Source organism: Equus quagga, chromosome 2 (assembly GCF_021613505.1).
Source record: "Equus quagga isolate Etosha38 chromosome 2, UCLA_HA_Equagga_1.0, whole genome shotgun sequence".
Lineage (NCBI taxonomy): Eukaryota > Metazoa > Chordata > Mammalia > Perissodactyla > Equidae > Equus > Equus quagga.
This window is the reverse complement of record NC_060268.1, coordinates 66355463-66425399: the sequence shown is the minus strand read 5'-3', so window position 1 is coordinate 66425399 and position 69937 is coordinate 66355463. Positions and strand designations below refer to the sequence as shown.

General features: G+C 52.5%; 2 protein-coding genes across 7 annotated transcripts in view; one reads left to right on the top strand and one right to left on the bottom strand.

Annotated features, from left to right (window-relative positions):
* The window catches only part of LOC124233872 (stomatin-like protein 1), an 8889-nt gene extending 8840 nt beyond the window's left edge, over positions 1-49 (top strand). For all 6 annotated transcript variants that reach the window (XM_046651158.1, XM_046651148.1, XM_046651174.1 and 3 more), the window contains exon 7: positions 1-49. This exon is cut by the window's left edge and continues 865 nt beyond it. The gene's annotated coding sequence lies outside the window, so the exon portion shown is untranslated.
* Positions 50-18110: 18061 nt separating this feature from the next.
* LOC124236340 (lysyl oxidase homolog 1) lies at positions 18111-42623 on the bottom strand. The gene is made up of 7 exons (XM_046655285.1): positions 41184-42623; positions 27102-27210; positions 23853-23990; positions 23187-23343; positions 22495-22590; positions 20471-20586; positions 18111-18450 (listed from the first exon to the last, which is right to left on the bottom strand). Exons 1-7 carry the CDS (start codon positions 42316-42318, stop codon positions 18444-18446), a joined length of 1758 nt encoding a protein of 585 aa, XP_046511241.1. The 5' UTR covers positions 42319-42623; the 3' UTR covers positions 18111-18443.
* Between the last annotated feature and the right edge of the window lie 27314 nt (positions 42624-69937).

Genomic DNA, 69937 nt, shown 5'->3' with positions numbered 1-69937 from the left:
TCTTACCAGAGGTTTGAAAACCGCTAATAAATGTGGTGTTTACAATGTATTGGAGACAAATGGGGGCATGGTGGGGGTGGTGGGTAGGACAGGCCCTGAAGCGATGCCCCTACCAGACCAGGGCGCCGGAAGCTGACACGGGTCCTCATGATGCTCTTGAATCACCCATAGTTCCCCTTGCTGCTGAGAGTCTCAAAGCCCTGGGGCAGGCACAGGACACTCTGTTCCTCTTCATAGTCAGGAGAGGTTTGCTGGGAAAGGGGGTAGGGTGTGGCAGAGCTGGTCCCACAGACAGGAACCTAATGAGGGGCAGGGTGGGGGCTGTGTCACATTCAAGAGAGGAGTTGGGCCTGCTCTCACCTTTCCCTCCTGTTGTACCTGGTCACTGTTCCTCCAGCAGCAGAAGTGAGGAAACGGGCCACGGAGGTCTGGCCTGGGCCCAGCCCGGAAGCTTAGCCAACCTTCTGCTCTGGTGCTCCAGCCCAAACCCCAGGGACCCCAAGAAAGGACTCTCACTTCCTGAAGAGGCCTGTGAAAAACCTCCACAGAAGCCCAAGCCTCCCCTTCGAGGAGCAGCCTCTGGCTTGTCCTCTGGCACCAGGCCTCCTCCACAGGGCCCTCTCCAGCTTCCTCGGCACCAGGCTCTGTCCAGTGTGCCCTTTTGTTCCTGCCGGTGCCTGTTCCTTCTCTTGGAGGTCCTTCCAGCACAGACTGCACCGCCCTTGGGTTCAGGTCTCAGCTCCAGGGCCTCTTCCCAGAGGGCCAGAGCCCCAGCCTGCTGCCCCTGCTCCAGCCCTCTCTCCGCTCACGGGAGGCTGCCCAGGCAGGGCCTTCCCTCCAGGCCCAACGGCCACCTTCCCACCACCCTTGAGGCCTGGTGGGGCATGATCCTCTCTCCTCTTGCCTGGGCTCCCCTCCACTTCGGGGCTGTCGTTGTGCCCAGTCCCCATGTCTGGTCACTGTTCTTGCGTAAGTGCCTGCCCTCCCTGCTGGACCACCAGCTTCCTGTGTGAGCGATCCATGTTTCCTCCATTGCTACCACACAGTGCCCGCCAAGTGATAATGAGGAAGCCCCAGGTACTTTCCTCATGAAAGCTTAGGGGAAATGGAAACATCTCAGATTTTTATTTTCCGAGCATGGGAGGATCACCTTAATGTTTCTGGATGTCTAAGTGGGTGGAGAACAAGGCCTGTGGCCAGCCATGACTGCCCCCGTCCTCTCGTCCTCTCGAGGGGAGCTCATTCCTTGGGGGGGACCAGCGCTCCAGGAGAGGGCGCCCACAGGTTCAAGGGCCCCTGGGCTTTGGAGGACTGAGCAGACCTGCAGTCCTCAGGGGACAAGAGGAGTCACCCAACAGGGTCAAGGTGTGGGGAGGGAGGGAGAGGGTACCTGATAACCAGAGAAGGCCTCCAGAGGACGTGATGCCTGAGACTTGCAGCCCCATGGGCGATGAGAGAAGACATGGCAGAGGGGAAGCCCCTGGGAGGACACAGACAGAAGAGGCAGCTGTGCCCCCCCGGTTTGGGGAACTGGAACCTAAAGTAGGAGGCGGAAGCAAAATCACCCACTCACTGGGTGCCAAATATGTCCCCGTGCTGGACGAGACACATCATACATGTTATTTTTTTCTTCAAGATAACCTGATGAATGATGATAATTAAAATGGTTATATTATGCTATGAGGACATATTAATATATAATACATTATTTTGATGCTTTTTTAAAAAAGATTTTATTTTCCCTTTTTCTCCCAAAGCCCCCTGGTACATAGTTCTGTATTTTTAGTTGTGGGTCCTTCTAGTTGTGGCATGTGGGGCGCTGCCTCAGCATGGCTTGATGAGCAATGCCACGTCCGCGCCCAGGATTCCAACCGCTGAAACCCTGGGCCGCCGAACAGAGCACACGAACTTAACCCCTTGGCCACAGGGCCGGCCACGGTGCTATTTTTTAAGTAGGTAAATTTTGAATAGCTAATATAGTCACATGGTTCAAAGATTTTTAAAGATTAAAAAGGCATATTATGAAAATTGTCCCACATCCTCCTGACTCCACATATTTCCCCACCTTTCTCCAAACCAGTATCCCTGGTATTATTTTCTTGGTTATTCTTCCAGAAGTTTTTTTTAATACGTATACAAGAAAACCCAAATATACATTTTCTGGACATTTTTTAAATACAAATGGCGACATAGCTTATACAGTGTTGCTTCGTTCACTTAACATTGTCCCTTCAGGATCTTTCCACGGTAGCACACAGACCTTCCCCATTCGGCTTTGTAGTTACACAGGATTCCAGTGTATGGATGTATCATAATTGATTTAACCTGTCTTGCGTTGATGGACATTTAGATTTTTTTGTGTGTTTTGCTATTGCAAACAATGTTGCAGTAATAACTTTTAACATATGCTGTTTCACCTGTGGTTGAGTTTATCTGTAGAATAAAATCCTAGAAGGGAAATTGCTAGGTCAAAGCATTTGTAATTTAATAAATATTGCCCTGTTTGGGGGTCATTCCATTTACACTTCCATTGTTAGTGATTGAGAGTGTGTTTTTCCTCATAGCCGTGCCAACACAGTGTGTTGTTATTAAACTTTTGGATTTTTTGACAGTCTAATAAGTGAGAAATTGCATCTCAGTGTAGTTTTGTTGATGTTGTTCAATTGATTATTGCTTTTTAAGACTTGGATTTCCAGAATATTTCATGGCTTTCTCCACTGTATGGGTGCAGTCCCCCATCTTTACTGCCCCAGATTCTGCCTCTCAGCCCGGAGAGAGAGGAATGGAGAGAAGAGGGGAGGAGAGGGGAAAGGGAGGGGAAGGGAGGGGAGGAGGCTGAGGATAAAAGGGACTTGCCTACCACAGTCCTCTGCTGGGAGGTGATCCACTGCACTAGGACTCCAACTGCTTTCATCGAAATTCCAGAGCCTGGCACAATGTCTGCCATGTAACACCAGCAACTGGTTTTTAAAATTAACTTGAGGCATAAGATGAAGGAGTATCAGATTTGTTGAGGAAGATGGAGGTAGAAAGAGACAGACAGAGGGGAGAAAGAGAGAGAAAGAGATGGGAATTGGGAGAGAGGAGAGACAGAGACAGAGACAGAGGGAGAGAGATGGAGAGAGACAGAGACAGAGACAGAGGATGAGGGAGAGGGAGCAGCAGGCTGGAAGGCAAACAAGGGAGACAAACCACAGGGAGATAGGGACAGAGGGAAGGAGTAGGGGTCAAACCGCGGTGCCTGCCACAGTGGTGAAAACAAAGCCATGCAGGTCGCCCTGGTGGGGCCAGAGTCACCCCTGAGGAGGAGAAGCCTGGGGAGGGCACCCAGGGGCCTCCAAGGGCGCCTTGGCTCCCTGGTCTGGGTCTCCTGTCTCGCTGGAGGGAGCCCACAGAAGCCCAGTCATGAGCTTGTGGCACCACCTTGTGGCGATTTGGAGGATAGCTGGTTTTCTCGTTCCAGATGGCGCTTTCAAGGGCTAGAAGGGTCCTAGTGGGCACTGGAGCTTAGTGGAGAGTGGAACCAGAGCCTGAGCCCAGTCCTGGGAAGCGTTCACCTTGTCTGACCATTCCCATAAACGTACACACACACACACACCCCTGTGTGTACCCAGGCCCAGGGTGGACTTTGCAGTGACGGGGGCTAGGAATTGGCCAGGAGAAATTGGGAGGGTTGACTGGTGTGACCAGGAAACTGCAGATTATGGGACTAAATCTGTAAAATGGAGCCAGTTATATCAAAGGCCATTTTAAGACCTTCCTAGGATGAGGTGCTCTTACTTTTGGAGGTTCCTCCTCAATTATTAAAATGCACAGAAATCCTACATTAAATATAACACATTACGGTAAAATAAGGTGAAGTGCTTTTTGTAAGTTTGCCTTGGGAATTATTCAGCTAAAAGTAATTCGTTTACCGTAGAATTATCTGTGAGTTCTCAGCATTCCCTGGGCATTCATTTGTATTCTTGAAGTGCTCACAGAGTTTAAAGAAAACCTAACCTACAAATTATTTCCAAATGTAATGAATTCCTTGTGAAATTACATTTCATAATTACAGATGTTGGCACAGAATTAATAACAGAAATTAACAATTGATGACATTTTGTAGACATTTGATTAAACATTTATAATTTGGGCTATTCTGTAGTTGACATTTTGGAGCCAGGAATTTTCTCAGGTTTTAAACATTTACGTAGGTCCCTGAGAAGCTCAAAGATGCTGGCAGTGTCCCTTGGGACTACCTTACCTCAAAAAGAAGTGGCCCTGATAACTAACCCATAGGAGAGCTATAATGAAAAAAAATAGGATAATATATGAAAGTACTTAGCACAGTACCCAGTGAACTCTAAGCACCCAGTAAAAAGTAGTAGATGTTATTAAATAACACACAGGTGCATAGTCATTCACTCATTCATTCAGAAAAATCGTACTAGGCACTCACTGTGTGATGGACATGGCAAGGTCCCAGGTGCTGGGACAGCCGTGAACAAACCGGTTGAGACCCCATCCTTGTGGAACTTACATGCAAGTTGGGAGAGCTAGACATGAACAATAAGTATTATATATAAGGAAGTCAGAGGCTGACCTGCTGGCACAGTGGTTAAGTCTGTTTGCTCTGCTTCAGTGGCAGCCGGCGGTTCACTGGTTCGGATCCTGGGCACGGACCGAAGCACCACTTATCAAGCCATGCTCCAGCAGGCATCCTACATATAAAATAGAGGAAGATGGGCACAGCTGTCAGCTCAGGGCCAATCTTCCTCAGCAAAAAGAGGAGGATTGGCAGCAGATGTTAGCTCAGGGCTAATCTTGCTCAAAAAAAAAAAAAAGGAAGTCATATAGTATGTTAGTGCCTCGGGAGAGAGTCTGGCATGTTCTAGAACAGCAAGGAGGCCAGTGTGGCTGGAGTGGAGAGTGGGGGAGAGTTGGGAGGAGATGAAGTGAGAGGAGAAAATGGGCCCAGTTCCTGTTGGTCCTTGTAGGCCATCGTGAGGACTCTCTGTGCATCACTAGAGAGTTCTAGTGGAGGAGCGTGAGTATACACAGATAATGGCCAGACCACATATAGAAACAGAACTCTGACTCGCACCCTGCAGCCTTCTGCCCAGGAAACCAATGCCCTCTCTCCAACGACAGACCCAGGAAGCCAGCCTGCTGTCTCTAGTGACAATCCAGGAAGCTGAACAATAACTTCTGGAACAATTGGCCCCAAAAGGTCAGGACTCAATTAATAACTGACAGGTTCCCTAATTTTTTTCCCTGCTTCCAACTTAGGACCAAGCAGAGAAAGCCAAAAATGTGCCCTAATCAATCACACAGGATGCCCACTTCTGGTCAGCCCACCTCCATCTTCCCTAGGCCACCAGCCTCTGGTCACCCACAGCCCTGCCTTTTCCCACCATAAAGCTTTCCCGTGCCTCTGTCTGCCTTTGAGTCTCTGCCAAAATACAAGTGGCAGGGCGGGGTGGGGGCTGACTCCCTTGCTGTCCCAAGCTCTGAATAAATCGCCTTTGCTTTTCTCATTTGGTTGGTCTTCACTTACTTCCACAAATGACAGAAACTGCCTTACTTTTTTTTTTTTTGAGGAAGATTAGCCCTGAACTAACTACTGCCAATCCTCCTCTTTTTGCTGAGGAAGACTGGCCCTGAGCTCACATCCGTGCCCATCTTCCTCTACTTTACATGTGGGACGCCTACCACAGCATGGCTTTTGCCAAGCGGTGCCATGTCTGCACCCGGGATCCAAACTGGCGAACCCAGAACCGCTGAGAAGCAGAACATGCGAACTTAACCGCTGCACCACTGGGCCGGCCCCTGCCTTACATTTTAAAAGCTGCTCTGTTGAGAACAGACCTCATGTAAAAGCAGGAAGACCCATTAAGAGGTCATTGCAATAATCCAGGCAAGAGATGACAGTGTCTGGGACCAGGCTGGTAGCAGGGCAGGTGATTAGAAGGGGTTGGATTCTGGTTATATGTATTTTAAACTTTTTATTCTGAAATAATTATAGATTCGCAGGAGGTTGCAAAGAAATGCAGAGAAGTCCCAAGTACCCCTCCCCCAGCCACTCCCCAACATCTCGTATAACCACACCACAATACCAAAACCAAGAAATTGACATTTGCACGACCCACATGGCTTACTTAGATTTCACCAGTTATACGTGCAACCATTTGTGTATGTTTGTGTGTAGCTCTACGCACTTTTGTCACATGTGTAGCCAGGAGTAACTACCACAACAATCAAGATGCTTGACTATACCATCACCAAGACATCCCTCATGTCACCCCTTCATAGCCACACCCCTCCCCTCCTATTCCTAACCTCTGACAGCCACTAATCTATACTCTATCTGTATAATGATGTCACTCACAATTGCTCTATAAGTGGAATCATGCCGTTTGTATCCTTTTGGGGCTGACATTTTCACTCAGCATAATACCCTGGAAACTCATTCAAGTTATTGCTCGTATCAACAGTTCATTCATTTTTATTGCCAAGTAGTATTCTCCAGGATGGATGGACCACAATGTGTTTAGCCAGCCATCTTTTGAAGGACATCTGAGTAATTTCCAGATTTGGGCTGTTACAAATCCAGCTGCTATGAACACGGTGGACAAGTTCCTCCATAAAAATAAGCCTTCCTTCCTCTGGGATAAGGACAATTGCTGGGCCCTTGGTAAGTCCATTTTTAGTTCTAAATGGAATGGGTTATATTTTGAAGACAGAGCCGAAGGATCACCTGACAGATTGGACATGGTTGTGAGAGAGGAGAGAGGAGTCAGGGATGATTTGAAACGAGCTTGTACACTTAGAATAGTGCTGGGGCCGAGTAGGGCTCAGCAAATGGCAGCTACAGTGACAGCAAACACAACCTAAACTATGGGAAAATGAGAAAACCCGTGAGAGAGTGTAAGCCACCACCACCGCCTTAGAAGGCCTTCGGCATGACTCACAGGGCACTCAGTGCCTGGAAACTCCTTTGCCTGGAAACCGCTTTGATTATTCACATGAAATTTTTTTTTTTTAAGATTTTATTTTTCCTTTTTCTCCCCAAAGTCCCCCAGTACATAGTTGCGTATTTTTAATTGTGGGTCCATCTAGTTGTGCCATGTGGGACACCGCCTCAGCACGGCCGGATGAGCGGTGCCATGTCCGTGCCCAGGATTCTAACCTGTGAAACCCTGGGTGGTGAAGCAGAGCGCTGAATTTAACTGCTCTGCTAGGCCCGGCCTCTATTCGCATGTATTAAAAGTGAAAAAGAAGAGTTCCGCTTCCTCTCAGGAGGCAGAAGGCCACAGGAGAATGTCACTCTCATTCCAACAAGAAAAAGCCAGATAATCTGCAAAACTATAATTTTTAAAATCCATCAGAGAGCTTGAGGTCGTAGTAGGCAACCAAGAGAACTGAATTCCAAAGAGTGACAAGGGCCTGTGAGGAAAGACAGGACAGCTGTTGCCTTGGGAGAGCAAGTAGGGGGGGAGAGAGTTTGTTCCCCTTTCTGTCCCAGGCGGAAGAGGGGGGAGGCCCCTCCCCGCCCCCCGCCGTGGCACAAACATGCAAAACGCGATTATCTGCAGCTGGAGGGCGGGCACACAACCTCACCTGCTTCTCGGGGAGGTTCTCTCAAACAAAACTGTGAGGCGGGGCGAGGCGGGGCGGGGCGGGGGGGGGGGGGGTGTGCAGCAGAGTCTGATCCACTGCGTCTGGCGGAGAGGCAGAAACCAAGATCCACTGCATCTGCGGTAAGGATAAAAGTCAACGCCGCTGCTTGACCCTGTGGGAGGGGCAGGAAAAGCTCTCCTAAGATACACCAGAGATACAAGGCGTGGTCAGGAACACTGCCGAGGGCCACTCTCTCTGATTTCCAGGTGCACAGGCCAGGAGAACCGAGAAACAGTAACAGCAGTCTACCACTAGGGGGAGAGCAAGAGCACGCAGAGGGACCTCTGTGGTGTAGGCGGGCGGGGACCTCTGAAGGCTGAAGGTGGAACAGCCAGAAAAACCCTCTGGAACACAAGGCTGTCTACAAGAAACCCACTATAAATATAAAGACGTAGATATGTTAAAAGTAAAAGAATGAAAGAAAGACATGCCATGCAAACACTGATCCAAAGAGAGCTCAAGTGTCTATATTAACATGAGACTGAGTAGAAACAGAGTTTGGAAGAGAGACTATTTCCAGGATAAGGAGGGACAATACGTAAAAATAAAGAGGTCAAGTTCATCAAGAGGAAAAACAACCTCAATGTGTATGCACTGGAGAACAGACCCTCAGGATACATACAATTACAACTGATAGAACTGAATGGAGAAATAGACAGATCCACTTCTCTGTTGATACTTCATATAATGAGCGAGTAGATGGAAAATCAGGCTGGATCTGGATAACTTGAATAACAGTGTTCACCAGCTTAACCCAACTGACATTTATAGGACACTCCACCCAACAAGAGCAGAATACACATTCGTTTTGAGCACATGCAACAGCACCAAGACAGACCATAGTCTGAGCCATAAAACAAACCTCAACAAATTAAAAATAATTAAAATAATACAGTATGTTTTCTTACCATAATAAAATTAAACTATAAATCAATAAGCAGAAGATATCTGGAAAAGAGCAAATTTTAGAAGTTAAACACACACTTTTAAATAACTCTTGAGTTAAAGAAGAAACAGTGAGAGTAATTAGAAATATTTTAATTAAATGAAAATAAAAACACCACATATCAAAATTTGTGGGACACAATTTAAAGCAGGGTTTAGAGGAAAATTATAGTATCACATATTTATATTAGAAAATATAGAAGAATATCTTTGTGACCTTGTTTAGGTAGAGATTTCTTAGAGAGGACAAACAGTACGATCCAGAAAAGAAAAAACATGATTATACTGCCTGTCACCAAAATTAAAAACTTATGCTTTTCCAAAGATACTAGCAAGAAAATGAAAATGCAAACCACAGATGGGAGAAAATATTTGCAAAACACAAAACTGATAAAGGACTTGTATCCAGAATAGATAAAGAGCTCTTCCAACTCAGTAAGACAGACAAGCCAATTAAAAACAGGCAAAGGATTTGAACAGAAACTTCATCAAAAATGAGATAATGGAAAATATGTACATGAAGAGATGCTTAACATTATTAGTCATTAAGGAAATGAAAATTAAAACCGCAATTAAATACCACTACATGCCTACTAGAATGGCTTAAAAAAAGCCAATGTGAAGTGTTGGCAACAGCCACTTTGTGGAGGAACAGCTACTTTGGGAAACAGTTTGGCAGTTTCTTGTACAGTTAAACATACACTTATCACATGACTTAGTGAACTCATTCCTAGGTATTTTCCCAAGAAAAATGACAATGTATGTCCACTCAAAGGCCTATATGTGAATGTTTACAGTAGTTCTCTTCACAATGGCCCCAACCTGGAAACGATCCAAATATTCATTTTCTGGTAAATGAAAAAAAAATTGTGGTCCACACAACGGAATGCTACTCAGCAATGAAAAGGAACAAACTATTGATACACACAACAACATGGATGAATTTCAAAAACATTATGTTAAATGAAAGAAGGCAGATACAAAAGGCACGTATTGTATGATTCCACTTATATAAGATTCTGGAAAAGGTAAAACTATAGGGACAGAAAGTGGGTTAGTTGTTGCCAGTGGTTGGGGTTGGGGTAGAAAATTGATTGCAAAGAGGGATGAGAGAACTTTTAAGGGAGATAGAACTACTTTACATCTTGATTGTGGGGGGTTTCGACGACTGTACCTACTTGTCAAAACTCATCAAACTGTACACCTAAAATGGGTGAATTTCACTGCATGCAAATTACTCCTTAGAATACCTGAATTATATTTAAAAACTGAAAGAGACAATAGTTGTGAATCAGAAATGAAGTGGCCTTTGATGTCGCATATCCTGGGAATAGAGTTCTGCACCCTCTGCTGGCCTCCAGGGGCAGTGACGGCCAGTTTCCTGGCTGAGAAGCTCCCAGGCTTCTGGGTCCCCAGAGGTGAAGTCCCCCCCTCCCTCATCTGGTGTGGGTGCACTGCCAGCTGGATGAAGTATCCTGGCCCCTAGATCCGGTTGCTCAGCTTGCTGCAGGCACTGTCCCCCAGCATTTTGGGGGTCTGCGTATTGATAGAGCAACGAGGGAATTCCATCAGGACCTCATTATTCATCCAGATGTTACCCAAGGCAGCAGGGAGAAAGCAGAGAATGGAACTTATTTAAAAACAAACAAACATGTAAGAACTTCTCAAAAAGGAAAAGAAATGACAAATTATCAGCCTCATGGGGTATTCCAACTGACCACAGTTTCCAGCAAGCAGCAGCAATTCAAGCTGTAGCCTTTGTATTTTTGCAAGCTTTGTGCACCTGCCTCATTTTACTCTCCCTGCTTCCTGAGAAGAGCACTTAGGATCATACAAAGTGAATGTTGGGTCCATATTGCCTGGGTCCAGATACGGGTTCCAGTTTTGTCCCAGCACAGATCAGGGATGCAAGGAAGCACAGCAAACACTGGGTGTGGGATAATTGTGGGCAATGACTGCATTAGACAACACAGTAACACAGGATTCCATTTGCTGGCCCCCTATCCAGGCCTTTGTATCCATTGCCAAGAGTAAAGTTGGTCTGTGGTTGTCATCGTGAAGAGGGTGGGTGGGATGGCTATCTTTGTCAGATTTGGATGTCAGGATTATGTTAGCTTCATAAAATCAATCCATCATTGCCTCCTCATGCTCCACAGGAGTCTAAATAATGTAGAAATGACCTGTTCTTCCAGTTTGGAAGAATTCGTGTTAAAACTCTCTACATCTCGTGTCTTTTTTAGAGATGTCAACATTTCTTCTGTGATTATTGGTCTTTCACTCATTGAGTCAATTTTGGAATTTACAAATATATTCCTAAATATTATTATTTAATGTTGAAACACTCCAATTTATAAGCATGGAGTTGTATGGACTATTCTCTTAAATTTCAAAAGTCATCTCCATGGCTGTGTTAACATTCCCTTTCTAAACTCATGTTTTGTATTATTATTTTTCTTGACTGGACTAGTTGATGGTTTGTCTAGTTTAATTTGCCCCTACCTTCCCCCGCCCATAGACAACAACCTGAGCATAAATTACACTACTTCTAGGGGGAATCATGCTTCTCCTCCCCCGGTCAATTTTTGAGCTGCTGTTTCCAGGAATCAAGATTCTAGGGAGCTGCAGGGGAAGGAGATGAAGGTCTGAACAGTGCTCTGGCCGTGCTTCAAAGCACAGGCAAAGTGGCTTTTTGTCTGGTCTCAGATGCCTTTGAGGATCTGGTGGAAGCCACACCCCATCACCAGAAATGTGCCTGCCTTTGAATCCCGGCTCTCTCATTTACTAGCTGAGGGAACCGGGGGCAAATCACATGACCTCTCCAAGCCTCAGCTTCCCCATCTGCAAAACAGGCATAACAGTGCCTCCCTATAGGGTCATTGTGAAGATTAAATGGGCTAATATTTGTATGGAATTTAGGGCAGGGCCTGGCACATGGCTAAGTGTTCAAGAAGTTAGCTCTCATCACCCTCATTATCAGTGTTCCCCACTGGGTCTTTGTCTTCCCCCACCTCCCAGGAGGTATTATGCTTCTCCACCCCAAGGGCCAGATCCGAAGTGGCTTCTGTGAACTGTGGCACACTGTGGGATGATGGGATGTTGCCCCAAAGAGGAAGAGGGAAGGAGTGAGGAGTTAGGGAGGGCGTGGTGGAAGCAGGCAAAGAAAGAGGTTGAGAGAGCTTCCTCCACACTGGGGAGATGGGGGCTGCGGCTCTGCTAGCAGTAGGGACAATGTCCTGCTCCTGGCAGTGCCCTGAGGATGAGGTAAACCTTGAGGGACATGTCTGCATGAAGTCCTTGTGCCCAAGCTTTGCAGGAAGCTGAGATGCCTGCCCTGGGGGTTCAGTCAATGAGCCTGCGTGCAGTGACTGGAGGAGACTGAAGACCACAGGGCTCCTCTCTGATGTTCTAGACCTTCTAAGGCCTCTTAGGGTGAAAGTAAAATGACTCAGGACACGGAATTTCCCACCTGGTAATCAGGGGCTCAAAGCAGATTGAACTTGATTTTGAAAAATTAAAAAAAGAGGAAGCAATTTCACATGGCCAGGGCATACAAGAATCACAATCCATACCTGCTTCCTCTGTCTTCTATATTTTGAGTTTTGTTGTTGAAGCTTTTTCAGGACCTTCTCGTTCTCAGAAAGTTCTGCTGCAATTTCCAGGGTGCTGTGCATTGTGTGCACCCTCGGGGCCCGGGCTCTATCTACTCTCCTGACCCACGTCCGCAGACTTCAGTGACATCCCTGAGGTGCGGGCAGTACCTCTCATTCTCCCCAGCCAGCAGGTGCCAGCCCTGCCCATGGCCCGGCCTGCAGGACTCAGTCTAGGGGGTGGCGGGGGGATCTGCAGGGGTGTGTGTGACACTTTTCAACAAATGCTGTGGTGGTAGTTGTACTCAGATGCAGCCACAGTGAGGAGCAGCTGGGGAAGGCCCATCCCTGTGAGGGACCAGCAAGGCTCAGAGGCTGTAGATGGGCAGCCTTGGCCTCTCATCTTTTTTTTTTTTTTTTCTGTTGTTGAGGACTGGTCTTTCAAACGATTCTCATTTTAATAGAATATAAAGAAGAGACAAGAAACAGAACAGCGAGTATCAGAGCGAATCACATAGAGAAAGAGAAGGTATTCTTTCGTAAATAAATATATACACAGTCTATATATACCTATAAAGACATAATAGAAATATACGTGCATATATGTGTTCATGTGCGTATTCACGTGGTATGGACACATACGTGTCTATAAGCACACATAAGCCACAAATATGTTATAGAGACAGATACAGGACACCCGCAGCGGGCAGGGATGTACAATGTATTTCTTACTAGGAAGGAGGATTAAAATGTGAAAATCCCTACACTCTACCGAGCACTCCGAAGTCACCATAAACCCATAGGACCTTCTCAAAGTCCCTGCAGCTGCTCAGCCTCCTCAGGACAAATGAAATCCTGAAAAGAAGCGGTCCCCGAAGTGGCTGCTGGTGCAGAGACCCTACGGGAAGGGGAGCAGCTTCTCTGACCTCCCGCACGGGCCTGAGCGCCGCAGCGCCCATCCAGCACCTCCGCTGGGACGGCAGCCCTTCTCGGCAGGGTGGACGAACCCCTCCCGAGAAAGGCGGGAGGGCTCCCCGGCCCCGGAACGCAGCCCCGCACCGAAGCCCCTGCGCCCCTCCGGCGCGTTCTGGGGGAGCGCCCCGCCGCCCCTCAGCCAACCAGGGCTCAGAGCCTCAGCAGGCAGAGGGCGGGACCCGGGCCGGTGGAGGCAAGGTGAGCAGCAGAGGCGGGCCGAGGGACCCCAGACGCCTTCTCTGCCCCGCGGCAGCCCTGGGAGCCCCCTGGCCATGGTGTCCGGATGTGACGTCCTCTGCCTTCCCCCTCCGAGGTCTGAGGGAGGCGAGGGCCTGGCTGTGGGAGACCGGATTCGGGGCGGCAGAGGGAGGGAGTCCGGGCCCCGTGGGTCCAGGTCTGAACCCCTGCCCCACCTCCTCGGAGGAAGCTGCTGGGGAGGGCCTGGGGGTGGGGGGAGCGGACTGGGGCAGAGGCGGGGCCGGGCCCTGCTGGGGGTCAAGGAGAGGAGCAGAAGGAGGAGCAGAGGGAGAGCAGGGGCCCCCAGGGATTCCCCCGCGGCCCCACCGTCAGCCGTGGGCATCCCCGGGCATCCTCGGGCTTAGTGTCCTGAGGTGACCTCCACCGACTTCCCCCAGGGGTCTCAGGGCTGTGAGGGCCTCGACTCCACAGAGGGAGGATACCAGCGCTCAAGCTGAGGAGCCTGAGGGAGGACAGAGGGGACCCGGCAGAAACACGCCCCTGCCCCGGGCCGGGTCTGAGAGAGCCTGGGGACTCCTCAGAGAAGCAGTGCCTGAGGGGGTTGGGGGTGGGGGGCAGGCCTAGGTCCTGCTGGAGTCAAGGGGAGACGCTGAGGGAGGACCTAGGGACCCTGGAGCCCAGGACAGAGAGGGATCCTGTGGCCCCAGAGCAGGATGACCGGAGGAGGCGTTTCCTGACTTCTGCCTCTGGGTGGGGGGCTTCAGGAGGTGAGGAGTGTGGCTTCAGGTCAGCAGAGGGTGGAGTCCCAGGGCCCCCAGGGAGGACTGAGAGACCCCCTAGCCCAGACATAGGTGACCCCAACAGAAATATGCCCCTGTGGTCATCCTGGGAGGCCAGGCAGGGTGACAGGAGGAGTGGCCTGTCTCAGCAGGATGGTGCAGGATTGGCCTGCAGGATGCATCCTCAGGTTAGCAGAAGGGATGATTCCAGGCCTTGGTCTCGGGCTCTCTGGGAGGTGTGGGCTCTCTTGTCCTGACCACAAAGGGGAGGAGATGCCTGATGGGAGCTGGGAAGACCCCCCCACACCAGGCTGGAGGGGCAGGTGTTGTCAACCTTGCTCAGTCTGGAATCAGCAGGGCAAACAGGAACCTCCCTCAGGAGGCTGGCCCTAGGGGTGGGCATCAGGGGCGAGGGGCGGCCTGTGGACCAGCCTGGGTGCTGTGGAATTGGGCTGAGACCTCCAATGCAGAGGAGTAGGCGCTGGGTCCTGGGCTGCCCTTCTCTCCACGGTTAAACTTCAGATGCTTTGTTTTCATGAAAACTGTAAAGATCCTCACAGGGCCCCACCCTTGGCCAAGCAGTTTATTAAAGTGCTCTTCTAAGGGTCATTCCTATGGATTAAGAAGCTCCTCACCTAAAACTCAGGAAGGGCATCAGTCCAGCTCTGCCATTCTCACTGTAGTTATCAGGTGCTTCCAGGACACAGGCCCAAGAAGCTCTCTAAAGAGGCAGGATTTTTGTGGAGTAGGGGAGCTGGGAGGGGTAATGTTTTCAGCTGGGCCCCAAGTGAGGGTGCTGTTGCACAGGGTAGGGGGCAGGCACGGAGCTATCTGCGGCAGGGGGAGGGGGAAGACCAAGGCTGTGGGCAGGACAGCGTGGGATCTGGGCCTGAGCTGTCCTGTAAACTGGCTTTGATCCGACCCAGCCCGGGCCCTGCCCCCCGCCCCCACCACATCCTCCCTCCCCCACCCAGGGCAGCCAAGTGTCCTCCTTTCAACCAGTGAGCCTCTCTGAAGGTTCCAGGTCCAGCCTGATTTGGTGTCTAATGCCCCCACTTCAGGCCTCTGTCTGCGGCATCCCCCAAGCCAGATGATGCCCCAGGCCCTCCCCAGCCTCTCCTGCTCTGAGTCTAGCAGTTGCCCCCCTACCTGCTCCCACACAGGCTGGGCTTTGCCTGTCACTCTCCTCTCCTTCTCTCCCTCTCCTTCCCCATCCTCCTCTCTCTTCTCTTCCCCTGCCCCCTTCTCTGCCAGGCAAGGAGGGAGCACTGGAGCCCCAGGAGCCCAGCTCCTCAGGACACAGATGGGGAGACTGAGGCTCAGTGGAGGACAGAGTTAGGACCCCAGCCAGGTCCCCTGCCACTCACAGGGCCTCTGCTCTCTGTCCTTCCTGCTCTCCAGCAACATCCACCCCAAACTGTAAGTACAGTCCTCCCTTGGTAGCCTGGGGAGATTGGTTCCAGGACCCCTGTGGCTACCAAAATCCGTGAATGTAAGTCCCTTATATAAAATGGCGTAGTATTTGTGTATAATCTACGCACATCTTTCCATATACTTTAAATCATCTCTAGATTACTTATAATACCTAAAAAATGTAAATGCTATGTAAATAATATTGTTTAGGGTTTAATGTTTAGAAAAAAAGTCTGTACATGTTCAGTACAGACACAATCATCGCAGGCCTTTCCATCTGGAGTTGGTTGAATCTGCAGATGGAGAACGGTGGATACGGAGGGCTGACTGTACTTAACAGATCCTGTGGTCCAGACTGAGGGGGAGGCTGCAGGAAGGCCCATTTCACCTCAAAGTGTTTCTTCAGCAGCATCTGAGGGTGGTGAGCCTCTCAGCACTGGGGCTGAGCAAGCTGAAGATGGGGGGGTACTGGGCAGGTGGCCAGGAGGCCCTTTGCAGCCCAGGTAGATTCCTGCACATCAGTGCCCAGATATGCTCCTGGAGACCCTCTGGGTCTGTGCACCCCAGAAGGAGGTTCTGAGTCAGGAATGGAGATGACTTGCCCACCTGCCCCCCTCCTTCTCCTGTAAGACCCTCTCTAGTGCTGAGTGCCGAGCTCAGGTGGGGCAGCCAGGCACTGCCATGGACCAAGAGGGATCGTGGTTCACCCCAAGGTCCTCACCAACCAGGCAAACTCCATACTGTTTTCTTAGAATGTGACTTCCAAGGAATAACCCATTTTTGGTTCAGGCAGGGAAGGTGGCCCTGCTCCTCCTGCTGTGGTCTTGCTCACCCCCCCCCCCCCCCCCCCCCCCGAGCCAGGCAGCCCCACCCCTGGAGCACTGCGCTTCCCCAGGAGCCTCCCTTGACCATCTGCTGAAGCTTGTGGCCTCAGACAGGCTCCCATTCTGGGCTTCCTTTCTAACCTGGGAATTGAGGACTTTCGACTCTACCTCATAGGGTCCTCTGAGAGTCTGGAATTTGGTGACCTTGTCTGAGCCCTCCCTTGCTCACTCCTGGGGGCACCTAGAAATGAGAGGGGGAGGGGCTAGAATCAGGACAGCACCTCTGAGACATACATGGGCAGGGGTTGCAGCAGAACAGTGACTCCTGGATGACAGTCTTCTGCCCACACTCCTCCTCAGCCCTCCCAGTCCAGCACCAGATGGAGAGTGGCAGGGCCAGGAAAGAGCTGAAGCCTAGCAAGACTCAGGGACTGAGTAAAGACTGAGGGAAGGAGGCAGGGGCTCAGCCATACTCCATTTGGCTGCCTGGGCTGGTGAGAGTGGCCCAGGGGCTCCAGTGGGCTGGGGCCAGGACCCTTCTGGAAGCACAGCATGACTCCAAGAAGCCCTCCCTCTCCACCACATCAGAAGACCTAGTTGCTGCCACGGACCCTGAGGCATGAATAGCATGACGGCCACAAGAGAAGTGGTCCTTGGAGGACTCTGAGTGCAGGGCCAGGAGCTGGGGTCCACAGTGATCTGGAGGGGTGCGTCCAACACCCTGCAGCTCACCCAGCACCTGCCTCTACAGCAGGAACTCACTGGCTCTCCACGCCAGAGTGTGAGCCAGGCAGGAGCACGTTCCCATTTTACTGACGGGGAAACTGAGGCCCAGAGGTGTAACACGACTTGCCCAAAGTCACACAGCCAGTGAGCAGGAGACTTGGCCCTGGAACCCAGGGCCCTGGTTCTCTTCCTTTCTTTCTGGTGTTACCCCCTGGGAAGGCAGGGAGCTGGCAGGAGGCAGGTGAGTGCAGAGGTATCCTGAGGGTTAGTGGAAAGGGAAGGAAAAGGGAGGCGCCCTCCTTCTGCTTCTTCCTGCCCGGACCCAGTGTCCAGGACCTCACAGATACCACAGTCAGGGCAAGAGAGAGGGAAGTGGAGCCATGGGGCCTCCCCCATCTCCCACTCCCACCAGTCTCTGCCAAGTATACTCTTGTCTGTTTCTTTCCCGGGGAGACGCCACCTGCCACACGAAGGCTCCAGCATTCTGCCCGGAGGCTGTCTCATAGGTGTGACGTGCACCCCCTCCACTCCCTGTGTGCTCCCTGAGGCCTGAGAGCAGGAACTGATTTTCCTGTGTGCGCTCAGCCCCAGCACAGGCCCGGCATTGAGTAGGGGCTCGATATGTGAGTAAGGGAGTAAGTGGCTGGTGGAGTGAGTGTGTGAGAGAGCAAGGAGGGTGAGAGTGTGCGGTGAGGCAGGGGTGGGGTGTGGGGCTTGGAGGAGGAGCAGAGCAGGAGACCAGCCAGGGGGGAAGGAGCTGGAGGTACCCACTCCATGCTGCAGGGCCCCTCCCCCAGGGGGCTGTGTGCCTCTTCCCACTTAGGGGCTTGGCCTTGGGATAAACTCCAGTGGATTTCCACAGTGGGCTTGATGCCCTCTGGGTCAAGCTGTGGTCCTGACAGAGTGGTGGCTGCCCTCCCCCACATTCTGCTAGGGAAGGATGAAGCCCAAGGACGTCCCCTGAGCCCAGCCTCGCTCTGGCCATATGCAGAACCACAGAGTAGAAAAACCTTGTTTTATTCAGCCCAGGCCTGGGCAATCTTGCTCTGTGGCATGGCCAAAATATAAAAAATAAAAACCAACAACCGACAAAATAACGCTGTAGAGAAAAGTTAAGTACAAAATTGGGCCTGGCATCCGGAATCCCTGTGGTTTCGGTCCACGTTTGCTCCCTGAGGCCGGCAGAGAGGGATGCCCCTGGCGTCCAGCTGCCCCTGCCTGTGAGTGGGGGGCTGGGCCCCTTGGGCCGGGTTTGTCCTGGCAGGAGGCTGCCTGGGGAGCAGGGCCTGCTTTGGGAAGCGGGGAGGTTGGCTGTCTGTCCACCCTCTCCGAGATCAGGATCTAAGGGAAGAAAGAGAGCAGGTCAACAGCAGGCTGTGGGGTAGGACCCCTCAGGCACTGTCAGCAAGGCCCCCACTGCGTCCCCAGCTCAGGGCTTCTCTTCCACATGGGCAGGCAGGCAGACCTCCATTTCCTTCAATGCTCTGGGCTCAGGGGATAGGGGCTGACTCCTCAGCCCCAGCTCCAGGAAGAGGGCTTTCAGAGACTCGCCCACCCACCCTGGGCATGGTCTCATCACCATCCACTCCCCGTGCCCTGAGTCCCAGACTGTTTTCTAGGCCATTAGCAGAGCTGCTACCGTCTGGAAATACTTTCTTGTTTTTTCTAACTCAGTGCTTTTTTTTTAAAAAGCCTCCTTTTTCCTCTTCAGAAACATGATCGAAACCCACAGGCGTCAGTCCCATGGCCGTTCTGGGAACGCTCCATCCGCTGGCTTCCTGTGCCTGGCCCTGCAGCCTGCCTGCGGTCAGGGTCGCAGAGACTCTCTAATAAGACCTGAGCCATTCCAAGCACTTATGTAAAGGGCTCAGAAAGAGGGCCTTGGCCTTCCCTGCGCCCGCAGGCCCCAGGGGACCCAGCTGGGGGCTTGGGGCTGCTGTTTCAATCCACCTTTTCCAACAGCAGGTGGGACTAGAGGGCGATGGAGGTTCCCTGCCTCCCTGTGCCGCCCCCTCCCCCTGCCCTTTTTGTCTTGTAGGCCCCTTCCTTCTTTCCTTCCTCCCTTCTTCTCCTTCTCTAGAATTGCATCCCAGAAAACCTCTACCATTTAGGTGTCCCCTGAATTCTGAAGGCCTGAATGAGACAGGCCCTGAGAAGTGAGACAGTGCTGGAAACCCACTGAAAGAGCTAAGTTGCTAGGGAGGGGGCAGGAGTCAGTCGTTACAAACACAGTCTGTGACCTGGATAATCTGATCTAATTCTGCCTATGAGGAGCCTAGTCTCTGTATTGAACTAGAGGCTGCTGTTCTCCTTTTTAGTACATATGGTGTGGTGGGGGCTGTGAGCAGTCAGGTTAGTGGTAGCAGCCAGCAGTGAAATGGCTGTCTGTAAGCAGGTCCTGACCCTGGTCACACACTGAGCCCTGACCCTGCTCATGGGCTAAACCTCTCATACCTGTCAACCAGTAATAAGTACACACTTTTGGGGAAGATGCTCCTCTGGGCCTTGGAATCTCTGCCATTTGTGCCCCAGCTGATGGACTAAAGCTCTAGGACTACTCTTTTTTTAAATGGAAGAGTTGCTTTGACCTGATCAAATATTTGAAATTCATACGGAGTAGGGTGGTGTTTCTTAGTGAGTCTGTAAGCAGGAGGTCCCTCTGCAAAGTACTTCATGTGGGAAATCAGGAGAGAGGCTGAGGACAGCCAGCCTGGGGCAGTGACAGCTGAGGACCCTTCCCAGGAGCCATGTGCCAAAGGCGTGGGCCCAGAGTTTGTCAAACCCCTTGACAACAGGGCCGAGGGACCAATGATGACTCATTCCAGGCAGAATCACTTGTATTTGGGACTGTGTAAATTTAACCCATTTGATAAGGACACCGGTGATGACACAGCTGCCATTCACTGAGCACCACTGTGAAGGGTTCTTGAACATGCACAGACATCAGGCCTTTAAATCCTCCTCACAAGCCCATGTGGCAATTGCCACTTTTATGGCTGAGGAAGGCAATTCAGAGAAGTGAGGTGAAGTGCCCAGCGTCACAGAGCGAGGAAGTCACAGAACCAGGATGGCAGAGCCCATGCACCTTCAACTATGCTGCCTCTTGCTGGTTTCCACTTGAGAATCTAGGGAGCCACAGCCCAGATCAACACCTGAGGCCTGAGCCCCACCATGAGCACTCGATTTAGGGTTGGCATGGACAAGGTTCCTCCTGCTGAGCCTGTGGGCTGGGCCCGAAGGCAGCTGTGTTTGGCCGTCAAGGTGACCCAGAGTGCAGGTATCTTATGTACTTCAGGTGGCCCTGCCTGCTCCCCAGGGAGGAAAGGGGCTGGAGCAGGGAGAGTGGTGGGCAAGCACTTACTGGACGATTTTGCAGTTTGTTGCAGAAACATAGCGACCTGTATAGTGGATGTTGCATCTCACCACATTGTTGGTGAAGTCAGACTCCAAAACAATGTACTTCGGGTTCACATGCACCTGAAGAAGGGGAACAGAGGGAAAAGGGATCTGGTCGGGGGCTTCACTTCACTTGGTCACCAGGGAAGGTGGTGGAGAGGCAGACAGACAGACACAGATGAGACAGAGAGAGGGACACAGGGAAATGGAGAAAGACCATGCCAGACCAAGAGACACAGAGACAGAGATACACTGGAGAGACATGGGGAGATAGAGAGAGACAGAGAGACGAAAGAAGAGACATCTCACAGTCAAAGAAAACATCATTGGATCACCCTTATCAGAAGACGGGAAGCTTCCCCAGAGCCAGAGCCCAGACCAGCGGGCCCCACATGGGGCATTCAGGGTCAGAAAGGTCGAGACACTGCTCTAGGGAACACAGCAGTGAGTGAGGGGCCAGGCAGGGATCCCTGACTCTGAGGCTTGCACTCCTTCACCACGCATGCCTATCTAGATGACCTGTTGAAGGCCTGTCCGGTGCCAGGTGGCAACTCTGCCCTGGAGCCTGACACTCATTGAGATGATGGCCCAAGCATAACCTGTCTGAAGAAGAGCTGTTGGGACACAAGGAAACCTTTTAAATGTTGGATTAATTGGGGTTGGGGGTGGGGCTCCACTGGGGTAGGCTATACCACCTTATTTGCAGAACATTTAAGAACAGATGCAATGACGTTCCTCTTAAATCCTGGTGCATTCCTTTGGGGCAGGAACTGCACATTACTTATGCAGCTCAAATCCCCTGGGGCCCAGAACTCAAGAGGGGCCTTTGTACGTGTTTGGTGGGTGGATGAATGAGGGAAGGAAAAGAATACCCTTGACAACCTGGCCCCTGGGTGAGGCTGAGCAGAGGCCACTTTGAGCCCGCTGAGAGGTGCTCAGGATGGGGCTGCAACCAGCTGCTTCCGGGCTGCTGTGTTGTGAAGGGAGCCCCTCCAGCAGCCCGTCTTCACTGCCCTTCCTTTACTGAACTTTGATGTGGAGCAGTGGGTCCAGGGGACCTGGCAGAATGAGCCCCACCCTCGCTTTGCACTTGCTCAGAGGAGGCTGGGATTTGGCTTCCTCAGGTGAGGTCATGACAAGATTTGGCTTCCTCAGGTGAGGTCATGAGGACTGAGCCCCCATGTAGCCTGCATGGATGTCCCACATTGGGCTGTGTGTCCCTTTTTTTTCCCCTAAAGATTGGCACCTGAGCTAACATCTGTTGCCAATCTTCCTTTTTTTTCCTTCTTCTTCTCCCCAAAGCCCTGTAGTACACAGTTGTATATTCTAGTTGTAGGTCCTTCTGGCTATGCTGTGTGGGATGCCACCTCAGCATGGCTTGATGAGCGGCGCCATGTCCACGCCCAGGATCGGAACTGGCAAAACCCCGGGCCTCCAAAGCCAAGTGCGCAAACTTAACCACTGGGCCACGGGGCTGGCCCCAAGGGCTATGTGCCCTTACCATGCTTTTCCACTTGTCCATGCCAAGGGAGGGGGCACTGGAGTGAGGATACCTGGAGGAGGGGTTCAGGCCAGAAGGGACTATTGGGCACAGGAGCCCATGGCTCTGCAGGGGTCACTGTGAGGAGCTGAGGATCTCTCTCAGAAAGGGGCAGTGTCCTCTCCCAGATGGCACAGAGCCTGCCTTTCCCCCAGACAGGAGGATGGACTACATGGCTCTCCACGTCCTCTGTCACTTAGGGAAGACAGAGTCACCACCTCCTCTAGCTCACCACACCTGGGCAGAAGGTTCCTTGGTGTCTTTATGGAAAGAGGCTGTGTCTACCTGACGCTAAGACCTTTGGATGGGAAGCGCAGACCTCCAGAACATCATCAGCAGCTCAGCAGCTGCGGAGGAAGCACACCCAGAGGCTGAAGCAGATCTCAGAGGTGGGCAACAATGAGCATGAGCTGTAGGTTGGAGGGACTGCCCCAGACCAGGAAGCCCACCTTGAGGATGTAGTTCCCGGGCTGCACATCGGTTATGTCAATCCACTGGCAGTCGATGTCCGCATTGTAAGTGTCATAGCAGCCTGGGCTCAGGCCCTGGGAAAAGGGACAGGAGTAGAGGTTGGGGTGCTGTGTACTCCTCAGAGCCACCCCATGCCCACTTCAGCAGCCTGGGGCCTCCTTATGCTTCACCTCCACCCTCGCCCAGGGAAGCCGCTCAGACTGGTTCTGCCCTTCTAAGCCCACTGGGTAGGTGGACCAGAAAGACAATAGAGAGATATAACAGACATATGGGAAGGATGAAATGAAGGAGGGAGGAATGGATAAAGAGAAAGACAGGCAGGATGGACATTCTGTGGATGTTTGGACAGACTGACAGAAAGATGGATCTGGGTAGACAAATAGGCAAATGGAACATCATGCCATCTAGATGTCACTGGAATGTTCCTTTCTTTCCATGAGCAGACACACCTGGGAATGATACAGGAAGGGGCCTGGGCAGGGGTGGAGGGCAGTACCCACGGGGTCCTGTGGTGGCTTGAGGACTGGCGAGAAAACCCTCACTCTGACTGAGCTGAGCAGCCAGGATTCTTGGCACTAGCGTGTCCTCAGATTGGCCCAGCCTCCCCGTCTCCTCTGGGTGGGGCTCCATCCTGCACTCCTGTGGCCCTGCCCCACCTCTCTAGCCCAACCTGCGTGTGAGAGGTGCAGGCGTAACGCTTGAGGTTGCCGAAGTCGCAGGTGCTGTCCTCCAGGCAGAAGCTGGCCTTGTGGCCCTCGGCTACCTTCTTGCCTGTGGCTGCGTCCAGCAGGTCATAGTGGCTGAACTCGTCCATGCTGTGGTAATGTCTTGGGCAGAGGAGAGGAGGGGGGAGAATAGAGCCTGGTCACCCCGGGCTTCCCAGCCCACTGCCCTCCTGAGATGGGCCCGGGCACCCTGCTGTGAGCAGCCTCCTGACCAGTCTAGGCTCCTGAGGCTCCTTCCTCCCCTATGTGCCACAGGGCAGCATCTCTGGTGTCCCCACCTAGCCGTGTCGCCCCAGGAGAGCACCTCCTCAGGACTCCTCATTTGCTTTTGGGGTCCTACCTGTGTTGGCCTCCCTTGGGCAATGCCCTGTATTCTAGACATTTCCATCCCTTATCGAGACTGATCTTTCTATGTCCCATCTTCCAGTCCAGCTTTTGCTATGGCTCCTCTGAGAAACTCTTGCCCCAAAGGTGGATTCTTGGCAGACAACACCTCACCAGGGCCCTCCCACCAGCACCTACCCCTCCCAGAGGCTAATGGGGGAGGGGAGCTCAGACACAAAGCCCCTGGCCCAGAGGAGAGACTGGGAGAGGCAGGCCAGTCCACTCACTGGTGGCAGCTGTGCCACTCCCAGGTGTGCCGCGGCCGGTTCGGGAGGAAGTCTGCCGTGCCCTGGTTCTTCACGCGCTGGGGGAAGCGCAGCAGCACCCGCACGTCGTAGTCGGTGGCCTCCGGGGCATAGGCTGTGCTGTGGCGACAGGTGGGGAGACCAGAGTGGGGCTGGGTATCATGACACTGACACCCAGAAGGCCGACTTGTCCCTGAAGATCCTTACATCTGACCCCTGCACTGTGGCAGAGGCTCAGGCCTCTCCCCCTCTATCCTGACCTCCACCCAGGCCTGGTTGTCCCCTCCTTTCTGGTCTCCATCATGTGGCTAGCAGCTGCCACTGGAGTCTTTCTAAAGAGCATCCAGCCCGAGAATGGCCCTCTAATGACTGCAGGTGACTCTCAGCTGAGGACAGCCCCTGGGGGTGGGGGCACATCAAAATCTTTGGAGAGCTTTTTAAAAATGGCCCTATCAAGGATATTCTGGTAAGTTTTTCCTTCTCCAGACAGAGCCCTAAGTGTTGACTGAAGTATGCCATGTCTTGGGTGTGGGCCTAAGAAACAGACTCAGGCTCTTCAATGTCAAATCCTCTTCACTTTCCTGGTCCTCTCTGCCCTTCGGCTCCCCCACAAACCCTGGGTTCCAGCTTCCAACACTGTTTCCCAAATGGACATAACTCTTTCACTAATCTGTACTTTTGCCCATGCCGTTTGCTTGATCAAGAACTTACCCAGCCTCCTAGACTCAACTCAGGCCCCCTCCTCCAGGAAGTCTGCCCTGATTGCCCCACTTACAGGGATCCTGACTGCCTGAGAGCTTTAAGAGCACTGCCTGCAGCAAACCTGATACCACATGAGCTAGGTTGGTAAGACTAGGCCGTCACTCCCTGACTGAGTGGCTTCAGGGCCAGTGACCTGCCCCTTTCTGTGCAGGGAACCCCAGCCTAGGGCAGACTGCCTGCTCCCAGTTCACTCACTGACCCCAGTTCCCAACTGAGATGGGCCTTGAGAGAAGAGAAATAAAAAGAGAAAGGAATGAGGGGCAGCAGTGAGGGCGCATGCTCACACAGACACACACACACAGACACAGACACATACACAGACACACACACAGAGACACACACACAGACACACACACACACACACCAGGAGGGCTGGCTGAAGGCTCCTCCCCTCTTCAGCTGACTGCAGACAGCTGTCGTGGCTAGCCCCAGGGGCACTTCCCTGGCACTCATTAAGGTCTGGGTCTTAAGGCCAGAGGCAGGAGGTGGCCAGTCACGGGGATTAGCTCTCTCTGAGAGGATGTCTGGACAACAGGCGGTACAGGCTCCTGTCTGCCAGGACGTAAGGCTCTTGGCCTTGTCTAGGGAAGGCTTGGAATCTGTCTGTGTCTGGATTGGAACAAAACATCCTCCTTCCCTCTGTTCAGTTAAACCCTGCCCTTCTGTTCGGCTCAGCACACCGTGGGAAACCATCAGGATCTAGGTTCTAGGCCCAGCGTGGCCACAAGCTCATGGTGAGACTTGGAGTGAGTCCCTTCCCTCGTCTGGGCTCTGCCTGCTGTCTGTGAACTGGCATCAGTTTGCAGCCCACACTTTCAATGGCCTCTGAGGGCCCTACCACTCCAGGGCTTCAGCTCTGCTGCACTTTCTGGGTCTGTATCCCCACCCAGCCTCCTCCGGTGCCTCAGACCTTGCAGACCTCTCCCTTCTCTGACCTCACACAGCTCCAGCCTGCAAACTGCTCATTCTAGCTCTCCTCCCACTCCCTGTTGCTTGGTTCTGTCATCGGGGCGTGGGTGAGTGGCCACTCTCTCCAGCTAGCCCAGGATATCCCCCAGGCAGAGCCCTGCCTGCCTCCTCCCCAGCCCATCTGGAAGCTCAGGTCTGGCACATGGGATGCTCCATGAAGATGGGCTGATTAAGTCTGGCTTTGACTCAAACTCCTCAAAACTCAGCTTCAATGGACTGCCATGGAGGCTGAGCGCTCCTCACCACTGAAGGAATGGCAGCAGGAGCATTATCCTTATGCTGTCTTCCCAGGGACAATGGAGACAAGACCTGAATGGGCAGGTGACTGAGTGGTACTCAATGTGTGGTCCCTGGACCCGGGCCAGTTCACGCATTGTTTATTGCCAGGCTATAATAAGACAAGGAACTTGTACCAGCATGTAAATCAACTACATCACTAATCACACTGCTTAGTTCAGCTGACACTATTGTTTTTTGAAGCAGAACTTTCTGGATGAAGAAAGCAGTGAGTTGAGTTACGTTCTAGGGCAAGCTCCTTATCTTGTTACAGAGACAACAGTTGTGGTCAGCTATTCTGAATGGCAGTGGACTAGAGGTTCCATACTTGAGAAAATGTTAGATTCCAGAGGGCTTCCTAGATTCCAAAAAGTGAAAGTAAACAGAATTCAAATGTAAAAAAAAAAGCAAATGATTACCCAAAATAGGTGCTTTCAATATAGAGGGATGTCAACAAAAGACGTAGGGCAATACAATCTTTAACTAGTTCTTCTAGCACAGAGAGATGTCCCCAAAGCATACACATCTGAACAGAACATTCGCTGTTAATAAATTCAGAAGCAGAATCCCCCAGGAATAATGGAGAGTTGGCTATGCTCACCTTCTGGGTTCCTGTAAACTGGTGTCCTCTTCTCCTCTCTCCAGTGCAACCCATAACTAAGGCCTTTGTCACCCATGACCCCTGCCCCTGCTGTGACCCAAGCAGAGGCAGCCTGGGCCAGCGGAGGCCACAGCTGTCTTCCCTGGTGATAGCTCCATAATCCTGCCCTCTATCCAGAAGGCTCCTCCCCTGATAGGACTTCCCAGGGCCCTTGTGGGAGTATTGGGACCCTGGGCTCCCCATGAGGAACCTTCTCATGAGGCAGCTCAGATAAGAAAGGTTTTAGTTCCTCTTATTGCTCCCAGTTTCCTGATGGGGCAGCATATACCTTCAGGGCCAGTGTGAAGATTAAATACCATGGCAAAAGTGAAGTTCCTCATATAGTGATGCAAACAGCAATATCAGATAATTGCTTGTTCCCTCCCCCCCCGCCCCCCCCCCCCCCCCCCCCCCCCTCCTTTGGTGCAGGTAAGGCTCACAGATGAAAAGGTCAGGGTCCTGAGAGGCTCAGACGCTTAGCCAGGGGCATGCAGCTTGCAGGCAGCCTGGCTAGCATGAGCATGGGTTCTGGATGACTCCCAGGAACTGTCCTGACGCTCCAGGCTTCGCCCTCAGCTCCTTACCTGGCCAGACACTTCTCTTCTGCAGCACAGCGCAGGGAGTACAGATGGGCTCTCTGCACGTACGTGGATGCTTGCACGTAGTTGGGGTCCGGGACCAAGTCAGGGAGACCTGGAGTGGGCAATGGGAAAGAGGGAGGAGGGAGGAAGAGCATGGCATTGAGGAGGGTCAGGCTGGCCACAGTCAATGCCCAGAGACCTCCCCAACCCCCAACACCCTTTGCCATTCTTCTACACAGGCTGTCACCTTCTCCTGGAAGCCTCCCAACCTGAGCTAGGTGTGTGACTGGAACCATTTTCCCTGGGCACAGGTGTGAGGTCAGGGAGCAGAAGCTCACCTCTGGGACTCCATGCTGTGGGAGCCGCTGAGACCCCTGGCAGAGCTGGCACACGAGCAAGATCTGGGAGACAGGGCAGAATTTGGAGAGCCAGAGAAGAGGAAAGGGTATTCTTGGGAGGAGCAGTAGCATGAACAAGGGCCTGGAGGCAAGACTGAGTGAACCAAGTAATTTCCTGACGGAGACACTCCCCTCCATGTCCTTATTCCCCAGGCCTCTGGGCACCAGCCCCTGACGCCTCTGCTCCTTTCACCCCTGCAGCCAGCATTCTTTGTGAACCACCAAGAAAGCCCTGGGCTTCTGGCCCAGAGTGGGTCCAGGAAGGCTCGTGGGCAGAGCCAGGTGAATGGCGGTTGGCAGCAGTGGAGAGGGCAGGAAGGGGTGGGCTAGCAGGAAAACACATCCCCACAGCAGGCTGCTGACCAGGCAGGATTCTCAGCCTGGGCGCCCAGCCCAACCTTCTCAGGATTCTTTTCTTCCTGCCGTTGGCCCCCCAGACCTGACCAGGCCCTCCCCTGTCTGCAGCCTCTGGCCTCCAACCTGCTCCCTCCCCTGCGGGGCCTAGGGCCCAGGGCCCAGGGGAAGTCTGCAGTCCACTCCAGCCTTGTGATCACATGGTGCTAGAGCCAGGGGGTCTGACATTCTGCCTGCGCCCTCTATGTACATAAGTTAGTCCCAGTGAGAGCTATTAGGAATAAGCAGAAACCAAATTCAGGAGTCCAGACCCCATCCGCATGGAAGAAGAAGAAATGAACTTGATGGTGGGAATGTGGGAGCGGTGGGGCATAGGGTGGGATGGGAGGTGGGCGGGGAAACCCCAGAGCCCTGGGCTCCATCTCAGCTCTGCTACCGACTTAAAGGGGAGTGGGCAGGGGCCTCTATGTCCCCTCCTCTCTCAGGCTTCAGGGATTCTGGCAGATAAATGATAAAATGAGGCTGTAAGTTCCTCTTAGCTTCTTTCAAGCCCTCTGCTGGTGGGGGGCAAGCACAGTGAGGGGGCTTGAGTCACGCAGACAGGCTTCCAGCACCCTCCTCTTGCTGCCAAAACGGTCTTGTCAGCTTTTAGGTCCAGAAGATAAGGCAGAGGAGGACTCTGGCTTCTAAGCCTTTCACAGAAGTGTCTGCCTGCATGCCACCTCTCACACACACATCCCTTGGGCTCCCAGACCCTAGGCTGCTCACCCTGGGGCCCAGGCTTCACGCGGGAGCAGCCAGCGTGATCTCACCTACTGGGAATGAAGAGGAAGCTTGGAGCACAGGGGTGGGTGAGGATGAGGTGGCTCCTGGCTGACGGGGGCCGTCTTGGCCAGCCTCAGTCCTCTTACTCAAGCCCCCAGGAATGCCTGCAGTCATTCCCAAGGGATCCCCGGGCCTTCAGAGCAAGGGGCCACCTCAGGGCCAAGCTGGCTCTTACACTCTGGTCCCCAGAAGCCTCTACGGGAAAAGTGAGGAAGACAGGAATGGTCCCCTTAGCCATCATCACAGTGCCTTTCCCTCAGCAACATGTTGGGGTAGGTCAGCTGGGCCTGAAGCCTCAGGAGACCCAGCATTTGGCACCAGACAGCCCGCCTCCCCCACTCCGGGCCCGGTTTCAATAAACACTGCACAGATGGCTCCACAAAGCTTTTCTGGCCCGACCGTTCCTCTCTAGGCCATTCCATGAGTTGGCTGTGCAGTCCAGGGAAGTTAGAAGAGCCAGCTGAGAAAGAGGCCAGGGGTACTCAGGGCCAGCGAGGGCTGGTGCCACTCCTGGCCTCTGACTGAGCCCTATGGTCACCCTGAGCTCTAATCCTGGCCACACACTGAGGTTTGATACCTATCAACAACTCTGAACCTCAGACTCATTGTTGATGGACTAAAAGCTCTGTACTTAAAAAAAAAAACAACAAAAGCACCTTAAAAAGAACTGCTTTCACATCGTCAATCCTTTTTTATTATAACCGAGTGGAGTGAATTTGTTTTGCAAGCTCCAGAGCCATGGGGGAAGGGCACTTGTAGCGTCTACATGTGGGGATTCAGGAAGAAGACTAAGGACAGACACCTCAGAGCTGCTGGTCACCATCTGAGCCCTGACCTTGGCCACAGATGACCATCCTCCCCTCACTGTCGAGGAATCTTAGGTTTAGGCAGGCGCCTCCTGCTCCAGGAAGTCTTCCCTGACTGGCAGTGACATTCCAGGCTGCACACACTTCTCCTTTCTCACTACTAGATCTGTATTGATCTATAATTAGATTTCATCATATTTGCCTGTGTCTACTCCCCTCCAGACTATGCGTTCCCTGAGGGCAGGGCCTGGGTCCCACTTACCCGCTCAGTGGGGCAACATACCATGCACTGGAGCTGACTGACTGCCCCATCCATCAGCCTTTCTCAGGCAAGCTTCTTGAATGGTTAGTGGCTTAATACTTTACCTTCCAATCATCCATGAGCATGTGCCACACCCTGTACCCTGCAAGCCCATCAGGGCATACACAGGTGCTGGAGGGAACTGAGGCTCAGAGAAGGCAACGAATTTGCCCACGGTCACACAGCAAATTGGGGCAGCCCCAGGTGGAACTCCCAGGTCCCAACTCCCTTCCAGGACTCCACTTGTCATTCTTCTTTTTATAAAAATGAACTTTTTTGAAGTATAATCTACATACAGTCAAATGCATAGATTTTAGGTGTAGAGTTTGATAAGTTTTGACAAATGTGTAGACGGTATAACTATCACCACAATCAAGCTATGGACTGATCCCACCATCCCTGAAAGTTCCCGCCTGCCCCTTCCCAGTAAACCGCTCTTCCCGACTCTGCTTTTCCCCTTCCCAGGTAGCCACGAATCTGTTTTTTATTCACTTTAGATTAGTTATGCCTTTTCTAGAAGCAAAATGGAATCATTCCATTATTTTCTTTGTTCTACATCTCTGACCATCACAGGGGTCCTGTGACTCCACTAACTGGCTCCCCGTGACTGTATTCCATCTCTGTCATCCTCAATGCCCTGGGGGAAGCTGCTGGAAAAGAGCTGGGAGTTCAGGCTGGGCACCCGACCCCCTTCAGATCCCCTGCCCAGGCCCCTGGGAACAGCAGGCCCCCTCCCTCAGCTGGTATGTTCTTCCAGGAAGGAAGAATGCCTCCTTCTCTGGCCTGCTCTCCAAGGAGGCATTCCATCAGTAGCCAGGCCTGCAGGCTCGCGCTCCTGGCCCCTCCACGGGCTGGGCGTGGGGTTGGGTTGTGTGACACTGGAAGAGGGCTGGGGAAATGCTTGCGCAGGGGCTTGTGGATGTAGGGGTGGGGCACAACCAGGCCCTCCAGGCAGGGTGGCCAATGTGGGATGAAGTCTAGTTATAACCAGACCATGTGCTCATCCCCCATCCCAAGAATTGTGCATTTTAAAGGAAGATCCTGAGAGAGGGTAAGGTTTATCAGAAGGCGGGGAGAACGTCAGTCATGGGATGTAATTTTAAGGAGGGGCTGGGATCTCTTACCAAAATACATGGAGTCATCCAGCCCTTGGACCTGGCGCTTGGAGACTTTATAAAGTAGATTCCAATGAAAACTTTTCTTGGACACTCCCATTTTAATAAATGCATAGAACTGAATTAATCATAATTCTCATTTTAGAGCAAACTAACAATTATCACTGGTCTATGCAAGGCTCCTCTCTTGTAATAAAATTTTTAACTTTCATCCTCACCTTTGACCTTCAGACATATCCTTGAACATCTGTGCCTCTGTTTAAAATCTGCAGTGTGTTGGATGTGGGTATACAGTTTTAAAGTATATAAGTAATATTGTCTTATAGATCTCATTCTGTTTCTTGATTTTTCAGTCAACGTAGACTTTTAAAATCTATCTAGCTCATTGCTTGTCATTGCTAAATAAGATTCTACAGTCTGCACCCTCCATGGCTAATCTAGCCAGTCTCCTGGGGATGGACCCTTGGGGATGGAGCTGACCACTCAAAGGCTGGGTGGATGGTCTTGCCCAGGCTACCCAGGGAGGCCCCAGTCACCATCAGTGTCCTGCCTTCTGCACCAGGTGGTAGACAGGAACCTGACTTCTTACCCTACTCTGTCACAGACCTACTGTGTGATCTTGGGCAGGCCTGGGCCCTCTCCAGGCCTCACTGCCTCCATTGATCCAGATCTGATTGTCCTCTATCCCACTCAGGGCTGGAAGCCCTGGCCGGCCCCCTGTGGGTGCTCTTGCCCAGAAGGAATGCGCTGACCGTGCGGGCTGTGCACATACAGATTCAGGCTGTACAGAGCCCCGGCCAGGGTTGTGGGGGACACTGAGTCACAGGGCAGCAAAAGCCCCTGGGATGGTTGAAGCTAGGCTGCTCAGCTGGGGAGAGGGCGGGCATGAGTGAATCAGGTCCCAAGGCCATTCTGCAGGCAGCCTCTGCTCTGGAAGAAGCCTCTGTCAGACCCTGCAGGGCAGTAAAGACAGAGTTGAGGGACAAGGACCAGCGTTCTGCATCCCCACTCTGCCCCTGGAGCTTCCTCTGTGGGGGATCCCTTCACACTGTCTCTTGGTGGCCAATGTGCTCAGGCCCAGCCCACCCTGTCCCCTCCACCCCCAACCCAGGCTGAGCCTAGAGCTGCTAGCTGGCTCACATGCCAGCTTTCTGTGGGAAGCTGACCATCGTCTTCCCCTTCCCTGGCAGGACCCAGCTGGGGCCGTCTTGTGGCAAAGACTCAAGCAGGTGAATTTGCCATCTCATCCAAACCCCCACTGTCTAGGTCTCTTCCATCTTCTTAGGTTCAATTCCCCCACCTGCGTGATGGGCAGACCGGACTAACTGGCCCTTGAGTGCAGGTTGGATGGCTCCATAAATACTTGGGAGATTAAAATATTTTCAGGAGCTATTCAGTCCATTCCCCAGCCTTGGGCAAGAACCCAAGACCTCTCACAACCTCTACAGACAATACTTTAGCAGCCAGGAAATTTGCCCACCGTCTGACCTAAATCCTTCCGGCTTTATGAGAAATCTGTCCCCTTGTGCTCAGTGGTTCCTGGAGGCTGCCCAGTGCACAGGGCCTGTGGGCACATTCCTGTTGCTTGCCCACATCTCACCTGTCTTCCTCTTGGCTTTCCCTTTTCTGTGGTTTCCATAAACCTCGTATCCTTCAAAATCTTTCCTCCCCACGCCTCCTGCTCACAAGAAGCAGATGAAGGAAAGTGGAATGCAAAATGGCCTTAATCTCTTGAGCCCGGGGCTGGAGGATAAACAATGTCCAGCAGGAACTGGTCAGTCAGTTGTGAAATACGTGCAGAGCGGGATGTTTTGGCTCACGCAGCTAGACTGCAGAGGAGCCCCTAGGTGGGGAAAGCAGTAAGCTCACGGAATAAAGATGAACCAGGAAGGCCTCCAGGGCAGGAGCTGGCAGCTCGGTAGCCTACGAAATTATCATCTAATAATCGGCACATTAAATTGTTGGCACCAGCCTGATGGTGCCACACCTGCATGATGAGCAGACAGCCAAGGTGGCTGTAGGATCCACTGTGTCCTACCATAAAGGGCCAATCCTAGCCCAGGGAAAGTAGCTACCATGGCCATAAAGCCAGGTCTAGAACCTTCCATGGCTTCCCAACGTCTACAGAATCAAGCCTAGATTGATCAATCTCAGGGTGGCAGCTAAGGCCTTCTATGGTCTGGCCTTAACCTGCCCTTCCAGATCTCTTAATCCCAAAGACCCATAGGCAGCTCTCTAGCACACCCGGACTTTTCTGCCTCTGGCCTCTGACCCCACGGTGCCCCTGTCCTGGAATTCCCTGCTACACACACACATGCGCGTACACACGGCCCAGCTTTGCCCTCCCTGGGATACACAGTCTTCAGGCCCCAAAGCCTACCTTGTTAGTCCTGACCACCCCTCTGCCACCACCCTGTGCCTCCCTTCCCTCTTCCAGCACATGTCTGCTGCCCCCACCTGACAGGGAGAGGGGAGAGAGAGTCGGGTGGCAGCAATGGCCTCACTCAACTGTGTGGCGGGACCTGACTCAGAGAAGGGGATCTGTGTGTGTGTGTTCACCTGGGGGAACTGCCCTGGAAGCAGGCCGGGCTGCGCTGGGAGGAGGCCGACACTCACCTTTGGCAAGTTAGCTCCCTTCCCCGTCGGCCAAGCCTTCTGCCGCCTCCTTGCACACCTCGCTCACTCACACGCTTCTCAGCATGAACACAGCCCCTACCTGTTCTGCCCTCCCACGCTGTAGGCTCTGCTTAGTGCCGCCTGCCCCCATCTCCAGAAGCCTTCCTGCATGCCACAGTCTCCTGGGTTCCCTCCCTGCCCCTCAGACCCTTCACCGTGACCTGAAGTTTTAATTTTTCTTACAAAACCCACTCGGCCCACAGCCTTCCCTCTCAGCTTATGACCACTTCATCCTCTCAGCTTCACAGACCATAATTCTTCACATTATGCCTGACCCCTCTGTCTTACATCCCACATCCAATCCATAAGAAATCCCATCAGCTCTCTCCAAAATATATCCTGAATCTGACTTCCCACCACCTCTGCTGTTACCACCCTGCCTGGCCACCATCATCGTGGCCTGGATCTCTGTGCCAGCCTCCTCTTGGTCTCCTGCCTGCCTCTCCACTGTGCATTGCCAGCATGGCAGCCAGGGACCCTGTTTAAATGTCACTGCTCAGCTCAAAGCCTGAAGTAGCTCCCCAGTGCACGGAGAATAAAAGCCAAAGTCCTCACAGCGGCCTACAAGGCCCTCCATGGTCAAGGCCCCCCATGGTCAAGGCCCCCCATGGTCAAGGCCCTCCATGGTCAAGGCCCCCCATGGTCAAGGCCCTCCATGGTCAAGGCCCTCCATGGTCAAGGCCCTCCATGGTCTAGGTCCTCTTATGCCTCGGACCCGTCTCCTGTTATGCCCCACTCCTAAGCCGTTCTGCTCTAGCGACACTGGAACTCACTTGAAAACCCCAGGGAATTCCTACCTCAGGGCCTCTGCACTGGCTGTTTCCTCTGTCTGGAATGCTCTTCCTGCAGAGAGCTACAAAGACTTCCTTCAAGTCTTTGTTCAAATGTCACCTTCATGAGGCCCACCCTGACTACCTATGCAACCTCCCCCAACATTCCAGATCTCCCTTACTTATCTCTGTTTTTTCCCCAGCACTTGCCACCTTCTATTACTTGTTTATCCATAAAAATATAAGATCCACGGGGGCAAGGATTTTGTCTTTCTTTACACTAATGAATACCGAGCTCCAGCCCAGCTCCCAGTACCCAGGAAGGCACTCAATGAGTATATGTTGAATGGCTAAATTTTCTCAGGAGATGAGATCTGCTCTCCTCAGCCAGAAGAGAACCCCTGGGGGAAGGGGTGGGTGGGACTTTGCCTGCCGCCCAGCTGCAGGCCTAGGTCTCGGTGCGCAGCATGTTCTGGGAGATGGAGAGACAGGCAAGATGGAAGTGGGCTTGGGCCGCTGCATCCTGCTTCTGGGCTGAGACCTTGGTGAAGACAGGGATGGGTCCGGGGCACCCCTGAACTGCCTGCACCAGCTCAAGGCCTGGCACCTGGGTGCCCTCGGCGAGCACATGCACAAATACCTACACCCCACAAAGCGGCTGGGGGCATCTGCCTGTGTAAGCACAGACCTCATTATCAAGCAGAGCCTGGGCCTGATTCCAAAAGTCCTTTCCTTTGGAAAAGGATTCGCTTTGGAGTTGGAAAGCCTGTGGTTCCAGTTGGCCCATGAGCAGGAGGAGGGGTGGGCTGTCTCCTGAGGCTTTGATGGCAAAGGCCTCTCCGGCCTCGCCCTCCCCACCTGAGTCCCTTCCTGCTCTGGCATTCTGCCACCAGTATCACCCCAGTTCCAGGTGATACTGAAGTGCTCAGTTTCTGGGTGCCCATCAGCAAGGGGGAGAGGCACTCAGGTGCAGCCCTGGCTCTGTAATCCTGAACGCAGACAAAAAGGCCCTCTGGGTCCAGCTGCCTGTGGCGAGGAGGCCGCTGGGGCAGGGCAGGGGAGGGGACAAGACCCAGCCTCTCCTTCCGGCCTCCTAGCCAACTGCTGCTCCGCAGGAATGCCTGGCATGGAATTGGAAGCAGGTGTGGGCTGCGTGGGTGGACCACCCGCCTCCTCCCCTGGCCCTTCCTCTCCTGCCATTCCAGCCACTGCCCTGGGGAGTTTTCTGTGTGTTCTTGGCTTGGACAGGAATGAGGTGGACTCAGGCTGGGACTACCGGGGAGGGGTGTCCCTTTGGCGATGAGAGGACATTGAGAGGGGCCCCCGGGATGAGAGGAGGGACGGAAGGCCAGAACTCCCAGGCCACGTGCAGCAGTAGCCTGGTGCTTGGAAGCCCCTAATGACTCCCCAGCCTGCTCTGCCACCACCCCAAAAGGCTCTGTGGGGCCTGCAGACTCAAGGAGAAAATTCAACTGTTGGTTTTCCAGGGGTTTTAGACCTGAGGGAAACAATGAACACAGAGACAAACCCTTCTCTGAGCAGCAGGGGCAGCGGGAAGGTTGGCGTAGTCCAGTGGGGTAGAGTCAGCCTGGGTCTAAGCCCGGCCACTGATGAACTCCGAGACCTTAGATGAGTTACGGAACTTCTCTAGCCTCAGTTTCCTTGTCTGTGAAATGCAGGTGATGCTACTATCTAACAAGATTTCTGGGGGGATTAAATGAAAAAATGAAAATACAAGGCTTGGTATGGTGTCTGGCGCATGTTAAGGGTTCAGTAAATGTCAGTTGCTGTTGTCCTTTACAGTAGGAGCCGTCTCTTCCTGCAGGGACAGTCCAGTTCGGACCAGGGGAGAGAGGATGTGGCTATGCAAACTGGATGATAAGAGAGGAGACAGGAATTCTGCCTGCGATGAGGCTGCCCAGGATACTACTTGTTTGTTCTGACACTAGTGACCTTCGACTGCCGAATGGGGAAGGAGGAAGTCGACCCAGTTCCCTCTGCCTCCACAGCAGTCTGACCCTTTACCATAATGTCCTTGGCCTGAAGACTCCACTTTTTCCAAAGGAGCGACTTGAGACAACTTCAGGGAAGGAAGGAGGGATGCTGAGCTGTGATTCTGTCTCCATCAGTCACCAGTTATGTGACCTTGGGCAAGTTGCTTGACCTCTGAGGGCCTCAGTTTTTCATCTGTGAGATGGGGACAATAATAATAATACCTAGAGTTGTTATGAGGATTAAGTGACTAATTGTAAAGTTCCAAGAGGAGTGTCAGGCACGTGCTAAGAACTATACAAGCGTTGGTTAAATAAATGTTCTGGAGTCTGCAGGCAGAAGGACAAGGCCTCACACCACCACCACCCTGGGGAGGTAGTCTTCACTTCCAAGCCTTGCATACTCACTGTCCCATCTCACCCTATCACAACCAGTGCCTGGAACACAGTAGGCAGTCAAACATCTGTGGAATGACCAAAGGAATGAATGAGAAAATAAATTTATTTTTAGGTAAATACCTAAAAATTTAGGAAAAAAATAATGTATGGTGGTTGAGAACTCAGGATGGGGAGTCATGCAGACTCAGATCCTGGTTTTACTACTAAGAGGTTGTGTGACAATCAGCAAGGAGTTTGTCCTCTTATCTATGAAATGGGACTAGTAATGGTACCTGGCTCGTGAGGTTGCTGCGGGAATTAAGGGAGATGATGCATAAAGTGCCCAATATATGCTAGCATAATTATCCCCTGTGGGTGCAGCCAGGGGACCTAAGACCCAGAGACGGGAAGCTGGTGGAGGCGGCCCAGGCTCTCAACCTGCCCCACCTGGCTCACAGGTGGAACAAGGGTCCTCCTGGGTCAACTCAGTGCAATGCAGAGATGACAGGCTTGGTTTGAATTCTGGATCAGCCACATCCAGCTGTGAGACCTCCCTAGTCTCAGTTTTCTCCTCTGTACCAGAGGGCCATACTTTCCACCTCTGCACGGGGCTGTGAAAGTGAATGAAACGGCACATTTCAGCCACTAAGCTCAGCAGGTGCTCTTCAGCCAGGCTGTTAGTATCATCCTGCCTTGGGCTCTAACTCTGGACACCTGTTGGGTGGAGGCCTGCTTCTGTCCTTCCCTGCATCTACTCCAAGCCCTGTGGAGGTGGGTAGGTGACCTGGGGTGGGGGGTGCAGCCCAGGCAGTGGGGGTAGGGGCAGAGAGCTAGAGCTACACTCAGTGTCTAAGGGGTCCTGTCTGGTCCTGGTGCAGGAGGCTAGATGGATAGGGGAGTACCCTAGAAACTGCCCAGGTGTGCAGGAAATGAAACATCTAGGCCTAGGAGCAGCGGAGTCCCTACGGGAGATTTGGAGGCCTAAGAGAGGGAGAAGGAAGAGAAGAGAGGAAGGAGGGGCCTCAGGTTCTGGAGCAGTAGGCTAAAGCATTTAGATTTTGCCCTGAAGGCCTTGGTAGCCACAGACCTTGTTGAGCAGGAGAGTAACATGGTCAGTACTACATGGGTTTATCTGCCCCACGTGTAGGATGGACTGGTGAGGGAGAGGCTGGGAGCAGGGGGCCAGAGCAGAGGCAGCCACAGCTCCCTCCTGGCCTCTGATTGGCCGTGTGAAGTCAGGGACGGAGGACCCAAGCCAGGCAAGGCTAGTGCAGCCATTAGAGACGCCCCAGGAGGAGGCAAGGGCAGCCCACTCCATGTTACTTTCACAGGATGGCCAGAGCCAGTGAATCAGGCCAGAGGTGTAAGGGGGAGGCCCTGGGAGGAGGAGAGGTGTGCTTTCCCGGGGACTGGAGTCATGTTAGTCGGTACTAACACCACAAGCTCAGAGAAGCTAACGCTACAGGGAGGCAGGAGCAGAGGTGAGGAGGCTGGGAGGCTGGCTGTGATAGAGGGAGAGGCATAGTGCAGGAGACACGGCCGGGCCTGGGGAGCAGGATTTGCTCAGAGCCAGGCAAAGTATGTGACCCTCTCTGGGCCTCTGTTTCCTCGTCTTCTCTCGAGTTAAACATTTCAAAGTTGGAGACAATGGCATTGAGGAGGCCTTGGACACCCCCACCGAGGGTGGGACGGAAGAGGGTTCAGGCGCCCGAGGAAGAAACCAGGCTCCAGACAGACGTCTGGAAACTGCCCAAACATGAAGGGATGTGGGCGGTACCCACATGTGTTTGGTGTTGTGAGGACATGTCCACGCCCACACACACACAGGCCGCCAGCGCCCGGCCTCAGACCCTGGGGTGTGTGGCCAGGAGGAATGAGGTCAGTCTCGGAGAATCCGCCCTGGACTCCCACACCAGGCCTGGGGGTCTGATCTCAAGCACAAGGCTTGGCCCTTCCTGAACTGGGATTTTCCATGGTCCCGGCCTAGCAGGGTAGAGAGGGGGAACGAATGATGAGGGAGACAGTACTGCTCCTCTCTGGCCTCCCTGTGAGCCCCAAACCAGCCTACACAGCCCCCACTCCCACCCCACACACCATCGCCTCCATGACTGGGGAAAGGAGAGCTTGGAGGGGCTGACGTCCATCCCTGGCAGCAATGCTTGGGTACCTCCTCTGGGAAGACCTCCCTGAGCCCCAGCCCCTGACTGGGGCAGCCCCTCCTCTGAGCTCCCCTAGCCATCCCCAGTGCCTGCCCAATCACAGCACTGTCGTGCCCCCTCTGCTGTGCCTCCCCGGGCAGGTTTGGATTTGAGCAAACCAGCACACGGGGTTGGGCACCTAACATACCACCTTCATCGGAGAAATGTCTTTAACCCAAATGAATGTGGGGCTCAAGGGCAAGGCCAGCGGCCCTGCTAAGCACCAAGCACCGCCATTCCAGACATGCCTTGCCCTGGGCGGTCCCCTGGGAACCTTAAGAACTGACTGGCCAAAAAAGGGCCCTAGAAAACCCACTGGCCTGGAGCACAGATGCTGCATCCCAGGCCTGGCTCTGCCAGCAGTGCTGTGGCATTTGAGGCCTGAGTGTTCTCCTCTGCCCAGAGGCGGGGCGCTTCTGGCTGAGCCCCACTCTGCGGTCTTGCATTCTAAGAAAAGCTACCACCAAATCTTAGCACCCTTTAGGTAAAACATCCTCTCCTCCAAGGAGCTCTAGGAGCAGCTGATGCACTATTGTAATCCGCCCTGCTGCAGGGATGCAGCAGGACCAGATGTGGGCGAGGCCACGGTGGGCAGGAGGATGCCTCCTTCATCACATCACAGAAGGGGCCTCCATCTACCTCCTGTAGGTTCTCAAAGTGGGATTCAGCATGCAACTTGAGTGCTACTCCCTGGATGTGAGGGAGTGGGTGCTATGAGTGAGGACGCTCCTGTCCCCTAGCCTTGAGCTCCAGCGGTCCCTAGGGAGAGAGAAGCACCCCCCTCCCCCCCATTCCTCTGCAGCGGCAGCCTCTCACCCAAGGTTGGTACGGCTGAAGACAAGGCAGCAGTTCCTGTGCTCACACAGGCAGAGAAGCAAAGGCTCCTCTGAGCCGCTGGGCCGCGAAGGGCTCAGCCCTCACCTAGTGGGCCTGGCACAGCACCCTAAGTGTGGAGCAGAGAATCAGAGCACTGATTGTAGCCTGAAAGAGGCAAGGCAGGGGTGGAACCCATGTGCACTGGGGACTGAATGGAAAACCTTGACCGAAGCTGACTTTGGATTTGCAGAGACAGAAACAGGAAGGGGAATTCTACGACAGCAGAGCATAACCATCCAGTCCCGGCCAGACCACTGGTGGGCCCTTGCCGCAGTAGCCCGCCTGCTGACAGCACATGGGGACTTGTTCATCTGAATAAGGAAGGTTGCCCCCTCTACTGTGTCCTTGAGTGCACATGGCTTGGGCCTTCCCAAGACTAGGTCCTATCTTCCTCTCCACTGCCCCCCAAGCCAAAAAAAATCCAGAGAGGCCTGTCCACAGCTGTCTCCTGGAACTCGCCTCTAGGACCAGGACCAGGGTGAGCTGAGGGACGTGAGTGAGCCACTGGCCTGGGACACAAAATTTAAGTGTGCCCAAAACCTCAATGACCAAGATAAGTAATATTTGAGGCAAGATTTGTAAAAATTCAAATTAATGCAGAAAATGTGATGAACAAAACATCAAAATTTCAAACAGAGACAGGATCAGTATTGCTGATTTTTCAGTTTGCCTCAGGTTTGAATGTGGCTTGGCACGGCACCGTTACTGATTCTATTCAAAATGTGGATATTTTTTCATCATTTTTTTGCATTATTTCTGATCTAAAAAATGCATTAAAAGATTACATATTTTGATTACTGAGTTTTTTGGCACCCCATGAAATTTTGTGCCATTCGCCTCTCTAGTCCAGGTCTTGCAGTGTTGCCTTGAGCGGACTCCTTACTGGTCATCTAGTCTGGACTCCTGCCTCTAACCTTCTGCCATTCAGGCCAAGCTCACACACACCCGGTGATGGTGCCGGAACGGAACGTGCCACACTCCAGAGGCATCCCCAACGCCTTTTCGACCCTGCTGCTCCCTGCGGCACCCTGTGAGGCTGGGACAGAGGCATCCCCAGGGCTGAGGACAGGCCCCGACTGGAATGCGGGAGAGGTAGGGAGAAGGGCTCCTTCCCTTTGTCCCCAAATGACCCAAGCCATGTCTGGAAAGTGCTTTCTTCCAAAGCCAGTCCCTCCACCCCTTACGCACCAAGCCAGGATCAGAGCCCAGGCGTGCCCGGCCAAATCCTGGCACTGACGATGCGTGGACGTGGGGAAGACTGGGAGGTGGGACGCACTGGGACTGTTGAGGGGGAGGGGGTCCTGCCTTAGCAGCTCCGGGGAGGCCTTCGCTAGAGGACAGAGGAGGGTTCACCAGTGAGCAGGCGGGCGGACAGCGGGGCGGCGGACGGTACTCACCGCGACCGTTCTGGGTGGGCCGGTACACGCTGCCCACGCTGAGGCGGCCCTGCTGCGCGCCGGGGCGCTCTCCCCCCGGCGGGGGCGCGTCCGAGCTGCGCACGGGCAGGTAGGGCGGCTCCAGCACGCGGAACGGGGGCTGCGGCTCCACGCGCGGCGGCGCGTAGGCCTCGGGCGGCACGTTGGCGTAGGGCGGGTACCAGCCGAGGCGGGGGTCGCCGCCGTAGGCGCCGCCGGTGGCCTGCGCGGCATCGGGGCCCGGCTCGGGGTAGGCCTGCTCGACGCCCGCCGTGCCCTCGTGGTACAGGCTGTGCGAGTAGCGGCGGTCCAGGCCGTCGGCGGGCGGCGGCGGCGGCGGCGCGTAGGGCCTCTCCGGGGCCGGGTAGAAGCCCTGCGGCGGGTACTCGGGCTGCTCCTCGCCGCCGCCGTACTCCTCGTAGCGCGCCCGCGGCTGGAAGGGGTAGATGACCCCCGCCGAGGCCACCGCCGTCCCCGCGCCCAGGCCGCCGCCCCCGCTGCGGTAGTACACGTAGCCCTGGTCGTAGGTCCGCGTGGCGGGGTCGTAGGTCTCGTACTGGCTGACGTAGGGCGCCTGCGGGTAGGGGAACTGCTGCGGGAAGGAGGGCGGCTGGCGGTAGGTGGTGGCGAAGGCCGAGGCCGAGACCGAGGAGGCGGAGCCCCCGTGCCGTTGCTGGGAGACCGAGGTGCGGGCCCGGGCCATGCCCGTGCTGTCCCCGACGGCCACCTCGCGCCAGTTGTCGGGCACCTGGCCGAAGCCGAAGGGGTGCCGCGCTTGGCCGCGCACGGTATCCGAGCCCACGCGCCCGGGCAGGGGCAGGGACGGGGCCTGCCGACGCCGGGGGCCTCCGTGGCTGCGCCGCTGCGGGGCCTGGGGGGCGCCCGCCAGCAGCACCCGGGAGCTACTCTCGGCGCGCTGAGGCCGGGCCGGCACGTACTCTGAGCCCGAGTTGAGCAGGCTGTACACCTGCCCGTTGTTCTCCCACTGGATCAGCTGCCGCCAGCGCCCCGCGTCTGAGCCCTGCCCCGGCTGCGCCTGCTGCCCGTGCACCAGGACGCAGAGGCAGGCGCCCCACACCAGGGCCCCCAGCTGCCCGCTGGCTCGGGCCAGAGCCATGGTGGCCCCTCTGCAGAGGCCTGGTGGACCGAGAGGCTCTCAGGAGTGGCCTCCTGTGCGTGCTTCTCTTTCCACGGTCTCGAGGACAGGACGGCTCCTTGCCTGCCCCAGCTCTAGCTTTGTCCATCCTGGCCTTGTCCCGAGCGGGACGGCTCCTCCGATGACAGCATTTCGAGGCCAAGGGGTCAGGGCAGGGCAGGGGCGGTGCCCAGGGCTGCACGAGGCTCTCCGCAGGGCACCGGGCAGGCAAGACTGCCTGGGGGCCTTACATGGCCAGCCCGGCACTGGCTGGCCGCTGGGCAGGCGCTTTCCCACTCTGAATGAATAAGCAAGAGGCTGGGAGCGTTGGGAGGTGTCGGGCAGCCTGGTCTGCCTGCTGGGGCCTCCTCCGCGGGGCCCTATGGCCCGCCGGGTTTTAGCTATGTGGCCTGTGCCACAGCTGCTGTGCTCCCTCGGTCCCTGGAGCCCCCAGCCAAGCCAAAGACCTGTCTCTCAGGAAGGGAATGAGACAGGGAGTGGGAGGGAGCCTCTGGGGACTCAGGCCTGGTTAGTGGGGTCCTGGCAGGCAGATCAGGGCTGGGGTGTCAGCATCTCTCTGGCCATTTCTCCCTGCTTTGGACTCAGCATCCCTGGTCTCACCTTATTTATTGGCTTCTTGTTTGGGCTTGAATGAGCCCCTAGCTCCTGTCCACTCCAGACTCTGCCAAGGACCGCTGAACCCCCATTCCCTAAAGCCAATGCTAAGAGACACTCTTCTTGTTGGTGGGCCTCCTTGGGGAGATGTTGAACCCCAGCTGAGCCACCCTCTAATTCTGGACCCTCAGTTCTTTGGACCTGAGTCCAAAGGGGCTGGAGCTTCAGCCTTTTCCCTCTTGGCGTTCTTCTGGGTCTTACTCTCCGGGTCTGTAGAATGGGGTACACCCCTGTGCTGAATAGAATTTGTGAAATCATGGGAGAGATCATCTTCTCACCTGTCCTGTGTGGTTTGTGTCCTGCATCTGTTGAGTCAACATAACCTGGAAATAACCTGAATATGCACATGGCTCCAATGAAACACAGAGGCTATCTTTGATGTCGGAAAGGGGTCCTTGTGAGGCATTGTGCACTGTAAGCATAGAACAGCGGAAAGGGGGATTCAGGAGAAGTGGGCCTAGTCCTGTTGCTGTCATTAAGTTACTGGGTGATCTTGGGCAAGTCCCTTCCTCTCTCTGATCCAGTCGCCACATCTGATCAATGGAGGATTAGACCAAATGGTCCCCAAGAGTGCTTTGGGAGGTTCTCTGTTCTCTCTGGGGACAACAGAGATAGGAGGAGTCCCAGAAGCTTGAACACTTTGGTGTCCAAGAAATCACACTCTCAATGCCTCCCCTGGGCTGCCTTCTCCAGCCTTGCTCCTGGCAACTGGAGGGCAGAAGTTCCCCTCTTGTGCTTATACACCAAGTATGAAGAACCTGCTCTTAACTTGGCCCCTGCAGATTCCCCTTCTGGAAACTCCTGGAGCCCACCTTGGAAGGAGACAGCTAGAGTGGACATTCCTTGGGGACTCTGGACCCCTGCCCCCTCATCCTTGCCAGCCTGCATTTGTTCACCCGTAGCGCTGTGCCTCAGGGGGAGGCTTGGGTCAGGTCACTTGGGGCATCTGTCTACCTTCATAATCCAGCTAGCAACCATTCAACACAGGCCCCTCAGCTCCCCAGTGTGGGGTTTGGTCTGACTCCAAACAGGCCTCCTGCGAGGATTGGCTGGTTTGGCTGAGGACACCAAGCCAGATGCTGAGCCAGGCTCACTGAGGGCCGGGACCTGGAGGGTTAAGCCTTCCCTCCCTCCTGCCTGCCCCCTGCAGTGCTGGCCTCAGCTGCTTGGAATCTCTGGGGTCCTGTAGGGCCCTCCCGCCAGATGGGCAGCAGCACCAGGAGAGGAGGAGGAGAAGTGGAAACAGGCCTCAGGGTACCCCTGGCGGGGAGGGGAAGGGAAGAGGAGGAATGGAGGGAGGACAGAGGATGGCTGTGAGGTAGGGGGAGCCCCACTGGCCCAGAGTAGAGAACGCAGGACCCCTCTTCTCAAGCCAGGCAGGGGGACAGGGGCTGCCTCAGGGCTTTCCAGCTATGGGGAGACCAGGGCACAGGCCAGCATGCTCAGCCGGCCTCTGCCTCAGAGCCAGCTCTTGGCATGAAACCCTACCCAGTGCTGGCTCCTGCTCCTCTTTCTTTTTTCTTAATAAGGTCGAATCAGAGTGAGTCAGAGGAGCCAAGTTTCCTGTTGGGCTCTGTTTGAATAAACTCTGCTCTGAACATAGCTTGGGCCTCTGCACAGGCTCCGCGGGCCAGGGCTGCAGCCCTGCAAGCCATCTCTACTGAGATTGGGGACCTGGGGTCCCCAGATGACTGAGCCAGGGTCCTGGCCTGGCCCCCAGCCACTCCCCAGGGAAGCCTGTTAAGCTCTCAGAGCTTCAGAGTCTCGTCTGTAACCTAGGGGTAATACCTTTCTAGTGGCATATTTGGGAGGATGAAATGAGAGGATTATGAAAAGTACCCAGCACAGTGCCAGGCATGTGGCCACTGTTTTCTTTCTTTCCTCTGGACTGGTAGGGAAGGGAGGGGTTCATCTCCCAAGGATGTTCCCCTCCCCGTTTTCTCTGTTCCTTTCCTGTTTTTGTCTGTCTTCAGCATCCTTCCTTGCTCAGGGTAAACCTTATGCAGGGCTGAGCACCTCTCCTGAGCCTGTCCTCTTCCCTCCTCTCCAGTTCCTCCCTCAACCTCTTTCTCTCTTCCAGTCTGGGTCTCCTGAGGTGGCTGACAGGGCCCGCAGCTCTGTGATCCCAGGGGAGCCTGCCTGGTTCCACCTCTCTGCACAAAGGGCAAGGCCTTGCCTCAGGAGCTGGAGGCGTCCTGGCACCCTTCGATTGAAACCTGCAGAGCAGGGCCTGAGAGAGACCTGCAGGCTGCAGAGAGTGCAGAGCTTGGGTCAATGAGGGCTTTGAGTCACCAGGCTGGGCTGGGCCAGGCCTGAGATGTCTGGAGGTGAGGGGTGTGGTGGGCAGCTCCTCTCTAGGCCCTGTCCCTATGACAGTCTCAAGGGACCTCGGAGGCGAAAGGGCTTGTTGATAGTGCATGTCTTTATTAAGTGCCTACTCTGTGTGCAGCTCTGGGCTGAGCTGCTCTGTTGCTGGGCCTCCCATGGAGCAGCCTGGGACTGGTGACCCTGTGACAGACCTCCAGGCTCTGGAAAATCCATGAGGGAGCAAGGAGGCGTCAGGCATGACCAGCAGAGGGATGGGGAGCAGAGAAGGGACTGGAGGGGAGATGCCTCTCTGCTTTGCAGAGGAAAGGACCAGGAGGCTGGCTGTGGGGCAGAATGTGGTTGGGGGGAAGGGATGAGGCAGGCTCCGGGGAACCCCTGCCCTTAGTCTCCCACTCGGGGCAGGGCTGGGACTCTCCCTCTTCCCCGTGATCACTGGCTCCTGAGCCTAGGCCGGGACACCTGGGTGGGCCGTTTAGGAAAGGCGGTTGATGGGATTTGTGCTGAATGGGGAGAGGAAGCCCTAGCCGCCAGCATGGGACTGTGCGGGGCCCCAGCCACAGCCTCTGGAAAGTGGGCTGGAGGAAGTGCTGAGTGAGGAGGCCTGGCGAGCTGGCATAGAACACGCTGACTCCGCAGGGAGAGGACCACCAACTGACCACTGCCAGCTGGGCCTGCGCCCACCCCTCCCCTGCAGCCACATCTGGTGCAATTTTCGGGGAGGCAGGGGGGCTTCAGTCCCCAGAGCCCAGGCAGCCGTGGAGGGGGCTGGGGCCCTTTGGTTTGGACATGTCTCTCTTCAGGGCTGGAACTCCAGAGAAGCCTGGAAGTGGGGGAGGTGAGGTCAGAGCCTTTCTGAGGGACAGTTGGGTGAGGGGAGGGAAGGAACCCACCCTTCTCTAGGACCCAGGGGGATTCAGTGGTCCTGACCACCTCCCACTCTGTTTACCCTTCTAGCTCTCCAGGCCCCTTCCCCCATGGTTCCCTGGGGAATTGGAAATACCAGAGCTGATATAACAGTCTGGGCATCAAGGCAAGCCTCATGGAGGCCGGAAGCCCCCTTGGCCCACAGCCCAGCCAGCTTCTCCCCTTCCTGACGTTGTCCCCCTCCCAAGAGGCAGGCGCGGCTCTGGGGCCTGCTGAATGGTCACATTCCCTGTTCCCACCCCTCCAACCCGGGCCCAGAGCTGGTGGAGGCAGGGGAGGAACATTACTGCAGCAGGAGGAGAAGGGGTCTCATCCCAGGGGTCTTCTTGGTGGAGGGATTTTGCCAAAGCTGTTGGCTGGGGCCTGAGTGGGAGGGCCCCCAATGTCAAATTTAGGGGCTGGACCTCAGCCAGCATGCAATGTGGAAAAGGCTGTAACAGAGTCCCCGGCCCAACAGAGGGAACTGGCAAGACCAAGCAGGGCGCTAGTCCTTTGGGCTTCAGCCTGGAGAACTAGCAGGGAAACTGAGGCGGAAACCCAATGGTTCTGACTAATAAGGACCTGGCAAGGCCAAGGGAAGGCTCTCCTTTCTCTCTTTCTCTAGCTCTCTCAGATTTTGTTTTCCTGCCTCTGTGTCGTTAACTTTCATTTTCTGGGTTTCCCTAGCTTTTTTGTTTCTTTTTTCAATAACCCCTCCCCACTCATTCATTCGTTTTCTCTGTCTCGCTCCGTTTCTGCTCTTTCCCATCTCTCTCTCTGGCTCTGTCTCTGTCTGCTGATGTTTCCCCAATTATTCTTTCACTCACTCATTCACTCAGCGTGTTCCCCTGGTGAACGCCAGGCCCTGTGCTGGCTGCGGGCGTTACAGAGAGAAACCAGACCTGTCTAGTCCCTAGAGTGTTTGAGTCCAGTGAGGGTGACACACGTGAGCGGACAAGTACAGAGTGATGAGTCCCGAGGGGAGGGGAAGACGTGCCACTGACTCTGTGACCTCTGACAGTTCTCTTTCCCTCAGTCTTGTTGTCTGTCTGTCTATCCGTCCATCCCTGTCCCCCTCTGACTCTATCCTTGTTTCACCTTTGTGAGGTGGCTTTCTTTCTGCAGGACGCATGCAGCGTGCTTACATCCCTCTGTGGAGGAGGCAGTGGAGCTGCAGAACAGCTGGTGGTCTGGGGCGAGGGCGGAGGTGGGTGATGGAGGGAGCAGGGCCCTTGGAGCCATTGCTGACAGCCGTGACTGCCCAAGGGCTGGGGACAGGGCTGCTGTGCCAGGACATGGTTCTGCCCTGTGACTTTGTGCTTCGGTGAACTTCTGAGGCGCTAAGTCTGACACTTGGGATTCTACAGAGTGTTGATCTGAAGGCGGTTCTGGGTGAGATAAATGCTGGTCATGGGTGTGGATTAAGCTCCTATTCTGTGCCACAAGACTGGACAAAGTAAGGCTCCTTACTGATGGTATTTCCTGTACTTCGGTGGCTGTAACTCCCACCCCCACCCCTACTCCCAGGAGTCCTTGAGGAGTTCAGTTTTGCCCACCTGGGGTCTGGAAAAAGAAGGGCCCACAAAGTGATGAAAGAGGAGTGGAGATGAGATATTTGCAAAACTCGTTCTCTAATCTAGAGAAAATCACTCTTCCAGACTTTTTTCCCCCTCATTAAAAAAAAGTGAGGGCCAGGTTCTGTGGTGTGGGGCTGGGTCCAGTGTGCAGCTGGGGTTTGCAGGTTTGGATTTCAGGCAAGGACCCATACCACCCGTCAAGCCATGTTGTGGCGGCAACCCACATACAGAGTGGAGGAAGATTGGCAACGGATGTTAGCTCAGAGCAAATCTTCCTCACCAAAAAAAGAAAAAAATTGAGGCCATATTGCATATGTTGTTTTCTAACCTGCTTGTTTGTGTAATAATATATGGCGAACATTTTCCCATGTCAGGGTAACTGCCGTAACCTAGTTCTCTTTTTAGGCTTCATGTTGATCACAGGAGCTCCCCCTGCCCAGATAAGGAGGTGCTCAAGACTGTTCCCCCAGAGCCCTCTGTTTGGGGCCATGTGGGGCTGGCTTAGGCTCAGGCTCAGCCCCTCCCTGATTAAAACCTCATCTCCTTCAAGGCTGGACCTGGATCCTGAACCTATAGTCAGGTCTTCCATTTTGCTCTGGTAGGATAAGCTCAGATCTAAGTTGGGGAATCTCAACCCCAACTTGAGATTGAGATAGGAAGGTGGAGTGGTGAGGGTTGCCTTAGTTTCTGTCTTCCCAGGAGGCCGGCCACTTCCTGTAGTGTCAGAAGGATCAGGCTTTCTCTGATTCCAAAAGGTTGGTAGCAAACTGCCTGTGGAGCAAGTGGTGGCTACCAACCTTATGCCTACATAACTAAGAGGGGCCCAGAAGACCCACTCCACAGATTTTTTGTGTTCCACTAGGAGGAGAAGCATCTGGCAACTTAAATTTTTTGAAATAACTTAAAAATTTTTACTATAACATACACACAGAAAAGTACGCAGATCTAAAGCGTACAGCTTGCTGAATGATCGCAAAGTGAATATACCTTTGGAACTACCGCCCGGATCAAGCCCTGGACCATCGCGGCCGCTGGCAGCTTCTAACGGGAGCTCCTCGAGCTCTGCCTGGGTCAGCACCTGGCTACGTCTAAAACTATTTTTCTTCAACCAGATTTTTGATGACTGAGTTATATGGATAAGTCAGAAATTGTTAACGGCCTTTTGTTGGTTTCATTTTATTTTCTTCACTCTTGTAAATGATGCTGTAGTGAGCACCCTTGAACATAAACCTCTGCTATGTAGCAGCCTCAGAGTGCCTGGGTTTGGTTCCTGCCCTCATTTGTGAGCTGTGTGACTCAATGTGCCTTTTTTCTTTCTGTAAAATGGGAATAATCATACGGATTTAAATGTGGTGACATATGGGGTGTATTTAGTACAGAGCCTGGTGCATACAAACACTCAATAAGTGTCAGTCATTATCAGTCCCTTCGAGTTATTTATTGAAATTTGGATTTCTGGTAAAAGAGTTTGAATGTTCCCAAGATTTGGGCACAAATTACCCAGCTACTCCCAGAAAAGTGGTCTCCATTTACCTGCCCAGAGTGCCCTTGCTCTTGTCAACCCTGGGTACTATCTTCTTAAAAGAGCCATGAATATTGAACAGTTTAAACTATGTTAACACATCTCTTAGGTGAGTATTTTTGATTACCTGTGAGAGTGAGCATTTTATCTGGTGTTTGTTGACCTCCCACGTGGTTTTCCTGCTTCTCCCTTTGTACACAAGAAGTCTATTCTAAAATAATAGCCAGAATGACCATTTTAAGACATGAGTCAACTTTTCACTCTTGTGCTTAAAATCCAGCAGTAGTTCCCATTTCACTCAAAATAAAAGCCAAAGTCCTCTTAATGGCATCCAGGGTCCTCACCATTTGGGCCCTCACTCTCCCTGCTCCAGCCACACTGGCTCCCCATTCTGCACTCTGCAGGGCCAGCTCCCTGACCTTGTTCGAGGCTTTGCTCAAATGTTGCCATCTTATCCCTCACTCCTGATCCCCGTACTTCTCTTTTTCTTTTACCATAGTACTTATCACCTTCTAAAATGCTGCATAATTTCCTTCTTTGTTTAGTGTCTGTCTCTCTCCGCTAGAATGTACACTCCGCGAGGGCAGGGACCTGTGTCCTGTTTAAGCCGCATCCCAAGTACCCAGAACTGTGTCTGGCACGTAAGAGGTGCTCAATGAATATTTGTTGAGTGAATGAATGGTGGGTTTCCTTTTCATATTCTTTGACTCTTTTCTATTGTAACATTCATCTATTTGGTACTGATTCATGAGATGCAGGATATTTAGCACCTTTTCATATGTCACTCTTTGTCACATGTGCAACTAATTTTTAAAGTTTTCATTTGCATCAGTATTTTTATACTTTCCTAATGTACTGAAGTGCTTCATTTTTTTTTTTTAAAGATTTTTTTTATTCTTTTTCCTTTTTCTCCCCAAAGCCCCCCGGTACATAGTTGTATATTCTTCGTTGTGGGTCCTTCTAGTTGTGGCATGTGGAACGCTGCCTCAGCATGGTTTGATGAACAGTGCCATGTCCGCGCCCAGGATTCGAACCAACGAAACACTGGGCCGCCTGCAGCGGAGCGCGCGAACTTAACCACTCGGCCACAGGGCCAGCCCCTGAAGTGCTTCATTTTTAAGCTGTCAAATTCTTAGTTTGTCCTTCATGATCTCAGACTTTACTGTTGTGTGACCTTTGCCTTCATTAAAAATATATACATTTTCAGTTAAAATTTCTTCCATGATTTTATGATTTCATTTCACATTTTTATTTAACTCTTTAATCTACTTTATCTTCACGAGTGGTGAGAGGTAAGAAGATAACTTTGAAACAAATTAAGCAGCTACCCCAGCCTGAATCACAAACGAATTCATCATTTCCCAAAGATCTGAAAGGCCATTTTATCATATGCTGAATACCTTTGTGTATTTGACAGGGCTTTCTGTCCTGTTCTATTGGCCTATCAGATCATTTTCACACTGATATTGACCTATTTTAATAATTGTGACAAATCCCCTTTATTTTTAAAAAGGTTATTTTTTGCTGTTGTCACTTAGATGAACTCTAGATTTTTTTTTTTTTAGACAAAAACAAAACAAAAAATTCCTCTGGCAATTAGAATTGGATTAAATTTATAGATTAATGTAGTGATAATCAAGTTCTTTGCAGCACAGAGTGTTTCCATCCAGGAACATCGTGTAGCTCCTATTATTATTATTATTATTATCATCATTTTATTATTTTCAGATTGGCACCTGAGCTAACAACTGTTGCCAATCTTCTTTTTTTTTCCTGCTTTTTCTCCCCAAATCTCCCCAGTACATAGTTGTATGTTTTAGTTGTGGGTCTTCTAGTTGTGGCATGTGGGATGCCACCTCAACATGGCCTGACGAACGGTGCCATATCGGCACCCAGGATCCGAACTGGCAAAACCCTGGGCCGCCGAAGCAGAGCGTACAAACTTAACCACTTGGCCGCAGGGCTGCCTCCTCTCGTATTATTAAAGTCTTTTTTATTGTTGTTCTTAAGTGAAATTTTATTTTATGGGTGAATATATGTGTTTGGTGCTTCTTTTCATGAAACATAGCAATGGCATCTGTGATGGGCAGCTTCTGAAATGGCTCTGCATGATGCCTGATCGTCACTCGTGTACTCTTCTCCCCTTGTATGTGGGCTGGACCTAGTGACTCACTTCTAATGAATAAAATGTGGCCAAAAGTGATAGAATATTGCTTCTGAGATTAGGTTATAAGAAACTGTGATGTCTGTCTTTCTCTCTCACCCTGTCACTTGCCTGCTCTCATGAAACCAGCTGTCGTGTTGTGAGCTGCCTTATGGGAATCCCGAGTGGCAAGGAACTGAGGGTGGCTCCTGGCTAACAAGTAGCAAGGAACTGAGGCCCTCAGCCTGCCGCTCTGGGGGGAACTGAATCCTGCCAACAACAGTGTGAGTGGGCTTCCTCAGCTGAATCTTCAGATGAGACCGCAGCCTTGGCCAACACGTTGATTGTAGCCTCGTGAGAGACCCTGAGACAGAGAACCCAGCTAAGCCACACCCAGAGTCCTGCCTCCCAGAAACTGTAGGATAATAAATGTTGTTGTTTTAAACCACTAAGTTTTGGGGTATTAGTTATGAAGCAATGGATAACTAATACATCATCATCTTTTGTTTGTTTTTTTGCATCACATTTTCTAACAGGTTATTAGAAAATGGAAAAGGTAGTAACTTTTCTGTAGTTATAACTGGCCACTTTACTAAACTCTTCTGATAGTTTTGTATTTCTTTTCCTAGTTTTTCTAAGAAGACAATCCTATTTATAAATAATTATAATTTTTTCTCTTTTAATATTTTTTTCTATATTTTGCATTAGCTAGGATTTAGAACCGTGATGAATAACAAGATAGTAGAAATCTTTGTCTTGTTCCCATATTTAATGGGAATGCTTCTTGCATTTCACTCTTTTGGGGTTGGCTGTGGGTTTGAGAGCTAATTTTCTTTTATCAAGTGAAATAAGTATACCTCAATTTCCAGTGCACTGGAGCTTTTTTAAAGAATATCAGGAATGGATGTTGAAATTTACTGAACATCTATTCAGCATGTAAAATGGTCTTTTTTTTTGACCTCTTGCTGTGGTTAATCAGGTTACTGCAGTTTTGATCTAGCATCATCCATGCATTCCAGGAATGTGTGCTCCTGGGGTATTCTTTTAATATATTGTTGGGCTTACTTTGGACTTGATCTGATTAAATTTTTATTAGGGTTTTACATCTATATAAATGAGACTAGTGTATGACTCATTCATTCATTCCATTTTTCTTTGTGCCATTTATCAGGTTTTAGTATCAGCGTTTTTCAGGTTCTCCAAAAAAAATTTGGGAAGTGTGTGAGTCAGTGTCCTGGCAAGAAACATTCACCCAAGATGGTTTAAATAGACAGACTTTAATGAATGAAGGGACTGCTTATAGAAGTGTGGATAAGGTGAAGTGAACAAACAAGGGATGGCAAGGCACCAAGAGACCAGCAATAACCAGGAGCCAGGACCATCTCCAGGGCTGCAAGGATGGAGGAAGAACCAGCGTGACTGCAGCCCAGAGAGAGCTGGAGCCTTGGAGAATAGGTCCAGGCAAGAGCTGAGGTTGGAGACACTGCTTCTGCCAGCGAGAGGGCACTAAAGCGGGGAGGGAGCAGGAAGGATTCACAAATGCTTCTCTCCTCCCGTCCTTGGGTCTCCTGCCCACACCTCCTTCCTCCTATTGTCAGAACCCAATCAGAAGCTGGAGGACCGGGAAGCCTGGGGGATGAATGTGGTTTGCGGGGGGTCAGCCCCCTGGACCACAGGACCAGGAAGGGAAGGATGTGGTTTAGGGTGTGGTTTCTGTCTCATGACTGGACCCTGACTGACATCTACAAAAGCCTGTGTCTAACAGGTTTTTCGTACTCACATCCAGGTCTTTTCTACAGCAACTTCCCCACGCTGATCTTTTCGTTTACTATGCTGTTGCTTATTTTGATTCTTCCCTGTTTGCTGAGAGATGCACTCTTAGCATTTTTTCCCCATGAAAGGTAGAGCCGCGCATGGCATGTGTGCTAAGTTCTAGCATGTAGGAGCGTCTTCTTCTGTTGTCTTCATGCGTGAATGCACCTGGCAGACTGTTGACATTTCAGGTCACATCTGTGATCTCTCCAAATCCTGTAGAAGAGTGGCTCCTGAGGTGTGTTCCACTGAGCACTTGCCTGACTGCACCGTCGGTGGAGGAGGCTTTCCATTGTCTAATAAACCTGGAAAACTTGCTTGCTAATGTCACCAATTTAGCAACATATATGAACACTTTGAAAGCCCTGGAAAGCCTCAGTACAGGATTTCGTCTTGTTTTGCTTCATTCAGCATTTTCCAATTTTGTTTTATGACAGAAAGTTTTTTCTCCAATATAAGTCCTTCCCACCCTTCTGTGGAATCTTGCTTACGATTATGCATTTTCGGAAATATTGTAGGTGTTTCTCCCATTTTCTCTTTGCACAAGTGCTTGTAGGATTATTTCTTTACCCTTAAACTCGACAAAATCCTGTGTGGCATTTCTAAATATTTGTTACTTTTTATTCATTTGACTTAGATGAAAAGGAACTTTTAAATGTACAGGCTCAGGCTTTTCAGCAGCCTAGGGGTGTTGTCGTTTTCTTTCATTCCTGCTTTTGTTTCATTTGTTTAGTTTCTTCTTTGGGCCTTGATGTCCATTACAGTATCTCCCTTTGTTTTTATCCTTTCTTTTGGCTTTTCCTCTGCATTCTCAGAGAACTTCTCATATCTATCCTCCACATGTACAGATTCAGTCTTCTGTGGTTTCAATTCTGTTCTTTACCATCATAATGCAATTTTAAACTCTGCTGCTGCATGTTTAGTTCCTTTGTGGCCTTTCTTTCTCTTCTAGGATTTACTTTTGATTTCCACTTGCCTCTCAGCCAGCCACCTTCTCATTTAATCCTTCCCATCTTGTTTTTCAACTCTCCTTTCTTAGAGTTCACATCTTAGTTAAATGATGTGAGTACAGAGCAGATGTGGTCTGGAAGTTACTTATGTTCCCGTGATCAATATTTTTCTTTTTCTTTTTTTTAAGATTTTATTTTTTCCTTTTTCTCCCCAAAGCCCCCCAGTACATAGTTGTATATTCTTTGTTGTGGGTCCTTCTAGTTGTGGCATGTGAGACGCTGCCTCAGCGTGGTCTGATGAGCAGTGCCATGTCCGCGCCCAGGATTCGAACCAACGAAACACTGGGCCGCCTGCAGCGGAGCGCGCGAACTTAACCACTCGGCCACGGGGCCAGCCCCAGTGATCAATATTTTTCAAAGGAATTCTTTTTCTCTGCTCTTGGAGGGCACGTTCTTTTCCCTTCATGGCACAGAATCTTTTCAAAGGCTGTGTGTATTTGCAAGTGTGTTTGTTCGCGTGTGTGTGGGGGTGGGTGTGTGTTTGCTGTCACTCCTGGGATCTGAACTGGTGAACCCTGGGCTGCCAAAGTGGAACATGCGCACTTAACCACTGCGCCACTGGGCCGGCCCCAGTCATGTTATATTTTTAAATATAGGAAAGTCCTGAATGAGAGGACTATGGGTAATTAGAAAAAAAGGAAAAGATCTTGATGAAATGTGTATAGCAAACCACATAAAGTGTGAAGTGCTTATAAAGCTCCTTGGGGTCTGAGGCCAGATTTGCCTTGCTCGCTTGTTAGCTCCCCCTTTTGAAAGAAATTGTCATCCCAAATAACTAACAAAATAAAATCACTCTTTATTGTATTTCATAGGACTCCAAAAACTTTCTGTGGTCTGTTTATCTCAGAGTGTAACATTTATTAGGTAATTTTGATAAATAATACAAAAAAATGCAGAATCTCTTGGTTAGAATTCGATAATTAACCATAAATCAGTTTAGCTTAAACACTTGAATATACTCATTTTCTCACTAAATGGAATTTTTATTGTTATATTTCATGATTTCTCATTGGGAAGAGTTCTTTATTATACATTTTTTTCTAGTTCAATTAAATTGTTGATGACTATTTCAAAAAAAAAAAAAAAGAGTGTTTCATAAACTCTTGTGGTTTTCTCCAAAACAAGGGGAAAAGAGCGGATTCTCTCTAGCTCACCATCCACCTGGATGTTTTCCAATTGTCTTGTCATGTTTGAGGCAGAAGGACTGGTTAATGCAAACCCACATCACCAGTTGGCTGTGAACACAAATTGCCTGTGACATATGTCCCCCCACTTGTCACCACAGTTGACCTGTGGGTCCAGCTGGCTGTAGGGTGTGTGTGTCCTGTTCCTCTTTGTCTACTCAAGTGTCATTTCACTTCCAGTGAAATGCCAGTGCCATTACTAGCTCAAGGATCTAGTTGGGGAAAGGGGAGGGAGCTGGCTAGAGGGCAGGCCTAGTAGGGAGCCTTGCCTCTGTACCAGGGCCAGACATTTGCAGGCTGCTCCTCTAGGTGATTGATGCAGCCATGTCAAGGCTTGTACCCACCCTGTCAGGAAAGGAGAAATGTGGTATCGGAGGAAACCAATTCATGGAGGAGCTCCCCACTCCAAATTGTCTGCTTGGCCTAGCAACCATGTGTACCCCAAAGCCTCCCAGTCAGCTCCTTCCAAAAGTTGTTGACCCTTGGCACTAAGAGGGCTTTCAAACAACATATTCTCTGCAAGCCCCATGTCCTACCACCTGCCCTGCCAATTAGGGGGCAGTAGGCAAATACTGCCAGGATCTCATCTACTTACTTTGCATGGTCAAGTTTGGCTTTCTCAGAAACTGGAGTTGTGAATCAGCCCTTGGGGTCGCCCTTCAATCTGCGTCTTGCACATTCTCCACAGATCCCCACCATCCCTGGCATGGGAATGTGCCTTCTCTGGCTTCCAGGCTGATGCAGGCTTTCCCTTCTTTTATATTCTTTTGATCAATTCAGCTGGGATTTGTGGGCGAGGAGAGCCCTGCGCCAGCGTGACAGGATGTTGCATGGGACTTTTCCTCCTGTTCTGGAATGTAGCTAAGACCCAAAACTGAGTATGGAAGACACTAGTGACCCTGTGTCCCTACATCCAGAGAGGTGTCAGTGAGCAGCCGGGAGTTGGGGCTGCCTCCCTTCTGCAGGGCTTGCTTGGGGCTGGACTGGCTCTTCTCTCATCCACCACCACAGCCTCCCAAGTGAATGTGAGAGGAGCAGGGGTGGGGGAGAGTCATTTGCCCTGGGGTGGGAGGCAGTGTTTCTGGCAGAGGCTGCTCGCTCCCCTCTCCAAGGGAGAAGGGGAGTGCTGTTCCTCCCTGAGGCCACCGGGAATTTCTTATAAAGCCAGACAAGCATGTCATCCCCCAGGTGGGTGTCTGCTTAATCTGAAGTCTCTGAGGTATACCTTGGAGCCGCTGGGTAGGGAAAGAGACAGATGGCGGGTGGAGAGAGAGCACTTTGAGGGAGCTGGGCTCAAGCTGCCGTGCTGGTGCCCCGCCCCCAGGGCTGCTAGGGCTTTAGGGCTTCAAAGAATGTACGGGCCCTCTAGAGGGAGGCAGCTTTAGAACAGGATGGGTCAGAATAGCCAGAGAAGCAGTACCAATCCACCCAAGAGAGGACCATCTTGTGAGATTTGCTTCCACATCCCTTTCTTGGCCCCCCAATCCAAGAGATCCCTAGAAGAGAGGGGCTAGGGGTTGAGCCGGACGCCCCCTCCCTCTGGGCCATGCAGCTGGGGCTTACAGCTCTGTGAGCAGAGGTGGGGATGACTGGCAGAGAGGAACAGGAGCTAGTCTTGATTACTAAACCGAGACCATTCTAATAGATGAAAATGTAGGGAGTTGTGCGATGCAGCCAAGGAATCAGTCAGTAAGAGCCTGCCGCCTAGCGGGAAAAGGGATGACTGATGGAAAATTGTTAGAAACCACATTGTATTTATACCAACACACTGAGACTCTACAATAAATGTGTTGCACTTGAGAAAAATCTTCCTTAAAAGCAAAAGCATAAAAAACCCAGCTTTGGAACTTTACAGGGGTAGGGGATGTGCAAAGTGTGGGATGTAAGCATCTGTGAGTGAAGATGGAGAGAGACCCTTGGCAGGGGACCAAAGGGATCCAGGAACAAGTCCTTGTCCTTTTGCTTGCAAATGACAGAAGCCCAACTCACACTAGCTTAAGCAAAAGTTTAAGTGAAATCATAGGGATTTATTTGAAGGATCCTGGAGTATCTCACAGAATCTCAGTCAGAGTCCAAAGTTGAATCACAGGAGGGACTGTGATGCAGGTGGGCATGAGTGACATCTGGAACCAGGGGTCTGCAAGCCACAGCAGCAAGTCCTCGTTCTTACTTCCTGCTACCGGTCAGCTTCATTCTTTCCTCTCACTGTACACTGGTTTTGTCCGTAAGACAGAAAATATGGCCCCTGACAGCTTCCAAGTGTTGTCACTTGGAGGTTCTGCCACCAGAGAGAACTGACTCTCAGTGGCGTGAAGTCTAAAAATACCATAGGAGGGCATCACTGGCCAGGTCAGGCCGGATGCACACCCTGGACTGTCAGCCTGGCCCAGTGAGGGCAGCTCCGCAGAGGAACAGGGAAGGGCCAACCCAGGAGAAAGCGTCAGGCAGTCACGACTGGTGTTCCTGGCAGGAATTGGACAGTCTGACACTGTGACCTTCTGCAAAGACAGGGCTCTGACGACCCCAACCATCCCTCCAGCTGCCAGGGTACCATGTAAGCTGCAGAGGTTCTGATGATGACACTGTGCCCTTCACCCTTCCTGAAGCCCAGGGAGACAACAGCACTAATAACAACTGGCATTTATTGTGCACTTACTATGGGCCAAGCCCTGGGTTGTGCTCTGCATGAATTTTCACTTAATCCTCACAGCAACTGAATTATTTCCATCCATTTTGAGGATGAGGATGCAGAGGCGTGGAGAGGTTAGGAACCCAAGGTCACGTGGCTAGAGAGGGGCAGTACCGGCACTCTGCTCAGGTCTCTCTGGCTCCCAAGTCCACGTTTACCATGGAGTTCTCCTGCCCCCAGGATTGCACATCTGGGCCTTGATATTTCCCGAGAAAGTAGCGAAGTCTCCCTGGCCCGGGGTGCAGTTCCATCATGAGGACTCACAGGCATCACGGCCAGAGCCTGAGAAACTCCTGGGGGAACTCCTGGCTGTGTCGCCGGGAGGCCTCCAGAGGGTGGGCATGAGCATCCGAGGTGATTCCCTGTAAACAGCTGCTGCTGCCGGCGGAGTGGCCACATAGCCGGATCCTCCACCCTGGTGGCTTTGAGGGTAGAAGGGACCTGGGTGCTAGTCTTCCCTTCTCTCTTTGTCCCCCACCTCCTTTCTCACCTCCCTCTGGTTTCCCTCTCCCTGCACTGGGGGGAGGGGAGTTGCCCAGGCACCCAGGGCTACACAGGCGCTAGTGAGGTTGGATGTGGGCTGTAGGCAACACGGTTGTCACCAGAGGGCACCAAAGCCTCTTCACATACCTGGAGGCCAGGCCGGCCCAGGGGGGAGAGCAGAGAGGCAGGTGGGTGGGCAGGGCAGGACTGCACGCTTCCTGCCCACTCCTCCTGCCTCAGTGAGCCTGTGGCCTGTGTGCCTGCACCCTGAGCTGATAGATGTGCACATGCCCTCGTGTGTGTGTGTGTGTGTTGGTATCTGTATGTGTATCTGATCCTCCCAGGAAGCACATCTGATAGCCTCGCAGTGTCAAAGAGGAAGATCAGAGTCCGGCCATAGGGACAGACACTCTGTCCATAACAAGCCACTGGCTTTACAGATCTCACTGAAACCATTTTCTGGGCAGACACTATAATTCTAGTTTCTGTCTCACTGTGGGACAGGCAAAGAATGACTTTGTGCAAAGGGAGGGGAATGAACACTTTTCCAGGCCTCCCTCTGTGCCAGGTATTTACTAGAAGCTTTACACTTATTATCCTGGTTGAGTATCCCAAAAGTCATGTGAGCCACGCAATATTAGTCCCATTATACAGATGAGGATGATGAGGTTATGAGAGGTTAAGTAACTCATCTGAGGTCACACAGGTTGGCAGCGGGGAAGTTAAGATTTGAACCCTAGTCTCTCTGATTCCAAAGCCCCTGTCCGTTTCACACCTCCTAAAGCTGCCTTCTCGAAGTTGGGTTTTCCTCACATGCAGACCCCAGCAAAGATGGGCTTAAGAGCAGCCCAGTGAAGTTCCAGGAGCAGTGGCTGGCTCATGGCTAGAACGACTGAGCTGAGAAATAAATGTTGATGGACAGTTTGTGGCCAGTTTCTAGGAGTCAAGGAATAAGAGACTATATTTAGCTGTTTGCTGTTGGGAGTGAGGGCCCTGATTGCGGGGGAGGAAAGAGAGAGAGAATGAATGAGGTGCCCAGCTGCCTGGCCTGGCTCCTCGGCCTCAGAGTCGGATCTCTGTGCATGGAACCACGGCTGGTTAGGGTCTCTTGAGGAAAGGAAGGCCTGACCATATCCCCAGGCTGGTGGGACAGAGGACAGGGCTTGCGGAGGAGAATCTTCTAGGCCTGTGGGTGTCTTCTTCGTGTATATGACGTTGGTCTATGAGCCATTCCAGCTTGGGAATGCTGGGGCTCTCTAGTCCGACACACGGCACTGCTCAGATCCAAGGAGCTGTCTCTCTGCACTGCAGGTCTGTCCTGGATGGGGCTAGGGGTTAGGTCTGCCCCTTTGAGGTACTTGACCTCAGGGCCCCTCCTTGTGGGCCAGGACATCCCTCTTCTTCCTCACAAGAGGAAATTGAGGCAGCCGTTCTGGATATGCCTCGGGCTTGGTTTTCCCAAGCAATCCGCTCCCAGAGGACAGAGAGGTGAGTTCCTGCCTTCCTATGCGAGGTCTGTGCGTCTGCCCAGCCTGCCCACAAGCAACACTTGAAATGCTCTTTTGACATTTCTCTCCAGCCTCTCTCCATCCTTCTCCCCACATAGGTCTCCCACCTCCCTGCTGCCCACCGCCCCAATGTGCCTACTCAAATCCTTCAGGGTGGGCAGCTCAAATGGCCACTAGGCATGAGGACTTAGCTTCCTGAGAAGGCAGTGAGAGATATAAATAACAACAAAACTTGTTACATGGAGAAGTAGCACGACCGACCTTCTGGGACTCTGAGTCTGAGCAGCTTAGGCTGCAGAGAGGCCACAACCTGGAGCCCAGGAGACCTGCCTGGCCCATCCCATCCACGCTGCTGGTGACTGAGAGCCAGCCACTTCCTTTGCTGGGCCTGGGTTTTCCTGACTGACACTCAGGGTTATCTAAGCTCACCTGACGTTCAGGCTGGTGCTCTTAGCCCCAGACCACACTGCCTTGATGGGAGGCACAGGGCTGCAGGACGGGCCCCGGCACGTCCATCTAGGCACCATGCTGGCCCCTTGACTGCCCCTCAAACAGCTTCTGCGCTGCCCCTTGAGGGAGGACCACAGCCGGAACCTGGAGCAAAAGCGGCAAACCCACAGGCATGCTCTGGCTTCAACAACCCTGGAGCCACAGATTCATGGTGGGGATGGCGGAGGTGAGCGAAGGAACTCACCCGAAGGAAAAAAGCCCTGGTTTGTAGCAGCTGACAATTTCCAGGGTGTAACACTCCCCTGGTGACCAATTTCAAGCTACCAATATGACACTGCTGCATGCAGAATTGGGAAAAGATGTGCACCTTTTTTTTTCAAGCCAGTACAAGCTGACTTCAACACACCACTGGGCAAGGGGCAGGGCTTGATTCCGGGGATGCTAACCTCTAGGATTTGCTGAATTCACCTGGGGAGAGCCACCAAGTGGACCCCTAGACCAGCATGTCCCTTCCACAGGTTGATTTAAGAAGGAAGAATGAAAAACTCAAGGGAGCATCAGGAGGGAATTTCTTCCAGAAACAATCAAATCACTTAGCAATTTAATTGCCTAAATTTTTTATTTTTTATTTTTTATTTTTTCTCCCCAAAGCCCCCCGGTACATAGTTGTATATTCTTCGTTGTGGGTCCTTCTAGTTGTGGCATGTGGGACACTGCCTCAGCATGGTTTGATGAGCAGTGCCATGTTCGTGCCCAGGATTCAAACCAACGAAACACTGGGCCGCCTGCAGTGGAGCTCGTGAACTTAACCACTCGGGCATGGGGCCAGCCCCCTAAATATTTTTTTACTCAATTTAAAATCGCTTGTCGTGTGAGTAATTGGGCAATGCATTATTGAATTATGGAGGGATTTAGTGCCGAAATTGAAGAAGCAATCAAATATTTGCATCTTTGAATCAGGTAGTTGATTGACACCTAAGCAGGTATTCACATGGTGGCTGGGGTGGGCGCAGAAGACCTTGTTCTCTGGGCCTCTCTTCAAGCTGCCCCCACACGCTGTGAGCAGTGTTCCCATCACTAGGCCTGCGCCGCGTACCCTTCTGGGCCCTCCCGCCCTCTTCTGCTGCTGCGGTCTTTGCTCATCATTTCCCAGTTTTCGCTCTTGTCACTGGGGTCTGTTCGTGTCTCTGTCTTCCCTTCCATTTCTCAAGCTTTCTTCCTCTCCGTTTCTACCTCTGTCTCTATCTGCCTTGCCTCACCAGGTCTTCCCTTCCTCTGTGTTTCTGTGTGTTTGTGTTCTCTCTCCATTCTTTCTATCCTTCTCTTCTCTCTTTGTCTCTTCCTTGCTGTCTCTTTCTGTTTCTCTTGGTCTCTGTTTCTTTTGGAATCTCTCTTCTCTACACACACGGACAGACACACACTCAGACCCACACACACCCTGATACACACAGACACACACAAACACAGACACACACACATACAGACTCACACACCCTCCTGGCCCTTGTCTTCCAGCTCTAGCTCCTCCCTGCTCTAGTTTCCACCTTACCCCGTGCTCTCTGGTACCTGGTTCCTGTCCACATCCATCTTGGCACCATGCTGCCCAAGTGACACCCCTCCCTCAAGCTGATTCTGCCCTGCCTCTTGAGGGGAACTCGAGCTGGAACCTGTGCTATAACCCCCCACACATACTCAGGGTTTCATTATACCAGGGAGCCACAGGCTGTGGGGGCAAAGGCAGTGGTGGCTCTCTGAAGAAAACAAAATCCTTGATTTGTACCATCTGCCAATTTCCATGGTGTAAATACTCTCGCCATGACTGATTTCAAGCTGCCAACATGACGTCACTGAATGCAGAATTGGGAAGAGATGCATGCGTTCAGTTCTTTCAAGCCAGTGCAAGTGGACTTCAGCATACCACTGGGCAAGGGGCAGGTGCTTCCTGACCGCCTGCAGGGCCTGGGGGACTGCCTACAGGGCAAGGCCTCCCTGGGCCCGATGGGGCTGCTCTTGGACCAATGCCCACTCCATCCTTGCAGCTGACTTCACAGTAATGCTCCTGTTGGGGTGGGGCAGGCAGCCAAGGGTTGACCTCCATACTCTCAAAGGAAGGCTTCCAAGATGAAACGCCAGGCTGAACTTAAAGCAGAAGCGCAAGAGAGGGCAGAAGGGCATTCTAGGAAGAGGGCAGAAGCCAGAGTGTGGGGGGAACACAGCTGCTGTGGGTGGTGCTGGTGACCACGAGCAGCTCAGTGCAGCCAGAGGATGAAGGTTGAGGGTGGAAAGGGTGAGAAATGGTGCAGAAAAGGCAGTCATGGGCCGGGATCATCAAGGGCCTTGAAGACTGAGTGAAGGAGCCTGGTCTTTTCTAGTGGGTGATGAGGACAGTAACATGATCTGTTGCCTTAGTTTGGTTTTCCCAAAACAGGCCTTTTAACAAGGATTTGGGTGAAGCCATTTGCTTGAGGGATGATCGCAGGAAGCAGGTGAGGGAGTAGGGAAGTGAGACAGGATGGAGAGGGAAGTCGATCAAGGTGTGTTAATGAGTAGGCTACTGCTGTGGGCCATTGGGCCCAGTCCTGGTGTGGACCTGCTGACATAGGGAACATGCCTCAGAACTGTCCCATAGAGGGGCGAGGAAGCAAGGGTATTTATCCACCAATTCTCACCCCTTGTTGGTGGAGGGTTGCTTCTGTGGTGTTAATGCCGCTGGAACTCCAGTCTGACCCACATAGGGGCCAAGTTCAGTCCAGGGCCAGAGAATGTTCTTATGAAGAGAGGCCAAGAAGCCTCAGGGGTGGGTACCGGAGTGGGAAGCCCTGCTCTGGCCAGTGTCTTTTGAGAGATGCTTTCGGATTGGGTGGCATGGAAGTTGCTGACGACCCTAGTTAGGGCCGTTTCAGTGGGATAAATGAGCAGAAGCCAGAGAGAACTGACTCTGAGAGACAATAGAGAGCATATAAACTATTCTGAAAAGTAGGGAAAATGGGAGAACGTTGGAAGGTACCTGGGGCTGGGAAAAGGCAAACTGGAACAGACTGGGGAGTTGCCCAGAGCCAGGGAGAGCAAGCAGGTGGACCTGCAGGAGCAGCAGCATGCCCCTTAACCAGTTGCCAAACTAGACTGATGGCAGTGTAGGTGGGGGCCTTGCCAGATTCACATGAACAGCCAGGGCACTGAGCTGCCATGTTGCACTTCTATCCTTCTCCTTTGGAGTCATGGATTGGCACAGCATGACCCAGTTCTGCAAGCATTTATTTGATTGACTGGAAGCAGACAGGGCCTCTGCTCTCCAGGGGAGAAGACCCCATGCTAGGCATCAAAGGGGTGAGAAAATGAGAAAGACCTATCCTCATAGCTAGGGAGGTGCAGATGTGCCACGACAGATGCATGCAGCACTGGGGCATACGCCAGTGGAGGTGCCAGTAAGCATGGTGGAGGCCAGAGAGGAGCAGCTGTTCTGCCTGAGCTGGGGCAGCCGAGCCTTGAAAGATGAGGAGCGTCCAGAGGTGGAGCAAAGAGGGGGCAGGCATTCCTGGATTTCAAAGTCTTCCCAGCCTGCTTAAGCCTTCCTGGCAGCTGGATATCACACCCTCTCAGGACTCACTGCTTCCAGCAGCAGGCCTTCCATAGCCAGACCCCTCCCACTATCCTTTGGTGGAATCAGACTGCCCTGGTTGGGGAGGTGTCAAAAAGAGGATGCTTGGAAGGAAATGAGGCGTGTCACACAGAGCCTCCAGCTGAGGGGAGCAGGCTGCTGGCACAGGTTCAGTTCCTTGGTGTTGTAGGCTGAAAAATAGCCCCCAAAAGATAGCCACATCCTAAGCCCCAGAACCTGTGAATCTGACCTCATGTGACAAAGGGGATTTTGCAGATGTGATTAAATTAAGGATCTTGAGATGGGAGATTATGCTGGATTCTTGGGTGAGCCCCAAATGTAATCCCAAGGGTCCTTATAAGAGGGAGGCAAGAAGATCAAAGGAGAAAGTAGAGCCAGCCCTGCCGACACCTGGACTTGAGCCCAGTGAGGCTGATTTTGGACTTCTGGCCTCCAGAACTGTAAGAAAATAAATACACGTCGTTTTAAGGCACCAAGTTGGCAGTGGTTTGTTACAGCAGCCAGAGGAAATGAATACTCCTGGGAAGCTGCCTCAGCAACGAAGCTCTGCGAGCAGGGACTTGAGTGGGGAGTGCTCTTTGCTGGGAGTACAGGAAGCAGAGGCGGGCAGAGGGGGCCGCTGAACTGCTGCGGAGTGACGGATGGCTCCGTATGGCCCTGCAGAGCTGCCCCAGATTGAGGTGAGAGCCTGGCCAGTGACCTGCACTGAGCAGTCATTGACTGGGGCTGCCCTGGGCAGGGGGTGTGGCCTTGGCCAGGAGCAGTTTGTAGGGAGGGTCTGTGAGCCTGAGCAGGCCACCTTCACCCTGGTCCTGAAGGTGGGCACAGGGGCACAGCTCAGCATTCCTCACGGCTGTGGAGGGCACACCTCTCTGAGCCTTCCTCCTTTGGTCTGCAGGCCTGGTACTTTAACAAATTTCTAACATCCAGGACCTCCTCATCTACTGAGGAGCACTAGGGTGTGTCCACCTCTCTCCCTGAGCAAGAAATTGGAGGTTTGGTCCCAGTTTCTGTAACTGTCCTAAATGCTTTACGTGCACTGCTGTGTTTAATCCTAGGAAAAGCCCTAGCTTTTATCCCCATTTTACAGATGAGCAAACTGATACTGAGAAAGGTGAAGTGAATGCCCAGGGCCGGGGCCTGCATGCTCCCCTAGGTCTGCTGGTACCTCTTCACTGCTCTGGACTTTGCCTCCCATCCCACACCATTTACTCACTAGCCATGCCATCTTGAGCAGGTCACTTAACCTCTTTTGGCTTCAGTTTTTTTGGAAAACGGGATCCTAGTCTCTGTCTTGCCTCCCTCTTAGGGCTGTTTTCACTTGGCTCCAAGGAGACAAGATGTAGCAGGCTTTGAGGCTGGGCCTGTGACCCTGCTGCTCTCACGCACTGGGTGCAATAGCTCACCCCCACACACGCCTCCCCTTCATCCAATCCCCTGATAGCACTGGGCCCTTGATCCAGGGGAGGAAGAGGAAGCAGGATTGGGAAGGTCTCCTCTCCAGCTGCTTCTGATTTTCAGGTTTGACTTGTCACCTTTGTACGGTTTCCCTCAATGCTAGGAATTATACAGGACTGCTGTGCGTGGTCATACTGTCTGTGTGCTGGGCCTCAGCTGAGTGGGAGGTGCCCAGCCCACACTGGGCACATTTGCTTGGCACAAAGCACCATCTTCCAAGGGGCTGCGTCTTCCCAGAGGGAAGAGCCTTTTTAATGCCCACGAAAGCCTTGTATAGGTTCACAGTGGATGGGAATGTGTTGGCTTTGCAGGAGCCAGGGGCTTGGAGCTCAGCCCTCAGACCCTGGAATTCACTATAGAAGAGGACTGAGAGGCAAAACCCTACCCAGCTCACAGTCATGGTTCCAGAAGCCACTAGAATCCCTCCACGGGAGCTGCCAGGCCCTCCCAGGGACACGCAGAGGGAGCCCAGGGACTCCTGGGTTACCCACCTCTAAGCCTTTGGCCCACTTCTCTGCAGACCTCTTCATGGAGGCCCCCACCCCGGGGTGAGCTCCCTGGAGCCAACGCAGAAGGTCCCAAGTCCACATTTGTAATCGCCCCCGGGGGTTACTTCCTTACTCATCTCCCCCTTCCCAGTCCTTTCTGAAGGGGCCCAGATTCCTGCACCTCAAACCCTGACTTCATTGCATTCCGTCCCCAGCTCAGAAACTGCCATGGTTCCACCTTGCCTAGACTGGCATTTAGCACACAACACACACACACACACACCCTTCCAAGGTGAACAGCCTCTCCTTTCTCTCCTCTAATTTCCCTTTGGCTCCCTGTTATCTCCTGCCCCCAGATCCCACCTCCGGACTTTTGTCCAGGCTCTTGCCTTCCTGGACCTCTGTCCTTACCCTCTTCTTTCCACTATCTAAATATCAACTTCCCTACAGGCTGCACGAAGCCCCTCCCCTCATGCAGGGCAGAGGGCCACCAGCCTCAGGTGGGGCTGTGGGTTGGAGCAAGGAGCCCTGGGAGGGCAGGCGGTGCCTTGAGTGCCCTGAGGACTGAGTCTGGAGAGGGCTCCTGACGTGCCCTCTGTGGGGCCTGCACCAGACGGCAGCTTCCTGTGAGATGGGGACTCCCTAGGCAGGAACTGATGGCCCATCCAGCTCTGACAGGGTTCCAGGTCCCCAGGATGCTCCCAGGGGCCCCCTAGCTGGGAGACTCAAAGGTATAGAGCCTGAGGCTCATTGCCCCTTCAGCCACTGCTGCTGTAGGAGTCCCGGGAGACCACCAGCCTGCAAGCCGGACCGTCAACACAAACTGCCTGAGACCAGGGACCAGAAGGTGACAAGTGTAAGTGACTGTCTAAGATGCACTGTCCCATACAGGAGCCACTCACGAGCCACATGTGGCTACTGAGCACTGGAAATGTGGCTCGTCCCAAGTAAGATGTGCTGAATGTGTAAAATACACACCATATTTTGAAGACAGTACAAGAAAAGAATGCAGAAATCTCATTAATAATCTTTATATTGATTATATATTGAAACAATAATATGGTTATCTGGGTTAAATAAATCCTTTCACCTGTTTCTTTTTACTTTTTTAGTATGGCTATTAAAATATTTAAAAAATACATTTGTGGCTCACGTTGTATTTCTATTGGACATTGCTGGTCTAGGATGTAGAAAAATGTAGGAGAGGTCCTTGGATGGTTGTTCCCACTGTGAAATAGGTAGTATTTAGAAATTGCTAGAGGAAATAGAGGTGGCTTCTGACTTCAGCCCCATGCAGAACCCTGACTGCAGCCAGCGTTGAGCACTGGCCCGGATGCTGGCCCCGAGGCTGCTGTCCCGTGGCAGGAGGGCATGGCTAGTGCAGCTGCTCCCTGTGCTGGGAGCATCTCAGAGCAGAGCCTCTGCTGGTGGGAACAGCAGCATCCTGGGTGTGCGAGCAGATGTTGTGTGGGAATGAAGACGCTGGGCCCAGGAAGGAGGCCAACAGACAGATCACATCCAGGCGGCCCTTGTTACTGTTCTGAGAGATGACTCAGCCAAGGTCTTGCTTTCCTCAGGCTACCCTGGGTAAACACGGGCCATCACATGGGCCATTAGGATGACTATCGCCACTCTCAGAGAATCACACTGGACCATAGTGTGTAAGTGCAGGAGGGAGGGATTCCAATGCAAGAAAGGGGGCATGGAGGTGGTCATGGTGCTCACTGTTCTGGAATTATCGAGAGATGTTTCTGGGGGACCCTGATGGCTCCTCTGTCTCAAGCTAACGGCTGGTTCCCAGCAAGTCTGCAGCCAGAGTAGAATGCTTAGGACCTCCAAGAGCCACAGACAACAGATTCCTTCTCCCTGCCCCTCTTCCAGCCTCCCAAAGCAGCTCTGAACCAGGGGCCTAGGTTTCCTCCCCTGCAACTCCTCCACCCCAGCCAGAGCACAGAGATTGCAGAGTGCCTCCTTCCCAGGGCAGCCTAGCTTTCCTAGAGCCCCGACTCCCAGAGGAGGTGCGCCCTCTGCAGGACCTAACGTGCAAGTGTAGGTTCCACAGGAAGGAGGTGGTGGCTCATTCTAGAGGCCGTCCCTTGGGGCTGTGGGAAGCCACAGGTCCTGGAGAGGCCCTCTGCCTCTTGGGTTACAAAATAAGTGATAATGATGCATCTAACTCCTGCGATGTCTGCCCGACAGCTACCAGTTCTCTGAGTTGAAGTTTTCTGGGCCAAACATGTTATAGACATTGCACTACAACCTATAATGTAGATATTTTTATTCTTAACTTAGAGGTGAGAAAGCAGAGGCTCAAAGAGGTTAAGTATACTGTCCAGGGTCACACAACTGTTACCTGGAGTCTGACTCAAGAGCCACAGACTAAACCAGTTACTCTGCAGGTTACTTAGGGTGTGGTCCCCCAGGAGGGGAACAGAGTGGAGGATGGCGTCAGGCATACAGCTCTGGTGACTGTCGTGTAGTGACCAAGATGAGGTGAGAGTGATGGGGAAGTGGAGAGGATCTGGGCCATAGGATAGGGGTGACACCAGGCCACTTCTGAGTTCTCCTAAGAAGACGTTTGTCAATGTCTCCCAAGCCCAGTTACCACGTGCTCTCTATTTCCTGACATTCATGCTCTCCTTTCCCACCCCCTCTACAAGGCAGCTTCATGCCACTGCACATATGCGGCTGGTCAGCCACAGGCATCTCTGTGGATAAGGCCGCAGCTGCCCCAGAAGGAGAGAACAAACTCAGTCATTCACTTGTTTTTCACACTTCCTCCTATTTCACAGAGCGGAAACTGAGGCCCAGTGGGTGCTATGATTTCTCCAACCACAGGTCACCCCAGTGGTCACTTGTAGACCTTAGGACTGCAACCCTCACTGAGTGGAAGTGGAGTTTGTAGCTGAGTCTTTGCCAAGGAGGGAGAAGTCAGGAGTTGTTTCTGAGCTGTCTTTAGGTCTGTGGTTGGGCCCACCTCTCCTCTCCCCATCACGGCAGACCTTGTGTCTCTTCTTCAGATTCCTTCCCTCCTTCCCCCTGCGTTTGTCCTGACAGGTTCTCTAACACCCACCCCTACTAAGCTTGAGTTCTGAGAACCTATCCTCACCACGTCCCCCCCACCACCTTCACCTTCTCTGTCACTTCTCTCCCATCCTCGTCTCTTACTGGTCACTACAATGAACTTTGCCACCCCCACCACTCTAACCCTGCCTCTATTACGTGCACCTCCATCATCATCTTCTGAATGGCCACCATCACCTGCTGTTGCCATTATTTCTATCACCTGCATCACCATCATCACTCTTCTCCTCCTCCTCATGATTTCCAGCACCCTCACCTCCCCCTTGCCATCCTTTCTACCGTGGCTAGCATTACCATTACCTCTGTCATCTCCACTTCATCCACAGCACCACACCTGACATTGCCTCCATCATTACCATCACCACTGCTGCCACTACCATTCCCTCCATTACATTCACCCTCACAACCACCATCTCCTCCAAGCCCGCTTTCACCTCTGTCATCACCACCTTTGCCGGGAACTTCACCATCCTCACCTCTGCCATCTTCTCAACTATTTCCTATCACTTTCTGTCACCTCCACTATCATCTCTCCTTTTACCTCCACCACATCCACCATCCCTGTCACCACCTCTCTCTCCCCCAGCACTCAGTGTCTGACAGTGAACTTGGGACATGGGCAAGGAGCCCAGTCAGAGAGTAACGTTCTCCTGCCTGACAGACACTCC

Bases quoted from the DNA above. Each gene is read 5' to 3' on its own strand.
- LOC124236340 (XM_046655285.1), bottom strand. From the start codon at position 42,318: ATGGCTCTGGCCCGAGCCAGCGGGCAGCTGGGGGCCCTGGTGTGGGGC. The intron at 23,991-27,101 runs GTAAGGAGCTGA...CTGTCGCCACAG, and splicing joins GAAGAGAAGTGTCTGGCCAG to CACAGCCTATGCCCCGGAGG. The intron at 23,344-23,852 runs GTGAGTGGACTG...CCTCTGCCCAAG, and splicing joins GAGTGGCACAGCTGCCACCA to ACATTACCACAGCATGGACG.